At 43.9% G+C, this 71,046-nt stretch overlaps 4 protein-coding genes across 4 annotated transcripts; 3 read left to right on the top strand and 1 right to left on the bottom strand.

The window, feature by feature from the left end:
• Window positions 1–2,896: 2,896 nt before the first annotated feature.
• ACO2 (aconitase 2) lies at window positions 2,897–32,843 on the bottom strand. The gene is made up of 18 exons (XM_056846003.1): window positions 32,752–32,843; window positions 27,065–27,207; window positions 25,094–25,352; window positions 22,944–23,036; window positions 21,827–21,985; window positions 21,533–21,683; window positions 12,981–13,085; window positions 11,964–12,055; window positions 11,465–11,570; window positions 10,589–10,746; window positions 10,413–10,486; window positions 9,527–9,638; window positions 8,795–8,917; window positions 8,202–8,357; window positions 6,357–6,548; window positions 5,250–5,382; window positions 4,054–4,175; window positions 2,897–3,384 (listed from the first exon to the last, which is right to left on the bottom strand). The coding sequence occupies exons 1-18, from the start codon at window positions 32,785–32,787 to the stop codon at window positions 3,247–3,249; spliced, it is 2,352 nt and encodes a 783-aa protein (XP_056701981.1). The 5' UTR covers window positions 32,788–32,843; the 3' UTR covers window positions 2,897–3,246.
• LOC130474408 (peptidyl-prolyl cis-trans isomerase FKBP1A-like) lies at window positions 19,024–19,563 on the top strand. The gene has a single exon (XM_056846004.1). It carries the CDS (start codon window positions 19,024–19,026, stop codon window positions 19,348–19,350), a length of 327 nt encoding a protein of 108 aa, XP_056701982.1. The 3' UTR covers window positions 19,351–19,563.
• Window positions 32,844–38,277: 5,434 nt separating the features above from the next.
• Window positions 38,278–46,785, top strand: PHF5A (PHD finger protein 5A). Its single transcript, XM_056847269.1, has 4 exons — window positions 38,278–38,332; window positions 40,558–40,581; window positions 42,360–42,526; window positions 46,641–46,785. The coding sequence occupies exons 1-4, from the start codon at window positions 38,281–38,283 to the stop codon at window positions 46,728–46,730; spliced, it is 333 nt and encodes a 110-aa protein (XP_056703247.1). The 5' UTR covers window positions 38,278–38,280; the 3' UTR covers window positions 46,731–46,785.
• A 13,397-nt stretch (window positions 46,786–60,182) lies between these two features.
• TOB2 (transducer of ERBB2, 2) lies at window positions 60,183–67,899 on the top strand. The gene is made up of 2 exons (XM_056846892.1): window positions 60,183–60,295; window positions 66,292–67,899. Exon 2 carries the CDS (start codon window positions 66,377–66,379, stop codon window positions 67,409–67,411), a length of 1,035 nt encoding a protein of 344 aa, XP_056702870.1. The 5' UTR covers window positions 60,183–60,295; window positions 66,292–66,376; the 3' UTR covers window positions 67,412–67,899.
• Window positions 67,900–71,046: the final 3,147 nt, after the last annotated feature.

Genomic DNA, 71,046 nt, shown 5'->3' on the forward strand with positions numbered 1-71,046 from the left:
TTTAGAATGTCTGATGGGACACTCTTTCCTGCCCCGCCTTGTGCTCTGCTGACGCGCTGAAAGCCTTGGAGCAGCCTGGAGTCGAATGGGGCGGAGGGGAAGAGGATGCCCCCTTCCCTGCTGCTTTAAAACTGGGAGCTGTGTTATACTTGGCTTTATCAAGGGCCATGAGTAGACCTGCCCCCTCAACTGATAGGCTTGGCCCTCCCCAAAGAGCCTGATGTTACACATTGGGAAAGTGGGTGGTGGGGGGACAAGAACGGAGGGCCTGTTCATGTGCATTATGTGCTATCAAGTCACTTCTGACTTACTAATAAGTGACCTCCAAAACATCCTCTTGTTAACAACCTTGCTCAGGTCATGTAAACTGGGGGATAAACTGAGCCATGGCTTCCTTTATTGAGTCAGTCCATCTCATGGCAGGTCTTCCTCTTTATTTTTCCAATTTATAACCTGCCCTCCCCAGCTGAAGCCAGGCTTTAGGGCGGGTAACATCATTTAAAATATATCAGCGTAACTGAAAATAAAATTAACCATGTCCTGAATTTAAAAACACTAAAAAAACCCAATTAAAACTAAAGTCTGCAGATGGCACCTACATTAATCTGCCTTATAATGATTTCTTCACACATAATTAAATTGTGGGACTCCCTGCCCCAGGATGTGGTGATGGCTGCCAACTTGGAAGGCTTTAAGACTGGAGTGGACATGTTCATGGAGGATAGGGCTATCCATGGCTACTAGTCAAAATGAATACTGGTCATGATGCATACCTACTCTCTCTAGTATCAGAGGAGAATGCCTATTATATTAGGTGCTGTGGCAGGATGCTGCTGCAGACTTGTTTTTGGGCTTCCTAGAAGCACATGGTTGGCCACTGTGTGAACAGACTGCTGGAGTCATGACAGGCCTTGTTCTGATCCAGCATAGCTTTTCTTATGTTCTCATGATTCAGACCACTGGTCTTTCAAGGTCAGTGCTATCTCGTGTGACTGGAAGGAGCTCTCCAGGGTCTTAGGCAGAAGTCTCTCACACCACCTACTATCCAATTCTTTTAAATGGAAATGCCAAACAGATGCTCTGCCTCTGTTCTCCCCCACCCCCTTTCCTAATAACTGGGATCAGAATCCTTGAAGCCAGCCTGGAACCTTTGCTAGTTCAAAATGCAGCCACTTGACTCTCCACAGGGAAGATCTGCTTCCATCCTGTGCCAGTTTTAAAGCAGCTCCACTGGCTTGGTATTGGCTTTTGGACTCAGTTCAAAGTGTTGGTACCTACCTTTACAGCCCTTCACAACCAGGAATATCTGAAGAATCACCTCTGCCCATAACTCCCTTGCACAGATCAAAATTTGGTAATTGGGGATGGCATGCCTGGCTACTAATCCTTTTGCGTACTTTTCCTATGCTGTGGAACAACCTCACACTAAGGCCCGTACCACCATTACTAGCAGTTGCAGAGGATGTTTATGTATATGTATATATTAAATCAAGCCTGAACTCTCCCTAGAAGCTACAATTACTAAACTGAGGCTGTCATACTTTGGTCACACTATGAGAAGACAACAGTCACTGGGAAAAGACAATAACGACAGGAAAAATTGAAGGCAGCAGGAAAAATCGAGATCCAACATGAAATGGATTGATTCTATAAAGGAAGCTACAGCCCAGTTTGCAGGACCTGAGCAAGGATGAAATACTGTTTTTGAAGACATTAATTCATTGGGTCACCCATAAGTCAGAGGCAACTTGACAGCGCTTAACACACATATGTATGTAGTCTACCGTTTTCTGTGTTTGTGTCCTGGCAGATTTTATACAATATGTTTGGAGCATGTTTTCAGCCACTAACGTGGTTTAGAAGGAAAGGCAAGATATATTTAAGACATACTAACAGTGGTTCTTGTCTTTTCCCTCCTGACACTGACAGCAGCTCAACAGAATATTCTTTCTGCCTACCCCATGTCACAAATACAATGTTCGATAAGCCCAAGATAGCTCTGAATGTTAACTATTTAATAATGTTTTATGTGCTGTATTTGGACAAGATCCAGAGGGTTAGAGAAACATACCTATAAACCTTTTAATTTGTTACTAAAATTTAACTTTTATTAACGATTGTCATCTGGTTTTATAGTGTTTTTTTTTTTTTGTAACAACCATTGGCCATATGCAATAAAAACTAAACTGGATCAACATGCTAGTGTGGTGTAGTGGTTAAGAGCAGTGGACTCTAATCTGCAGAACCGGGTTTGATTCCCCACTCCTCCACATGAGCGGCAGAGGCTAATCTGTTGAACAGGGTTGGTTTCCCCACTCCTACACATGAAGCTAGCTGGGTGACCTTGGGCCAGTCATAGTTCTCTCTGAACTCTTTCAGCCCCACCTATCTCACAGGTGTATGTTGTGGGGAAAAGAAGGAAAGGAGATTGTAAACTGGTTTGGTTCTCCTTAAAAGGTAGAGAAAGTCAGAATATAAAAACCAACCCTTCTTGTATATTCTGGCTACAATTTCTCTTACATTGTTCACTCTTTTTCAAAAAAAGTTGAATAGATTGGGAACTTCTGGAAAATGGGTAACAGGACAGAGGTTAAAGAGAGGAACAGGGCCTGGGATCTCTGGTCAATAGCAGTAGAACCCTCTAGCATCAGCACACACCCCTCCCAATCAGTCTTCAATTTAACACTGTAACACAACCAAGAGTTCACATCAAACCGTTTGGACAAATTTATATCAAGAAGAAAGAATCTTACAGTTCCCCATGAACTGACTGATTTTACAGAGGCCATAGCCTGGGACCTATGCCACATTTACTTCTAGATTCTTGAACAATGGTTTTTACAGAAACAAGCTGCAGGAAATTGAGCAGAATGCTAGTAGAAGCATTGAGACTAGATGTGTCAGTCACAATCTTTATTTTGTTTTTTCACAAAACATTCTTCTTCATCCATTAGCAATCAATGAAATGATTGGGCAGAAAAATCATTGTGTAGGTAATTAAATATAAATAGTAAGTAATATGGGACATCTGAAATGCATCAAACACAATGTAGGGAGCTATGGAAGCCAGAACCTGATAACGCCAAAAGGAAAAAAAAACTCTTATCAGTGTCAGCAAGTCAGTACTGTAACAAAAAGGAAGCTAAGGTTACATTTGATCAGACATTTATTCCCAATAAGAGTTGCAGAATTGCACTTTCATGAAGACAGCCATCAAGTCCACTGGATGTGCGTGTTTGTGGGGGTTCAGTGTTGTTGCAGCTCTTTCATTCTGTTAAGTGCGCTACCGGCTTTAAACCACTCAATCTGGCTCTCATTGAAGGTGTGGTTCAGCATGATTGTTTCTTGGCTCCCATTAGGATGCTTGATGATGCATTTCAAGGGCTATTGGTGAGGGGAAAAGAGGGAAGACAAATCTAGCTTTTGCATTACAATCTGGTCCATTAATCAGTAATCCATCAACTTTGTGTAATGAACCTGGTCTAAAAGTCTTCTACTGAACAAATTAATATGTTGATAAGAGGTGGGATAAAAAAATAAAGCAACTTCCTTTTGACTCAAGTAATTCTCAGTTTAAGAGCCCCACCAGTTCCCTCGCCCATTTGTACTGAAGAATGTATCTCCCTAGCTAGGAGTCATGGTAGAGTGAAATAGGAGTCCCTTCTCCCCCCAAAAAAACTAAAATTCTTTGCCAAGGATCCCTAAATATATTTTAAATTACACACACAACTACCTGTGTAATACAAGTGCAAACAGTTCATGGGAGGACACAGAAACCAAACAATGGAACTCAGAGTTGGTTAAAATGCAGAAGCCCAAACAACGGCATTCTGCTAAAAGGTTTCTGACATTGCTGCTTTATAGAGTGGCTCTCAGAACTAGAAAGGCTAGAAAATTGCTTTTTATAAACATTCTCTGAACACTAAGGTGCAGAATTTAGGGTTTTTTTATTTCAGAAACTATCCAAGTATCTAAAGGGGAATCTCAATACAGCAGCCACTACAAAAGAACAGTAGAAAGCAAGGCATCCTAGTGAGAAACTGTGCTCATTACCTTTCCAGGAGCAAAATTTTTCAGACCTACGATGCTCAGCTTGTCCACAGGATGGATCTTGTCATAGTCGGCAGGATCAGCAAATGTTAATGGCAGGAGGCCTTGCTTCTTCAGGTTGGTTTCTGTTATGAATGCCAGGTTAAATGGTCATCAGAATGTTTAAGACACACTTCAGCCAACTTGTGAGGAATAGCTGAACTTCATTTTTTTTTGGGGTGGTGGTGGTTGTAAAACAACAGAAACTTGTCTCCTAAAGCACTGTCAGATAACCAAGCCAGCACATGTTTAAACAAGCTCTCTGAATGAAGAAGCTAAAAGGAAGAAAATCTCTTCCCATCCTAAAGGTAAAGGTCCCCTGTGCAAGCACCGGGTCATTCTTGACCCATGGGGTGATGTCACATCCCGACATTTTCTAGGCAGACTTTGTTTACAGGGTGGTTTGCCAGTGGTTTCCCCAGTCATCTTCCCTTTACCCCCAGCAAGCTGGGTACTCATTTTACTGACCTCGGAAGGATGGAAGGCTGAGTCAACCTTGAGCCAGCTACCTGAACCCGACTTCCGTCGGGATCAAACTCTCAGGTCGTGAGCAAAGCTTTGGACTGCAGTACTGCAGCTTACCACTCTGCGCCATGGGGCTTCCTGTCCTACTCACAAGTTATTTAAGATTCTGGACAGTTAACTAGTTTGCCTACTGTATCCTCTGCCTTGAGCATGCATCCAAGTTGGAAAAACTGACAGGTACACAATATTTTGTTACTATACTGTACACGATACTCTAAACAATATTTTGTTAGGAAACAATGAAAGCTTGAAGGCTGTGGACTATAGTCCAATGAGTATACATCAGAATAAGGGTCTTCGGTGCATATGGGCAATCCCTTATATTTTGGTTTTGGTTTATTGGCAAAGTGAAATGTTCTCAGTTTTCTATTGTAGCTGAGAATGTACACACAGTGGCAACCCAGTAAGCAGATAACATTAGAACAGCAATACTGTTAAATTTCTATGCAGGAGACTGCAAGAGATAGAAACAGAGCATCACTGCCTTGGGAACAGCTATTGGTTTAAAAATGGGTCAGGGCAGAAACACAGTTCTCCTATAAAGGACAAACATTACCTAGTAAATCTTTAGATTTATAGGGGGGAAAACCCCTGAAGCCTCACCCAGCTTTCTGGCTGTACAAAAACAGTCTCACCATGAATTCTTGCAAAGCTCTTGACTATGATGGCTCTTCCTCCTAGATGCCGTGGTTCCAACGCTGCATGCTCTCGACTCGAGCCTTCACCGTAGTTTTCATCCCCAACAACCACCCACTGAACGCCTTGAGACTGTAAGCAAACCAATGCAGAATACTTCAATACTCATGAGATGGAAGCTAGTCATAGGGCTTGTTAACTTCATCTCCCTGATTCACAGCCCTTTGAAGAAAAAGTTCACCACATGAGAAGCCATTTGAGGGCAACCAGAGGCTGAGTCTGGAAGTGGAGCTGAGTCTCTTTGTGGGAAAAACAGGGGCTGAAAGTACTTCCTTAATGTTGCAGTGACTGAGAAATGAGGAGACGTCTCAATGGCTAAGAAGTAATTCCTCCCCCCATCCCGAAGACCCTGCCACCTTATTATGATGGGTTAATGAAAATTAAATATTTTCCTTTTTAGGGCCAAACCAAATGTGACAGCAGCCATGGGGCCAACCTGTGGCCACTGATGCTATTTTAGAGGAGAATTTAGCCATTTAAAAACTGCTGCAAGGGCCCCATCATCAAGCCCACAGCATGGCAAAAACAGTCTATCTTGTCTCCCCCATTCTGTGCCTTTTAGAGTGCCAAAACAGCCCCCCTTTTAGAGTGCCAAAACAGTCTAGTATGTGCTCATGTTGAATGGACCTTGGACATTTTTTTAATTTAAATGAGCGCTGAGCGAATAGGGGAACTACAGTCATGTATATGTCTGGGCTATCAGCAACAAGCACTGAATAATTTCCTGATAGTGTCTGGGAACTACCAGCAGTTTTCTCCACCTTCAGCATGGGATTTGACTGCAGAACCGGAGACGATCCCTAGCAGAGCCACTAGCTTCATAGTAGCATCTAGTGGCTGGAAGTAAAAGTGCTGCTTCAACCAACATACATGTCCAAACAGTTGGGCAGGTGCTGCAAAATTGAAAGCAGGATTCTCACATACTGTTTCACTGAACAGTCTTGAGAAAGTAGCAGTATTGCCAGTAGTGAGGGCAAGTCCTACCAAAAGACCACAAACCCATAAATCTTTGCTGCTTACAGTCTCAAGCAATACAGAAGTCTTACCTTGTAGTAACGGGCTGTGTCGGGAACAGGCCCAAACTCCTGGGTTAATGCATTCCTCACCGAGTTAGCCTTGTCATTTTCAGTGTTTACAGCTCCAATCAGCAGGTTGTTTGAGATATTGTCCAGGTGGCCTCGGAATTTGAGCCAAGGACCAGCTGCTGAAATGTGGTCAGTGGTACATTTTCCTTTCACCTAGAAAGCAAACAGGCACAAAAAGGAGTCATGTGACACTCCCAAGTACTTTTCATCCTCAGTGGCACTATGAACAACATTAACTGGATGCTTCTGAAGGAAGCTAACATTCTGGACAGTCTGGGCTAAGCTTCAGGTAAAGATAGATCTCTGCCTGCAATCTAGCCAGAAACACTGACAATTCTATTCCACTGTTTAGCAGACATAAACACACCAGGATATACCTTCTGTCCTCAACAAGCATCCTTATCAAAAAATGTGCAGATATCTATATGGTTGCAATTGTGTTTCAAATAACTAACCAATTTAGGTGGCATCTTCCTGCCCTACACATTTACAAAAGAAAGCTTGAGATGTGTATTTTCTTCCAGGCTGAAAAGCAAGCAACAGAAATTTCAGCAGTTGACTTCTTCACTCTACAACAGCCTCTCTGTATCCTGGATTCCATAACATTTCCTTTCATCTCCCCCGCCCCCAATTAATTATTTCTGAGTGATGTGTCCTTGCTCCAGATGCAACAGTTTCCCAGAATTGGGGAGTGGGGTAGAACTTAACCTCCCCAGCAGAAATTTCTTATGGTGGTGCCTTGGTTCCACTGAGGTGCTGATTTCAAAGAAATTGGCACCCCCCTCTTGCCTTAAAGCTAAACACTCAAGTGTCAATTGTGATTTGAAATTCCTATAACAAGGTTTGGTTGGTAAAGCTGCAATAACCTTCCCTGGAAAATCTAGATATGGCCTCAGTTATCCATACCCCAGAAATATTCAAGTTAGATTACTGCAGTGTGCTGCTGATGACACTGTTGCAAATTAGGCTGAGTTGAGCAGGAGAATGCATCAATGTATCAAATTCTCAATGTGGCTGAATCTGTGGATACTTAAATTTAGAGACTGGAACCATGAACAGACAAAACAAATATTTCTACAAACCCATAAAAAGCCCTAGGTTTGCAGAAAAATCTAGAAAAAATACACTGGGGGTTAATTCCCCCAAATTGAAGCAGCACTCATAGCTTTAATTAGCTAATACCCTCTCTACAGCTAGCAGTGTAGTGTGTGAAGTTTCAGAGTAGGATCTGTGAAACTCAGACCTGAATAATATTTTTGTTCTGGATACAATTCAACATACTAACTTTGACCTATAAGCTCTAAAGAAGCCTCAGACAAAATTTTCTGAGGGATAGTTTGCTCTCATATGAATTTTCCCAACTGTTAAAACCTTCATAGGTCTGCTCTGGGTGTTCCTACCTTCTGAAACTAGGTGAGAAGATAACAGAGATGGGCCCTTTCTGTGGTGATGCCACATTTGTGCATCCCTTTCCCCTTACCTGTCCCTCCTGGTTAATGGTTTTTGGAAAGCCGCTAAACACAATTTTACTTAACCAGGGTTTGCTACTCCATTTGATAAGAGATCTGTTACTACCTACTTTTACTGGCTTTTCCAATGCACAGTTGTGCTCTATTATACTAAAGTTTTACTGTTTTTACAAACCAGCCTGAGAACTTGAATCAAAATGCAGGGAATATTTATATTTAAAACTTATATTACATTTTACTTATTTACAATTTGTACGTTTGTCAATAACAAAAACCCATCAACTGTAAAGGAAGCATAGCCATTTGCGATCCTAGTGGGTCTCCCACCAGTGCTGACCTTGATGAGGATCAGCAAATCTTCCAAATCTTTGCCATCCCATTTATCAAAAGGCTCAAGAAGCTGCAAGCGCTGGCTAGTAGGGCTCACATCCACATGCTGGTTGCTGCCATCCTTAGGAGGGTATTGATAAGTGTCTTGTCCTGGATCGAAATCCTGTAGGAAAGTAGGATTCAGAGATTACTGTGCTAAGAAGAAAATATTATCCAGAATGGAAAAGGAAAATTAAAATTACTCAAGCAAGGCCTCATGTGTGTTGCAGAAGCACAAAGGAAAGCACCCCCAGAGTCTGTTCTCTGCCATTAATGGCTCTGACGAACTTTTGATCACTTTATCTCATTCCTTTATTTTCCTCCCCCAACCTTTTTGCCTCTATCCCACTGAAGTACACCACCATCCCTGTCCGGAGCAAATACAACCAATGTTCTGTAAGGCACCTTAGCGCATTCTATTATTTAGATCAGCCATGTAAGCAGTCAGTTACACTGAACTGTTTTTAACACTGAACTGTTTTTAACAATCACTGTTGGATAATATTCCCATTCTTCATCCCCAGCTGGTAGGAAGCTAGAAAAAAAAAACAGCAAGATTACCAGTTTGGGCAGCTCATCAGCATCAGGTGCCTCAAGTTTGAACTTCTTGCCATCAGCTCCTGTCAGGAAGTCCACCTCTGGATTGAACTTCAGAGTGCCAGCAAGAGACAGTGCTGTGACTATCTGGAAACAAAAAAAAAATCCACTATGGATAAACATATTCCCATCACCCTATATACCTCCCTATATTTTTCTCTCAATAACGTCTTTTCTAGTTTTACCATGATCTAGAACACAAGCTAAATCACACTGGAGCAGAAAAACACCTGCAGTGAAAAGCCTGATTTTAGCATGAAGTGGAAAAAAAAGGAACATCTGCCTGATTTAGGTCAGGCAGTAAATCTTTTATAGTGTTTGGTTACAGTTTTATCCCGCCTTTCCTCCCGAGAGCTCAGGTTGTCATTACAACTGGCCTATGAGGTAAATTAGAATTGGCTGGCCCAAGGACACTCACTGTACTCTGCAGGAGGGGTTTGGACCCTGTTCCTCCCAGTTTCAGTCCAACACTTGCCAGCTGGTTCTAGCTCCTTGATTTCTAGGGAGTAGCTACTTGCAATCTAATTTCAGAGACTTGCGGCCCAAAGATTTGTTGACTAGTGTCTGTGTCCAGGGAAACAATTTCACACCGCACAAGGTTTCGCAAGTTGGGTCTCCATATTTCCCACAGAAATCACAGCAGGACCAATTAGGAACCCCATTCTCCTTGCAGCACAAGCCTGACACATGCCCTACCTCTGGAGATGTCACAAAGGCATGTGTCTCTGGGTTGGCATCATTGCGACCAGTGAAGTTCCTGTTGTAGGATGTAACAATTGTATTCTTTTCTCCCTTTTTGATATCTTTCCTGCAGAGACAGAGAAATGGCTATACGCTTGTCAAAACTAACTATATGCTCCCTCAGGCTACAAGTGGTAAGATGTGAAGCTGAGGAGGGCCTGTGGCTCAGAAGTAGAGCATCTGGCTTGGCTTGCAGAAGGCACAGGCCTCTTCCGTTAAAAGGATCAGGTGGCAGATGATGTGAAGGGCTGTGACCTGAGACTGTGAAGAGCCACTGCCAGTCAGAGTAGACAATACTGACCTTAATATGACTCAGTGTCAGGCACCTTCATGGGTTCCAAGTGTCCCACTGCCACAAACAAGAACTGTGATGGGCCTGTAATTGATAAAACTCTTTTCCTCTGTAGCCTAGAAGAGTTTTCTGGCTGAAATGGCTAGTCAAAAATATGAATCAAATTTCTTTGAAGGGCTTTTAGCAAGCCAGAGAAAAAATATTCCTAAAGTAAACTAAGCAATCTGCATCCATATCTTCCAATTTACAGAGCTGCTTTCCGAATTTACAGTGTTAAACACATTGACAAAAACCTCGGTTAAAAAGTCAAGGACCACCATGTCATTACAGGTGATCTACCTTGATGGTTAAATATTTAGAAAAATGGCAGGCACACAAACAGTGCTCCCTCTCGCCAGTTAGTTTGGGACTTTCAAGCACTTTTTTTCTTGCACTGGAATCAATTTATGTGTTTCATTTCCCATTTTTAGAAGAAAGGGGTGGGTGCATACCTTGTCATAAAAAACAATTTTAGTAACATAGCAACCTGCCCCCCATTTTCAATCTTACCTGTCCCACTGGCCTATGCATGGCCCACACGCATTGGCAAGAACAATTCCACCAACATCACGCAGGATTTTTGCCTGAGGTGGAAAACAGACATGACTAACAGAAAAGCAACCAGTGGCCCGCATCCCAACAAAAAAAGGCACGTCATGATAAAGCACAATTGTGAAAATACTCACATAACCATCCCTTTCAATGGTGGCTCGGATCTGCTCTGAACCAGGCGTGATGGTGAACTGAGACTTGCACTTAACCCCATGAGCTAATGCTTGTTTTGCCACTGCAGCAGACCGACCCATGTCCTCGTAGCTTGAATTAGTGCAGCTACCAATCAGACCTGTGCAGGTTAAGAACAAAGTGTCCAATATAGTACTCTTCAATGTTTAGGCCTAATTCCTGCTCTGGCAGAAGTATAACATAGGTACAAGAAGTATAACATGGGGAGGGGCCGTGGCTCAGTGGCAGAGCATCTGCTTGGCATGCGAAAGGTCCCAGGGTCAATCCCCGGCATCTCCCGTTAAAGTGATTAGGCAAGTAGGTGATGTGAAAGATCTCTGCCTGAGACCTGGAGAGCCGCTGCCGGTCTGAGTAGACAATACTGACTCCGATGGACCAGTGGTCTGATTCAGTATAAGGCAGCTTCATGTGTTCATATGTTTTCTAGGCTGAGAAGAGCTAGCAAAAACACATGGTATTTTTAATCTCAAGCACTGCAGAGCAACCAACACTGAAGCAAAACCTACCCATGTTTCATTGTACCAACATGGGACTAGAAAAGCTTAAACACATTCCTTAGGGAAGAGAAGAACAAGAGTCATGCCAGGAGTGAAGAATGCAATGCTCTCCAGGAACAGGTCTGTCACCATGAGCTTAAGAAGCTTTTCATGTTGTAGACCAAGGAAACCCAACTGCATCCATATGACCTCCTAGTTACACAGTACACTTGGATCCACAAAGCATTCTTCCCAGTTGAAGCAGTGATTCCTCTGCCTGAAGAGAAAATTACTTCGAACTAGAAGCTGCAAAATACTCTGCAATAGGGAAATGCTACATACCAACTCTGATATCCACCGGCCAGCCCTTCTGTTGTGCCACAGTGCCAATCTCATCTACAGTGTGTGCCAAGTCTGGAGTGAAAGGCCCATTGATAAGAGGCTTCAGCTTCAGGAGGGAAAAATCCCATTAGTGATTTCAGATTTCTGTCACTTTATAAAGAGCATAACTTCCATAGAAATTCATCATTATTATGCAGCACAGCTATCTCCGTTGCAAGGAGAAACCCAGACCTAACGAGTGTACTGACAAGCCTGGTGGAAGGACATTTAGGAGCAGGATGAATTCAAGCTGACAAACCCTTTCCATTTGGACTGGATTGTTTTTAAACTGCTAGACACACAGTTATAACAAAAACATTCACATATTTGACAAGAACAATGCTGTCTTCCTGCTGAACTACATAAGCACAATGAATACAGTACTGTGCCAAACACACCCTAGTTAGGACCCTACCCCATCTTTCACACCAAATTATTAATCCAGAGAGTGGTCTCTCACCTCATCAAGGTTAATTTCAATCAGCTGGTCATAAGAGCAGCCAGGATCAGGCTTTAAATATTCTTGGAATTCATCTGCCAAATTAGCAATCTCTGAAATTAGAAAGGAAAGGAATCTGAAGTCAACATGAGAACCCGTGACAGTCATTCTTTATAAAGAGCCACACCCATGCTGGAATTTCTAAACATGTGTTATTCTAAACCCTAAATATACTTTGGAAGATCAATCCAAAAATAAAAAGCAATCCAAGCCTTGTTGGAGATCACCCCCATATATTTTCATTACCTTTATTCAGAGCAACTCTAGAATGATAAATTTAAATCGACAAAGACATTAATTCTACTACATAATCTTAACACAGCACACCTCAAGTTTGGCACTGCCACATCATTTTGAAAGCTAGTGATAGGTACAACTTGATGCTGCCTCTTACCACTTTTACTGACTTACCACCTCTTTTGACTTAGAGGATTGAATATATAGGGAGACACCCCTTGGAGATCAATTTCATCCCCAAGAGATAAACCACTTGTGAAGTTGCAAGTTTCCTTTGGTTAGGAGACAAAAGACTAAGTCTAATTAGTGCCTTCCAACCCCCTCTTCAAATGTTTAGTCTTTCTGTATGTGTGAATCATTCATACAGAAATGGAAACAAAAAACAAGGCAGCCTCACAAGATCAGCTCGTTGCATTGCAGCAGCTTGTAAAGCAGGACATCCCAGCATGCTCCAAAAGCTCTACTGAAAAACGTATATAGTGACACAAAGCAAAGCACTGGATGCTGCCATGCCACAGGTGAAGGCTTCTCCTGAATGTTTTTGATAGCAAGTCAGCACCAAGGACTGAAGAAGCAAAGTTCCTTTAAGTGGACCGTCCAGGGGAATATCTCTCTTCCTCGGGGAAGACGACAGCTGTGCAATAACAGTCCCAGTTTCTCTAACCTCTGTCTCAGACAGTGGGAGGCGATCATTAGCCTTCCACATGATTCCACCCCTTGACTTGCCCCACAAATTCTTACCAGCCCGTCCAGTCTTGGCCAAATATGTCTTCATCCGGTGATTGTAAGGGAAGATAGAAGTGGTGGCACCAATCTCTGCTCCCATATTGCAGATAGTTGCCATTCCTGGAAGTTGCAGAAAAAGATCCATATCACAAGTGAGACAAGAACCCAAAGCATCAAAGCCATTCAAAAGCTGCTTTATTGCCATCTTTAAGTCCATTATTTAGCTTACAAGTCTAGAACACACATTTTGGCTAGTTAAATAGATATAAATATAACTAAGAAACTTCTGCAAGCTACATGTATGAAGCTACATGTATGAAACTCTTCCTTCCCACAACACTACTGCTGTCTTCACCAAGCAGAAAATAAATAGCCATATTACACAACCCTTTGGGGAGGGTTCATGGATCAGTGGTGGAGCATCTGCTTGGCATGCAAAAGGCACCAGGTTCAACTCCTGGCATTAAAAGGATCAGGTAATAGGAGATGTGATAGACCTCTGTCTGAGACCTTGAGCCACAGCCATTCTGTGTAGACCATCCTGACCTTGATGGACCAAGGGTCTAATTCACTATAAGGCAACTTCATGTGTACCTTTAAAAACCAAGGATATATTTTATATAATTTAAAAAAATTATTAGCTGCCTTTCTCCCTTGTGGAATTCAAGGCAGCTTACATTATTAATTAAACATTATAAAACACATAATAAAAACTATTAAAAACCCCATAGAAGTCACAGTTTAAAAATTCCAGTTAGGCCTGCCAATAATAAATGCTAAATCAATCAAAATGCAGTCCTGCCTCCTGAAGACTGACAATGAGGAGGCCAGGCACACCTCCTTGGGGAGGTTGTTCCATAATTGTGTGGCTGCCATGGAAAAGGCCCTCTCCTTTGTACCCACCAAATAAGCTTCTTTGATTGGTGGGACAGTCAAGAGAGCATCTGTCCAAAATCTTTATTCCTGGGCAAGAAAGTATAGGAGAAGACAGTTTTTCAGATACCCCAGTTCAAGCCATGTAGAGCAGGGGTGTCGAACTCATTTGTGAGGAGGGCCGGATTGAACATTAATGTCTCTTGATCGGGCTGAAGATGGGTGGCCTCTGTGGGGGGGGGGGAAGTCCCCGTTGGGAAGCTTCCCCCCCTCACAGAGGCCAGGTCTACCCATTGGTTTCTATGGGCCACTCTAGAAACCAATGGGTAGACCTGGCCTCCATGGGTGTCTCAGTCAGGAGGCCAGGTCGACTGCCATGCAAACCAATGGGTAGACCTGACCTCTGGATGGAGACGGGTTCCCCGCCCCACAGAGGCCAGGTCTACCCATTGGTTTGCATGGCAGTCGACCTGGCCTCCCAACTGAGACCCCCCCAATGGAGGCCAGGTCTACCCATTGGTTTCTATCCTGCACCCAGGAGTGTGTGTGTGGGGGGTGACAGGGAAGGCAATTCTGGCCCCCCTGGGTGCCAGGCACGCCTGGGTGAGTGCGGGGTGGTGGTGGTGGGTGGCGGGGAAGGCGAGCCTGGCCCCCGCGGGCCAGCTGTGCCCGGAAGAATGCGGGGGGGGGACTTGGCTCATGGGCCGGTGAGCAGCCCTCAGGGGGCCGGATCTGGCCCGCGGGCCGCCACTTTGACACCCCTGATGTAGAGCTTCAAAGGACAAATCCAACACCTTGAACTGGGCTCGGGAGTAGATCGGTAGCCAGTGTAATTGCTGTAGGACATGTTCCTGACAGCTGGCCCCAACCAGCAGTCTAGCCACAGCATTCTGCACTAGCTGCAGCTTCCACTCTTCAAGGGTAGCCCCAAGTAAAGTGTGTTGCAGTAGTCCAGTCTAGATGTAACTAAGGCTTGGATCACTGTGGCTAGATGTGACTGAGCCAGGAACAGATGCAATTGATGCACCAGCTGGAACTGGGCAAATGCACTCCGAGCCACAGCAGACACCTGGTTTTCTAAGGTGACCACTGTGTCAAGCAGCACTCCCAAGCTGTGAATCGGGCTTTTCAAGGGGAGCATAACCCCATCCAAAACAGGGGACAAGTTTTGCCTGGTCTGCCTTTCTACTAATCCAGAGAACCTCTGTATTGTCAGAATTTCCAGCTTGTTCACCCTCATCCAGCCCATTATTGACTCCAAGTACAAGTTCAGAACATTAACAGCATCCACAGAATTAGGCGGAAAAGAAAGATAGGGCTGGGTATCATCCGCCTATTGGTGACATTGTAGCCCATATTTCCTGATGATCTCTCCTAGTGGCTTCATATAGATATTAAATAGCATGGGAGATAAAATGGAACCCTGCAGCACCCCACAGGTCAACAGCCATGGGGCACAGCAGAAACCCCCCAACACTATCTTCTGAGAGACCCCCTAGATAGAACTTGAATCACCACAGTACAGTGCCCCTTTGTCTCAGTGCTCCAAGGTGGCTCCGTAGGCTACTCTGGTTGACAGTATCAAATACCACTGAAAGAACCAGCAGAGCAAGCAGGGCACATTCTCCCTAACTAGTTCTCAATAGAGGTCATCAACCAAGGTGCCCAAAGCACTCTCCGTTCCAAATCCTGGGCTGAAGCAAGATTGAAATGGGTCCAGAAAAATCAATCCCTTCCAAGAACCCCTGGAGCTGATAGGCCACAACCCATTCTAGCACCTTGCCCAAGAATGGAAGATTGGAGACTGGATGGGAATTTTCTAACATAGTAGGGCTCAGGGGCAGTTTTTTTCAAAAACAAGTCTAATCACTGCCTCCTTGAGCACAGACAGCACAACTCCAGCTCTCAAGGAAGCATTTACCACTCCTTTTACTCACTCAGCCGGTCCCCCTCTGGTAGCTTTTATCAGCCAGGAAGGACAAGGGTTGAGAACACAGGTGATATGTCTCACCTGTCCAATGATCTTGTCCACATCCTCAGGATCCACAAACTGAAAAGTATCCATAGAAATCAGACAAAGAAGATGCCAAGGGTACATCATCTGGACATGCATCCATGCCAGCATCTAACCCAGAGCGGATCTGAGCAATTTTGTCTGCAAAGTTTAAGTGGCAAATTGGTCACAGTGGGCCATCATGTGGTCAGAGTCCAAATCCTTGGGGCTATGATGCAGAAGTCCCCAAACCATACAAAACAGCTCAGCTAGATGATCACTGCCACAGAATAGGCTCTAATATCGGCTCTATGCTGTGTTCACTGTGTTCGATCAGTTTCGCTCTGAGTTTTCTGTCAGCGGCGCAGCATCTGTCCCATTTTATTGCCATCAGCTCCCCAATGAACCAGGGGGATTACTTGGCTCTGTCCAGGGGGAGAAGGTGCTTAGGGGTGATTGTGTCAACAGCCTGGGACATCTCCCTATTCCAGAGACTGTTCAGAGCCTTGATGGAATTACCAGCAACCAAGATGGGAAAACCCCAAGCACTGACAGGAACCCATCAGGTGCGTGGGGCAGACCATGGGTCCAGCGCCCCTGTGGAAGCAATAAGTCTGAACTCTACCAGGTAAATGATCTGTCCAAGATAAGGGAGTAAGCTTTCACTTCCCCACCTCCAGATCACCCTCCCCATCAGTATAATAGACCAAATGCGTAGGGCCATTAATCACTTGGGATAACAGGCCCATGGTCACCAGGGAGCCTATGAAATCCTGCACCCTTCCTTGACAGCCTGGCATTGACATGGATGCTAAAGTCACCCAGGACCACCAGTTCTGGGGTCTCCCACCAGCATGCCCAAGACCAGATTGGCTAGGTCAGGAAGAGAAACAGGTGGCCAGCAGGGTGGATGGTACATCAGCAGATGGTACCTTGTCCCAGTCACCCTCAAAACTAGCAGACTGCTGGACGAGGCAGCTCAATAGATGGATGGAATCTTGGTAGACCACCACAACCCCTGGCCTAGCCTGCTGCCATATAGAGAAACCTGGAGGACAGAGCTGGATCAGATTTACACCCCCAGCATTGTCCACCCAGGTCTCCATAATACATGCTAAGCCATCCTGCTCATCCAGGATTAAATCCTGAATGGCAGTAGCTTTTTTCATTTACTGACCTGGCATTCAACAGCAGATCTTAAGGCCAAGGGGTCCAACACTGGTGCAATGAGGCCTCCATTGACTGAGATGTTTGAAGGAGGGGTGGCCAACAAGCAGCCATGCTTCCTTCTCCTACGATCAAATTCTGAGCAGAAACTGCTGACTCAGGCCTGCTCCAGCAAAGAGGTATAGACTTCAAGCAGGAGTCCCAAAGGTGGGGTTCTAGGCAGTAACAGCAGGCAGCTGGATGATTTCCCTTAGCCTTCCCCTTTCAGGTACATTCTGGACCTCTCTTGGCTGGGGTGTGGAGCATTTTGTATTAACACACTATATCAGGGGTGGGGAACCTTTTTCCTGCCAAGGGCCATTTGCACATTTATGACATCATTCAGGGGCCATACCAGGTGTAGATCTCCCGTGGGGGGGGGGGGAGAGGCTAGGGTTGCCAGGTCTCCAGCCGCCATCTGAAGGTTTGCAACCCCAGGGGAGGCCACACAGGCGAGAGGGCAGCCAGAGGTGGGCCCGAGCAAACGAGGTGCCATGGGGGCGCAGCTCACAGTCGATCGGCAAGGGAGGAAGGAAACAGAGAAAAAGGAAAAGGGAGGGAGGGAGAAAGAGAGAGAAAGGGAGAAAGAAATGGAGAGAGGGTGAGAAAGAAAGAAAAGGACAGAGGGAGACAAAGAGACAGAAAAAGAGGGAGAAAGAGAGGGAGAGAAAGGAGAAAGAGTGACAGAAAAAGAGGAAGAGAGAAAAGCCTTCCCACCTGCGCACACTGGCCCCGCGCGACTGGGCCCCAGTCTTCATGCCCCCCCAGAGTCCACAAAAGCCCCCCCTGGAAGCCCGATCGACTCCCGCATGCATGTTCTGCCGCCGGGAGCCTCCGGCCTCTTTCCCCCCCTCCCTCTTGCTGCTCAACAGCTGACGGGCAGTGAGAGGGGCTTACAATGTGCAGCGGCATTCCTGCACACTGCGGCTGTAGGGGGCAGCCTTGGGGGAAGCGTCCCTCTCCCTCCTCTCTCCTCTCGCCAACCAACAGCCGACAGTTGGCGAAAGGAGGTCCAAAGGGTGCTGCAGTACCCCTGTAAGGCACGGCCCCAGGAACACCCTCGAGGAGGGCCACCCTGCGCCCCGCCTCCGCGGCAGGGCCTCGGAGCTCCCGAGGGCCACAAAAAATGTCCTCCGGGGCCGCATATGGCCCCCGGGCCTGAGGTTCCCCATCCCTGCACTATATAAAGCAGCTGTATTCTGAACCAATATTCTGATGAATCTTCAGAGCCAGTCCCAGGCAAGAGTACAGTTCAGTGATCTAAGTGACAACAGCATGTATTCATGTATCTAGGAAAAGCAATTATTGATGAGCCAATCAAAATTAGTTACATTATGCCACAGGCAACATCTGGAAGTTCATCTGCAAGACAGACTCTAGTAGCAAGCTTAAGTGGCAAACCTGATCCCTTAAGGAGAGAACAAGCCCATTTAAATCAGGCCAAACACTCAATCCTAAAACAGCTACATCACAAACTAGCAGCACCTTGCATGGGCACAGCATCAGTTTATTAACCCCCAGCCAGCCAAGCTTTCAGGACATCTATATCACCACCTGATTTTGATGAAAAAGAGAAGCATGGCCAAAAACCATCTTCATAATGATGTCTCCCCACTCCAAACTTCCAAGCAACCTCCCTTGGTGACCTCATTTATATATCAACTATCATGGGGGCAAGGTAGAACCTTTCAAGACACCTCTCCATAGGGCTAAGCCAAAATCTTCTGGTACCAACTTCTGGAACTTGTAAAGTAGGACAAAGAATGATGCCCCCCCAATTCTCATCTCAGAAAACAAGTCCAGGAAACAACATAAATGGAAATAACGTAAATGCTGAAAGACTTAGGAAAATCAACAGATTTGCACTCCACTTGTCTTTCTCCCAGAAGACTGTCCATTAGGGTGATCAAGTTGTTTAGTGCTGGTTCCGGGCATCACTGCTGCTGCTCGTGGGAACGGACCGGCTGCTACTGCGGGGTGGGCGAAATGGGAATGCATGTGGAGACCATCACCCCAGGGGTCGGGAGGACCTTCCCCAAGCGTGGGCAGACCTGCGTGGTGAATTACACGGGTATGCTGGAGGATGGGAAGAAGTTTGACTCCTCCCACAACAGGAACAAGCCATTCAAGTTCGTGGTGGGCAAGCAGGAAGTCATCCGTGGCTGGGAAGAAGGGGTCGCCCAGATGAGCGTTGGGCAGCGAGCCAAGATGATCATCTCACCAGACTATGCCTACGGCTCCACCGGCCACCCAGGAATCATCCCCCCCAACTCCACTCTAATTTTCGACGTGGAGCTTATGAAGTTAGAATGACACGAGGCGCCGCGTCTCCCGTTTCCCTGCTCTGGGGTTTGGCACATGGCAAAATCCAGAAACCTTTTTGCTTCGAGAAGAATGCACACAAATTTGTATGAAGCTTTTCCTGGCTTATCCACTACACTCTTGGTGTAAACCATCCACCCCGATTTGAATGTGTTGGGTCACCCGGCTCTGCTTCTGACTCTCCTTTCTTGTTCTCCTTTGGGCTTTCCCTCCCCGACATTTTAAAGGCTGTAAAACCTCAGCTATCTATTTTTTTGGTCAAGTTCTTTAATCTTTTTTGGGGGGGGGGTTGGGTTTTTTTTTTTTTTTTTGGTGTAGACTTGAGTTGTGTATTATTGAGCATTTACTAGTTCAGTATACTGATTGGTTCACGTTATATAGGAATTAATCGCGCAAATACGGCCAAGCTCTCTTTTTCCGGTTGCTGTTTTGGAAGCATCTATTGTATGAAACTGATTTGCTGCTGCGAAGCCATACAAAAAAACAGTTTTTGAGGAGTGACCGAGGGCTGAATCATCTGGAGAAGCCGCGTAGTCATAGGATTTGATACCGTTCTCTGCCTGAAATCTGGGGTCCTGCGTGGGCCTTTCTCCCCCCCCCCCCAAAACCTCGTTGCCGTCCTCACTTCCATTTTGGGGAAGGGGAAACTTTCACAGTAACATGGCAGTCACCTTTTTATCCTGGGGTGGTTCTTCCCCCCCCACACACCCACTGCAATTTATGGATCTCCCCCACCCCGCCCTCTCTTGCCAATATTGGTGTCTTTTCTACTGGATTTTCAGGATATTTTTAATCTTTCTGAATTCTACATCTAGCTAAATTCCAGAACTTTGGAAGGTGCTGTTTTATTTCCTCTTGGGGTGAGGGGATGGATACAGCCTTTCCCCCGGCCATCAGTGCAGATACACGAGAGAGTTCTTTTCAGAAAAGCTGATGCTGGTCATCGCAGTTTCGCAGGTGCCTTGTGGGGCAGTGCACCGAACCCCTTCCCGGTTGTCATACCAACCCCTCTTTCTCCCGTGTAGTGATTTTTTGGTAAGAGAATTGCCGCAGCCACTTCCTCCACCATCACCACATAAACACAGAGTTTTATGATTGCAATAAAAAAGCTGTATGCTGGCTTTTCTTAAAAAAAGGATGTTTAGTGCTGAAACTGAGTCAAGTCAGATTAAAAACTTTTCGGTGTATATTAATTTTCTGTATGAAGCACTTCTAGAGGCAAAACACCACTTGCATGCTGCCTAGAAGTAGCAGATCTTAGGACAAAGTTAGTTACGCTTCCTGAAATAAGAGCTCAACTCTGACCACCCCCCCCCCCGTAGTTACCAACAGTTCTATGGAACTGCTGTCCCTGGTCATAACTGGCACCCCAATCCTAGGACAATACTCACGAAAACAGCACTCAGACATAAAGAACACAAACTGATCTTTCTTTCTGTTAAGGTAGCAGAGATGAGGCTCCAGCCAGCAGTATGCTAGTCCTGTTATGGCTGTTGGAGTTGGTACAGCAATCAACTAAACCAAACAAGTGTCATCTAAGAACTGCCGAGCAGTGCCACTGAAGTTGTTCTATTTGGCTTATTGCCTGCTTTTTAGTCTGCAAGGTATTCATAGTTGGTATAATTTAAAAAAAATGCAATATTAACTTATTTCTTCTATTCCAAATATATTAGCCACAAGCTGCTCTGTCTCAGATCTTATTCTGTTGGTGCCTTCAGACTGGTGAGCTGCTTGATGGTGCATGCCCCAGCTCCTTTCTCACAAGAGTAAAGATCTTTCATGTCCTGAGAGCTAAGTGTCATTCTGCCTCAGATCTTAGTCTCATGGTCACTGCAGTACAACTAGCTGCTGAGCAGTGTGAGCACCAACTCCTTCCACACAGAACTTTAATGCCTTCTTGATGCATCATTAGCTATCTAAGGGCTTCCTCAATGGGAATCCCTTTCTTTGCCTCTCTGAAAGTAGAATAAGCATATTCATACTCTTCTGCAGCACATTTGCTGATTTAGCTAATGACTGATACGGTGTTCTACTCTCACCCACCCTTGAGGTACCAACAAAAAATAAGGCCCATCACTCAAATGAAAAAGAGAAACTGAATGCTCTGGTTCTTACTGTCAGCTACCAAAGTTTCCCGTGCCACGTTCCCAGATGTAGGGAGGTGTTCCCTTACCTGTGCAAGAGATGGAATCCACACCAGGCCCATGGTACTCTATGATGGCTCCTGTACCACCTTTCACAGTGAGGATGCCAGCCACTTTCAGGATTACATCTTTAGGAGAGCTCCAGCCTGACAGCTTGCCAGTTAGTTTTACACCAATTACCTGAAGAATCAAAGAATATAAATGTTAAGCTCAAAGAAGATTTCTCAACAATCTGTTTTTAATGTCCTAAGTGCAAATTCTCAGAAAGATAAAACCTTTTGTTCCTAACATAGAAGAGACGTAAATACCCTTCACTGCCTCACCTTTGGGCATTTAAGTTCCCAAGGGATTCCTGCCATGACATCCACTGCATCAGCTCCACCAACTCCAATACAGATTCCACCCAAACCACCTCCATTGGGGGTGTGGGAATCTGTACCAATAAGCATAACACCAGGATAGGAATAGTTCTCCAGAATAATCTGAGGAAAAAGGGCAAGATATAATGAGACAAAGATCAGTATAACCTGAATGTGGTACACAGATTAAATAGAAAGAGTTTGAAAACTGTTTTCTGGCACTAAACCAAATACTGCTACATTAGGTTGGCCCTCATGAACTGTCAAAGCAATTTTAATCAAGGAAAGGATAAGAAATTAAGCCATTAGAGAGCCATTATTTTAAACTCTTCCATTATGTGATTTCCCCTTTCAATCCTTGCTCTCAAAAGTGTTAATTACTTTAGCAACCATGGTAACTCCAGTAGCTCAAAAACTGCTTCAAACATAACCAATTATCCTGAAGGTCAAATACAACAAAGGCTGTTCATGCCCTTTCTAGCAGGCAAGAGATGTCTAACAATGCTCTGGTTTTTTTTCCTAATGAATTCTGGCAGGAAGAAGGCAGCAGTTAATGTTTTACATCGGATACCTGAAGAACCAACCAATGCAGAAGTTCAGGTAAGAAGAGCCAGTTATCAATAATCGGTTTTAACGACTTTATTGCAAAGTGCAGTTTGTGTAGTTGCAAATTCATTTAATTATCTCAGGGTTATACTATCATAGGCTATATTCCAACAATGTGTTTCAAATGGAATACAACAAAGTGTAGAGTGCTAACGGTTTAAGTGGATTTCTGACCCACCAGCCCTCTCTAATTAAGCTGAAACACAAAGATTCTTAAGAGACTTATTACTCTTCACAGACCCTCAATGATTTGCTAAGCATCAGATCACACTTTGACATATGTGACCTTGAGTAGACAGCTGGAGAATTTATTCAGAGCAGCACACGTACCCAGGAAAAGGGGGGGTTTAGCCTCATTAGAAAGGCAGACACTCACTCCTATAAGGAAAGCCACACAGCAAAGAAATTTCTGTCTCAAAGAGAAAGAGAGAGAGTAGAGAGTCCTCTACTCACCATTGGGGAGGAAAGAGTTTACCTGATGAATGATTCCAGATCCAGGTTTCCAGAAACCAACTCCATATTTGGCACCTGCTGTGGCTAGGAAGTTGTACACTTCTTGGTTAATGTCCTGTTTGTATACAAAGCATAGCAGTTAAGTGTTGAAATTTTTACTCTCATAGAGCCAGAGGCCAGCCACCCCTCACTACACATTCATCCTCAATTCTACTCTAATACTAGACAGGAAAACCTAGGCTTAGATCCTATCAGGACTGCTAGTTTGAATGGCAGAGGACTTTGAAAAACCATTGTCAATTTGAAGATTTCTGTAAGACTGGGCTTGTGTGCCAAACTCAGAGTCAGTCCTGTTGCCCAGACTGCCACAGTTTTTCTGTGCCAAATGGCAACATTAGGACTGGAACCTAGACAGCAGAAGCAGGACCTTTATTTGCCCTAGCTAAGAAGCAGATGGTGAATGGGGGTGGTGTGCCTGTGACTTCCAAAGTGACCATTTAGAGCAGTATGCTTGGTGTTCAGAATGAAAACAGATAACCTACACAAGATTGGAAGTCAGGAAAATTAATGGTATGAGCATTCTTTAACAGGAGCACTCCAGAACATCACTTCTAATGTGGAAACACCTTGACCATAAAGATAAAAAATGGCAGTTAAAGGGAACACGCTGAACATAGTCACCTACATAAGGTATACAGGTAAAACAAATTTGTACACAATTGCTTGTTGTGCCTTCTGTGCAACACCCCTCTCCCCAGTCCCCATCCTTGGGAGAATCCAGATGGTATCCATTACAGTTTCTGGGCATTTTCACCCACCTGCCTTATTATGTTCACAGTATTAAGGACTAAAAACCTGCTGTGAATTTAAGTATGCTGAACTCTGGGCCTAATACCCCTTCTCAAAATGCCATCATATGCCTGCAGGACACATGCAACCTTCATCTTCATGGATAGACACAAACTGGGATTGCTATGTTTAGATGCCTTCTCACAACGACTAGGAGACCGGATGAAGAAAGGCAGCAGGAAGGTACACGAGTGTCTGATGCATTAAAAAATCATGCAAGGATAGCCAGAATTTAGAGGTGGTATTCTTTGTTTTAGTCAAACTGCAACAATAGGGCTGATTTTTTTTCTTGCTCTCCTCATGTCCTTTAGATTGTAAGCCTGGGGGGGGGATTCATTCACCTTATGTGCAGAGCTTCACTTCAACCTGAAATTCTGCGACAAACCCCCCCATGCCAATAACCTGGAAAGCTACTTTTATTTCTACAGCCTCTTATATGCTTGTATAATACTAGACAGTCACCCAAGTCGATGTGATCTTTCCACTTCCTTGGCCCTTCTACAACTTGAAGCAGCCCGATCGAGCTGAACCAAGACCACTGGCAACTTCTGAAACCTCAGCTCACTGTACATGGCTGGTGTGACGTGTTCAGCTTGATGAGTAACAATCTGTGCACTTTAAAGAACAACCAATTCTTCATTTGCTTCATCAGATACAATAAACTCAAAAATGTGCCATCATACATCTGTTAGTCTTTAAGGTGCTATAAGACCTTTTGGCTTTAACCAGGAGTGCATTTTGGAAGCTTTGGGACTACTTATGGTTCTAGATTTGCAGTTCCGATTCCATGAGGGAAGGGAAAGTTGCTGGTTTGGCAGAGATTAAAGCTTCACACAGGGCAGACTGAGGACTGGAACAGAGGTCCCAAGATGCAGGGCAACAGGTATTCATGGAACAGGTATTCATAGAATAAAGTAGTCTGACAGAAGAATGTAGAATAGGAAACTGAGAAGTAAACATGGAGGAAGGGTAGGTAGCTTGAAGAAAGAGCAGGTGACACAGGAAACTGAGGAAAAAGGAGACTAAAAAACTTCAAAGTACTTAAGGTTAGGAAGAGCTATATGTTACGGGAGACAGGAATGCTAGGAAGCCTGTTCAACACAAGGGGTGGCTAAAGAAAGAGCCTGCTATGCCTAAAATTTAACCCCCCAACAGGCAACTTCTCCTACTTATGGCATATAGGGTCACTGCTGCTTTGGCAAACCTAAGGCATCTACAAAGGACCCAAGTGTGGGGACGGGGCATGAACTCCATATATTGAATTTAGCAAACCAGCCAACTATTTATCTACAGGCTTCCAGTAAATAAAGTTTTGATAATGACCTTTGCTCTTCGAAGATCCTTCTCACCACCTAACTGAGCTTCGATAAGGTGATCACAGTGGATGGTTGAGGGCACCGCCACTTTAGGCAATCCACTGCTGATGAACTGCAGCATAGCCATCTGAGCAGTGGCATCCTGCATGGCCACTCGGTCTAGTCTCAGGCGTAGATATGTCTTGCCCCTCTGAATATCCTGTTTGACAGGGTCATCTAAGTGGCCATATACAATCTTCTCTGACAAAGTGAGGGGATGGTCCAGCCTGTTGGGGAAGAAAACAAAGGGAACGTTATGTCTATAGCTCAAGCATCTTACACTTAAATGTGTGACATGGTTAACAGAGTTACAGTGCAACCAATCAGGGCTCCCCACGTAAGCCTGCTACTCTACCCAAGCACCACCCACATAACAGGCCCCAACAAGGTTTTGCACACAGGTATGCAGCCAGATGCATGGAAGGGGGAAAAAAAACAATCTTGATGCTGCATAAGCTTTAATGTTTCTTCTTATATTAAGTGAAAATACTCAAACACAGTCATACAGGAGTAACTGACTTCAGTTCATGGTTAAGTGGGAACTCTGGTTAGCTTTAACTATGATGAACACTGGTTCATGATGGAAGTTAACAGAGGCTAAAGCCAGTAGGAGAAACCTGTGCTCTAGAAAGATGCGCAACCCTGTAGTCCACTCCCAAATTTCTTGGTTAAGTAATCAGCACTGTCATGTAATTTTAAGTGGATCACTCAGCCTCTTCCTTTTAAAAACGAAGGAAACTGTTTGACCACCTGTTTGCATGCAACTGCTACTTTGGGTTAAATTTCAAACAGCTCAGGACTATTTGCAAAGAAATCAGAGTGCAGTAGAACTAACTGTCAGAAAAATGTGGAGGCTCAAGAAGAGCATGGTAGATGACCACCCACCATAAAACCTATGATTTTATGGGTGGAAGGAAACCTGTAAGGAATCTACATTGTAGGTAACCTCAAAATTACATTTTGACTCAGGGTAAGGCTTGGTGATAATTTTTCTTTGGACCTTTGATACTAATGGCTTCTCTCCATGAATTAAAGGAAATATTTGCATGTTCAGGTTGGTGACAAATGAGAACCAACTCTGAAGAAAGATACAAAAATGGCTATGAGAAGAGAAGGAATTTAGATAGCTGACAAAATATATCTGCAATAGAAGTAATCCCCATGTGAACTGCACTGGTCAGGCATACCCGGCTCCCAATAACTCCACAGAATTTTCACTGCTCTGCTCAAAGAGCAGTCATAGTAAATACCACCATTACGTGGTTAGCCTGCTTATACTTATTATTTGACAACTCCTCGTCTTTCTAGAGCCTTCTGTTTAGCTAGACTGAATGCTAACCCCTCTATGGTTATGCAGGGCAGAATTTTGAATATACCATATCCAAACAGGACCTGTCCTTGCTCTTCTGGCTCTATCGATTCATTAGCTCATGCCCTTTTGGAATGCCACTTTTACGAGGAACTTCGATCACATTATATCTCTCCCCTTTTAACATATAAATCTAATGCCTCTGACATAATGCCTTTTTTACTAAGTGACAGGGATCCCAAGGCTACATTGTCAGCGGCAAGATTTGTTTCAGTCCTTATATCCCTCAAACATTAGATATATGCTGCTCAAGATCAATGGATCAAGGAGCTTCTAAGGGATAAAGGAAGGTAAATAGCACCAACATTCTGAAAGTACCTGTTTAGGAACTAACTGTGCAACTTGTCCAAATGGTTTTAATGAACCCAAGCTTGAGACAAAATGGGTGCGAGCCCAAATCAAAAGCTCTCTTTCACCACATCCATTCAAATAATCAAAGACCTCAAAGAATAGCTATAAGCTTCAGCCATGACAAGATGCAGAACACAAATTTGTTTATTAGCCTGTTTTGTTTACTCCCAGGTAGCAACAGTTTTGTTTACTCCCAGGTTCCTCAAGTTCAACTTTTACCTTTTGCGAACAATATTGATGTTTTTCTCAAGTTTTTCATATTGTATGTATTCATTAGGTTCAAACTGACTCATGGCCACCTTGGCCCGCTGGCAGAGGACGGAAGCGACATGGTACCGCCGAACACCTTTATTAAAAGCATGCTGGAAGGAGACAAACAAGAATTAATTAGCTATCTGCATTACCAAAAGGTGCAGAGCCTAACATTACAACAGTGGAACTTTTTGTTGTTGCTGCAGAATGCTGAACTTCACTTCCCCCCGCACACACCCCAATTATAGTAACAGCCTCCAACAGAACATTTGGAGATTTAGTCATTCTCCACTGTGGTCAAAAGTTTGGAAGCACCACTGTATGAATCCTCTTTTCTCTCTACTGCCAAGGTCAAGACCCTTCCCAAACAAATCTCACTTGGGCATACCAAACTCCAGGCTAAGCCCTATAACACTTCTGTTTTCCACAACATACTCCTCAACCCAAGCCAAAAACCATTTGGTAAAAACTTCAACAAATATATACACCTATAAAAATGTGGGAACTGCACTTAGAAGACAGCATTTCTGTCTGTTGCTCATGTAAAAAAAAAAAAAAACTTCCCTGCAAGTAAAAAATTAGCACCTCAGGAAGAAAAATACTAGCAGGGTGAGGGGGATCCTACTACATGTAAGTTTACTTTTTTAAAACACAAAAATCAAGATATTTAAGATCTCCACCTGCAGTGTATTCATTCTGTTACTGCACATCCTACTGATTCAACTACATGGAAGCCAGGTTGACCTTCAGCCAGAATACAGGTTTTAGTCTAGGCTCACTTAGGTGTACTTGAGCATGCTGCTCTCTTAAACACTACCTTCTCTAATAGTACTCGTGTGAAGATAAATGCCAGTGACTCCTTGAAGGGCAGGTCAATAGATAACATTAGGCTCCGGCAGATGTAGCATCTCTGTTCATAATAGAGGATTAATGACAGCCACTTCTGAATTTGTGCCAGAACCACACATACCAGATTATGGGACTCACACTGAGACAACCATTGCCAGTATTGAATGAAGAAGTTTTATACTTCACGTAAAGATACGCACCACTGCTTATTGCTATCACTGTCTCTAAAATGACAAAAGCTCTCCATTCCTAGCCAGGGCTGCATTTAGCGTGTGACTGGAACATACACAACACAAAGTCAGAAGCTTCTGAAACAGAACTGTTTCAGCCTGCTCAACTAGCATAAGGGGAAAATTTCACAGAGCTTTTGTTTTGATTACCACTATTGAAAAAGGAAGCAACTTAGTCTAATAATGAATTAGACTTTCCAAAACTGAAGACCTAGCAAACGATGTGGCATTTTAAATATAGTGGCTTTACCTTGTAAACATTCCTTTGTGCAATGTAAGTGGTATATATTTTAGGGTATGAAGGGATTTTCTACCTAGAGTTCTGTAGAAATGGAATTATGATAGGAACAAATATAAAACCCACATAAATTATGCAATATAATAGGATATTTTGCTTCTGTGTTCTTTATAGGATATTTTGCTTCCTACAGGCATTTTGGGGCAGGCCATAATGTGTCATTCAAGACCACTGAACTTCTAAGAGTGATGCAAAATATGATCACAAGGTATGGTTAGAAGATACAAGATGCAGCAGCCTTGCTGAAACTAAGCAGCCATGAGCATGAGGGATGCCTGGATGAGATATCTCCAGCGAACCCCTTGTAGCCTGCCTTGGGTTCCTCCATGAGGGAAGACAGGATATACTGTAATAATAAAGCACAATACTTTTTCAGCACTACTGATAACCCTCTAGAGAGCTTCTAGGGGAAATAAAAGACCATAACAACTAGCATTCAAGTCTCACAAGGGGGGGGGACCCTCACTTTTATTCCTGAGTGCTGTCAGTGGAGCAACTCAAGAGGCTTCAAGAAGGGAAATTAATTTTGTTTTATAAACAATGCAGTGAGTACATAAGTATTACCAGTAAAATATCTTGTGTGCCTTTGTAATCAGCTAGGTGAAGCATTTTGATAAGGGTAAGGTATTTGATCCAGAGTTCTGTGCAATAGTGTACAAATGTCCCACACCAATAAAGAAGAAAGGATCGGAGTTCTATGGATTAGGAAAAAATTATTGCTCAAAATAAAGGATCCACAGCAGATTAAAGTGAGGTTACCAAATGTTCTTCATAGCCTTTGACACAAATTAGGGGTTAATCACTATTAGCAGACTGAACCAGTAGTCTACAATATATGTCAATTGCTTATAGCCTGTAAGGATCTTTATTTGGAAACCCTTAGTAAGCTTGGTTCTAGTATCTTGAGATCATCTTCTTCCCTTAGAAGAGCAACCAAAACAGTAATAGGGAAGGTGTTTTACATGGAAGAGATTGGAGCATCAGGTTTTCATTCCTTGAAGAGACAATTGAGGGAGAAACATGAGAGATTTATGCATGGAATGCAGCAAGTGGATAAAGAACTTTCTCCTATTGCCAAAATACTAATACTTGGGGTGGCCCAATATGGATAGACAAAAGGAAGTACTTCACACAATACGTAATGAACTTGTGCAACTCACTGCCATAGGATGTGGTGATGGCCATCAGTTCAAATGGCTTTAAAAGGGAATTAAATCAGTTCTTAGAGGATATGTTCATCATCAGCTATGCAATACTGGGACCTACATTTTGAATGTCAGTATACCTCTGAGTGCCAATTGCTGGAGGTCAATGGCAGGTGCAGATGTGGTCTTCACACCCGTACTATGGGCCTTCTTGGGCATCCGGTCAACCACTTTGAGAAACATGATACTGGACTAGGTGGACCATTGGTCTGATCCAGAAGGCCTCTTGTTATGCTCTGCCTGCAGTTATAGAACCATATGAAGTGTTTATACAGAACAAGATCATTCACTTATCTAGCTTTGGTATTAACTAGTGACTGGCAATAGCCTCCCAGGAGTCTTAAGGCCTTTCTCTAAAAACCTGGTACCCAAGATCCTGTTAATGGCAGTACCAGCAACTGAAATCTTCTGCATGCACAGCTTGTGCTCTATCTCTGGGCCATAGGCCCACCCTACTTATTGTCAACATGGGAAGTATCCCACCCCCATTAAAGCTTTCTTTCCTGTTCCCAAGGAAGTGTTCTGAAAAAGGTCTGACATTCATCAACTGACAACAGCAAGGGCATGAAAGAGGCGGTCCCTAACTGACCAAGAGCACAGGAAGAGAACACTAGAGGCTGTTCAACTGCCTTCAGCCATAGTGGGGGGAAAGGTGTGATGTCTTTCATGCCAATAAGAATCAGCAGACCCTTGCTTCCACTTCAGCTACAGAAAAAGTCTTTTCATATTACATGCTTATCCTTTGGAAGTTCCTTTCTATGTCACCAGCTTGAAGCCCACCAACATTTGGGGTAACGTTAGTTGCAGAACACCCTGAAACAAAGACTTTACCACTGCTACAATAGGCAAACAACTATAAGATGATCCCAGGACTCTTCATATTATGGTTTAAATTGTCTCAGGCTTCTACGCAAACATGGAATAAAAAAAACAACACACACATATATCAGAAGTTTTGTAGGTACACTTAGGATCTATCACTATAGATGCCGAGTTCTTTCTCTTAACACTCAGTTTTTACATTTCTGGACTTTTATATAAGCTCCAAAGTTCTTTAGTTATAAGCCAAGAAGCTGTCATAGAAAGTAAACTACTTCATGTAAGGCCCAAAACAGCAAGTGCCTCACACTGAAGCTTTGTTACCTTGCTTTCTATAGTCAGTGTGTTATAACATTGCCATTTTAAAATTTCAGTTTATGTTAGGATATATTTCAGAACTGAAATTTATGAAATCCTAAGTATTTTAGAAAAATTATAACTGCATGCTAGAACATATTCTTTGGCATCTTTTACCTTTTTGTAGCAGATTGCCTTGGATATATTTCGAACAGTATGCTTGCTAGGTTTAGAGGAATCAAAACAATGCAAGTTCCCAAATTTAACTTTTGAACAGATTTCCCTAAGTGGAAGTTCTGGCTCTTGGTTCAGGATGAACTACAATTTTTATTCCTTTTAGTTACCATCAAGAACCAGCACTTCAAAATCAGCATTACCTACAACATCACAGTTACCTGAATATTGCTTCCCTGAAATACTAAAATCCACACATCAATGCTTATGAGATGTTTGTTCTGCTGCTATTTATCTCCGTGAATGATTTTACAAAAAGAAAAAAACATGGTCTTGTTTTGAACAGAAGCTTTCTAGTTAATGATGACAAAGCTAGAGTCCAACAAAACCAGCTTTGGCCTTTCCAGAAAGTGTGATAAATGCACATAATCCAGGAAAATAAACAAGAGATTGTTTATGTTCTATGACTCCTTGTCCTATTTGTTCAACAGAACAAACAAATACAAAGATTCTTGTACCACACAATGGCATTCCACATCTTAGCGCATTCAATAACACACCTAGCAGAGCGGGCAGAGATCAATTTTCTACTAATTGGGTTTTTTAGATTAATTGTTCTTGGGGCTCAATTTTCATTTTCAGAAGGGCTATCTGAGGGAAGTTTTATCTTCTGTATTTTACTAGAAGTTGGCTTTACTGTTTTGATTTGGTGTGAAACCACTTGTAACTTTGTTTACTACCTGCTACAAACGAGAATGCAGAACATAAATTGTTAAGATAAAAGAACCCTTTTGCCATCCTTCTCAAACTCTTTGAGGCATATGTACTGAAGAATTCTGAAAACTGGAGCAAAAAAGTTGTGCATGATGCCCTATTTCAGAAGCTTTTAACCAGCATACATTACTGTCTACTGCAGCTAAAAACAAACAGCATTGCAAAGGAAGTTATACCTATCAGGGAGATCCTTGTTTCTTTTATATATGTATGCAGGCATATCTGGACAGATGAATGCACTCAGAACTCAACCCTGAAAACTAATTTGAACTAGGCAACAGAAGAGTTTTATTTTCTAATCTATATATCTTTAATCCATGACAAAATCAATACTAGAAAGAAAAAGTATAATAAAAATGTCTCATACATTGCATAATACTGCAGACAGAATTATGTGAAAAGGATGAGAACAGCAAAGCAGCTTAACGTACCAGAGGAAAGTTTTTATTGCAATGGAATATACACAGAGACCATAAGCACTTTAACCAAAGCTAGACCAGAAGGTAGCTATTGCTGAGCGCCCTGAACTGGCCAGAAAACAGCAGTCAGATCACAAGCAGGAGAGGAAAAGAAAAAGCGATGCGCTCTGCCAGATGCAAAAGGGCGCAGATTAGCCGGCTGCCAACCCCTCCTCACGCAGACCGCAGGCACGGCCGCGAGGAACAGCGCGGAGCCCCGGTCACCTTGCCCTCACCTTGAGCGGGAGGGTGGGAGCCCCAGATAACGCGTCAGCCCCAAAGGAGGCACGAATCCTCCAGCGGCGCATGGGCAAGGTCAAAGCCTTCTAGCCTGCAGCCGGGCCAATACCACGCGCCGTTTCTAGGGAGCCGCGGCCGGGACCGGAGCGAGGAACAGACGCGTTGACCTACAGCAAGGAACGGGAAGGCTGAGACTCGGGCGCTGCGAGGCACGCAGGGCTCGCCAGCAGCACCGCCGACCCCGCGAGCAAGGCTCGCCCCTGGCCCACCTTCCTCTGCCAACGACCGGGGCTGCAGCCCCTGTTCTCACCTGCAACCGACTGACTAGGACGCAGTACGGCGCCATTTTGTTCACTGACAAAGATGAAGTCGCCCTTCGATCGCGTCACGTGCCGCTTTTAACGAGCGCGGGCCCGTGGGCGGGGCCTCCGCGGAACCAATCACAGTGTCTTGTTTTTAAAAAAAAATACGGGTCTCCTAGCGGGGTAGGGGGAGAGAGGTCAGCCCGGAAGAGGGACGCTGCAGCAAGAGGACGGCTTTCCCTAGCTCTATGGTGCACCATAGTAATATTACTATGTATGGGTGTGAAAAAGCTGGACAGTGAAGAAAGCTGATAGGAAGAAAGTAGATTCCTTTGAAATGTGGTGTTGGAGGAGAGGGTTACGGATTCCGTGGACTGCCAAGAAAACAAATCAGTGGGTTATAGAGCAACTCAAGCCTGAACTGACCCTAGAAGCTAAAATGACTACACTGAGGCTGTCGTATTTTGGTCACGTCATGAGACGACAAGAGTCACTGGAAAAGACAGTCGTGCTAGGAAAAGTTGAGGGCAGCAGGAAAAGAGGAAGACCCAACAAGAGATGGATGGACTCAAGAAAGGAAGCCACAGCCCTCAATTTGCAAGATCTGAGCCAGGCTGTTAAAGTTAGGACATTTTGGAGGACTTTCATTCATAGGGTCACCATGAGTCGGAAGCGACTTGACAGCACTTAACACACACACACGGTGCACCAACTCTAGTTTCACCATTAAAGATGCACGGATAGAACGACGCCTGTCAGGATGCTGCGGCCGTTTAATTTAAAGTCGGAAGTTCAAGCTGTGCAACTTTCAAAGTGGCGTTTTTAAAGGCTACCGTGTTAATCGGTTTGCCAGCTCTGGGCACGGCAATAACTGGAAATTTTGGGGGTGGAGCCTGGGAGGGCGGAGTTTGGGGAGGGCAGGGACCTCAGCAGGGTACAGTGCCACAGAGTCCATCCTCCAAAGCAGCTATTTTCTCCAGGGGGACGGATCTCTATTGTCTGGATATAAGTTATAATAGCGGGAGATCTCCAGGCCCCAACTGGAGGTTGGTAACCCTAAGTGTTAATGGGTAGCATAAAGAAACTTCCAGCTTTTTATTGCAATTGATAAGAGTCCTCGTGTTTGGATAAAAGTCATAGAGGTAAATAGGAATTGATGTAAAAAAATAACTCAGCCTGGATTAGAGGATCCCTTTTGATATATTGCCTTCTAATAATCATGGTGTGTACCCTGAAAACTGGAAAAGAAGCTAAAATTAAGATACTTTTTTCTAACATTAAGTTCATATGATTATTTTGGAGGGCTCCTGTCCCAGTGTATGTATTTATTTTACAACATTCAATGAGAACTACACAAAGCTTACATACTCTTCCCTGCTATTTTATCATCAGGACAACCCTGTGAGTTAGATAATAATGCCTTCTCAGAGGGAAAAAGTCAGAACAAGGTTAAGGAGGGTGAGAAGTTCCAGGGGCAGTAACACATACCTGAATTAGTCCCCTGGCACTTTACACACACACACAATATTTGCTTTAGTTACAAATGCACAAGTAGAGTCAAGGTGGAAGCCAAAGAGAACCCTATTAGGCAGCACATCCAAAACCCTACATCAGATCCTAGAGAGACAGAGTTCCTGAACTCCCCAAGCCAATGATGCAGCCAGCAGTGTCTGTCTGCTTCTGCCTCTTCTAGTAGATGAACTTTTTCTCACCCAGACACACATCAGCCTTTCCCTCCTCCTCAGTGAAAACCCTGATGGGTGCCTGCACAGAGATATTTCTTAACACCCAATGACCTAAGGGGAGCATTTCTTAAATACTAATTCTTCATCATTTGAATTTGTAAGAAAACAAATTAAGCTCATAGACTGACCAGTGATGATGGTGGCAGCTGTTTGCTTACATTTTTCTTTCTTATACTCCCTACCACTGACTATTGAACCTCCTGGCAATGCTCTTGAGGTCCTGAACCAGTGTGATGTGGTTAAATGGCTAACAGTGAACAAGATAAAAGTGAATCCTGACCAGGAGGAGGTAATTTTGGTTGAGAAGACTTGAAGGACTTGGGAATGTCTTGAAGGACACTGTGATTCCCACTTTTGATGAGGCCCAGCTGACCATTGCTGATTCAGTTAAGAACCATGTGGTTATACTGGATCCACCATTATTGCTGGAAAAGCAATGCACCTGCAAACATGCATTCTTACAGCTTCACTTAGCCCAAAAAATGGATCCATACCTTGACTCTGCTGATCTTCCTATGTGGATTAATGCTATGGTTATATCGAGGCCAGACTGTTGTAATGCACTCTTCAGGAATCTGCCCTTTAAACCAACTCGGAAACTCCAGTTGGTACAAAATAGCACAGTCCCGTTAGGAAGGACATGCATATCATAGCCACTCTGCAGTCACACCATTGGTTACTGTTTCAGTTCAAGGTTCTGGGTATCACCTACAAAACCCTTAATGACCTTAGGCCAGTGATGGCGAATCTTTTAGAGACCCAGTGCCCAAACCGCAACCCAAAACCCACTTATTTATCGCAAAGTGCCATCACAGCCATTTTCTCCAGGTGAACTGAAATAGCAGATCTCCTGCTAAGGTACTACCTGGAGGTAGGCAACCCTGCATGGGTGGCCGAGCGGGGAAAGGAAAGCAGCTGGAGCATAGCCCCCACCCCTTCAGTTTGACTCTTTTTCCAACTGTTATCTTCATACGAATTTAAAAAGACTGTTATGCGGGGGGGGGCTGATGGTGGGGACAGCCCTCTGCACTTGCTCAGAGGCACCTTCGGTTACATGAACGAGCAGAGTGGAAACCCGAACTAAGCGAAGGGCTTGGCTCCAGCACAAACGCCAGGCGGGCCCCCGTTCGGCCCTCACCGCCAACCCCCTGCGCTGCAGTCACCAACCAGCCTGCCGCAGATGGCCGCCCAGGCATCCCACTCCTGGTCCAGCCCCGTCCTGGCTCTGCCTCTTCCAGTCCTCGGCAGAAGGCTCGTCGTTGTCTTCCCTTCCGGAGCGCGCAGCCGGCGACTGCGGAGAAGGCACTGGGTAGGAGCCCAGCACTTCCCAGAGGAGCAGGGAAGGCACCGCTGGTCCCCAGCCTCCTCAGCTGGGGGAACGAATTCAGGCAAACTCTGTGCTGGGGTAACGGCTCGCGTGCCCACAGAGAGGGCTCTGAGTGCCACCTCTGGCACGCGTGCCACAGGTTCGCCACCACTGCCTTAGGCCCACAAACCTGCAAGACCACTTCTTCTGCTGTGCTGCACCACAACACCTTTGCTCATTTGTCCTAAACCTTCTGAATGTGACACTAGCATTGGGAAATTCCTGGAGATGTAGGGGTGGAGGCTGGGGTTTGGGAAGGGGAGGAACCTCAGCAAGGAATAGTGCCATATAGTCCACCTTTCAAAGCAGCTATTTTCTCCAGGGGAACTGATCTCTGTAATCTGGAGATCAGTTGTAATTCCAGAATGTCTCAAGGCCCCACATGGAGACTGACAACCCTTCAAGCCATCCTCCAAATGGATACAGAAAGTAAGTAAGGACAGCAACCGCTCCTTCATGTACATTTTTTGTGATTGGTCCCACCTTGTGGAACAGCTGGCCTGAGAAGGTCAAGAAGACTCCCACGCATCTACCATTTTACAGAAGATACAAAACAGAAATTTCAGGAGGGCATTTCATGAAGGGATTAGGACTGTAGTATAATGGAACAGCTGAAGATGTTGCTTTTATAAGGGAATAGGATTGCAGTCTATTACAATGTTTATTGTATATCACCTTGCTTTTACTACATTGTTGTTACCTTTGCAGACACTTTCTGCATTATGATAGAGAAGAAGAGTTGGTTTTTATATGCTGACTTTCTCTACCACTTAAGGGAGACTCAAACCAGCTTACAATCACCTTCCCTTCCCCTCTCCACAACAGACACGCTGTGAGGTAGATGGGGCTGAGAGAGCTCTAACAGAGCTGTAACTTGCCCAAAGTCACCCAGCTGGCTTCGTGAGTAGGAGTGAGGAAACAAATCCAGTTCGTCAGATTGGCATCCGCTGCTCATGTGGAGGAGTGGGGAATCAAACCCGGTTCTCCAAATCCGAGTCCACAGCTCCAAACCACCACTCTTAACCACTACACCACGCTGGTTCCCAGTGGTGCTGGTTGGGCAGAAAGGTAGGGTATCAAAGTTCTAATAATTTAGAAAAGTGTTTTGTTTGCATTGTTTTCCACTTCTGTATTAGGGTTGCCAGCCTCCAGGTGGACCTGGAATTCTGGCATTCCAACTGATCTGCAGGCTAGAGATTAGTTCCTCTGAAGAAAATGGCATCTTGTCGGACTGTATGGCATTGCACCGTGATGAGGTCCTTCCTTCCTCAAAACCCACCCTTCCCAGACTCCATCCCCAAATTTGCAGGAGTTTTGAGCACACATGAGGCTGCTTCATACTGAATTAGATCACCGGTCCATTAAAGTCAGTACTGTCTACTCAGACTGGCAGCGGCTTTCCAGGTTTTCAGCAGAGGTCTTTCACATCAACAACTACCTGTTCTCTTTAGGTGGAGACACTTGGGATTGAACCTGGGACTTGTAGGTTATCCGGGCTGTGGGACCATGGTCTTGGTATTTTCTTTCCCGACGTTTCGCCAGCAGCTGTGGCAGGCATCTTCAGAGGAGTAACACTGAAGGACAGTGTTACTCCTCTGAAGATGCCTGCCACAGCTGCTGGCGAAACGTCGGGAAAGAAAATACCAAGACCACGGTCCCACAGCCTGGATAACCTACAAGAACCAATGAACTCTGACCGTGAAAGCCTTCGACAATATTTTGAACCTGGGACCTTCTGCATACCAGTTTCCCAGAGTTGGCAACCTGTTGTGTTTGCAGGTGATGGGAAGTGTGTTATCTGTGACTCGTACACTCGTGCGCATATGTGATGAGTGGCAAACCACCTCTATTATTCTCGTCTTGAAAACCTTACGGGGCCGCCATAAATCGCCTGCGTTTCACCTTCGTAGCCATATCCAAGGCACAATAGAATAGAGGACACTGTGGTTTGAAAACGCGATAGCAAAAGGGTGTTTCTAGCCCCTCCTGATTTGTTTGAACTTTAATTACTATGTGCCAGTCACGCGGCGGATTCTACTCGGAACCGGAAGTGAACTCCTTTTTTGTACTTCTTGGTGACTGTTCGTTTTCAGTCTCTATGGTACCAGTGACGACAGTTGAGTTGGTTAGGTTCGTAAGGTCCTGGAAGAAAAGTATCTCGCGGCATGCGAGGGGTTTCCCCCCCCCCTCCATCCCTTGTTGCTTTTATCAGTATTTTAAAACTTTGGATTTAGACAGAATTAAGTGTTTTGGTGGCGTTGTTGTTTTAAAAACGGGCGTTTGGTGCTTAATGCACAGCGGTAACTTGTACAAACTCTGGTTTGTACAGAAGACCTTCCTATTTGCCAGGACCTCTGGAGTGGAAAGGTCAAGGGTGAAGGAACACGAGCGGCGGCGGCGGCGGCTCCGGGCGGGAAGCGTAGGGGATGGCCAAGCACCATCCCGATCTGATCTTCTGCCGCAAGCAGGCGGGAGTGGGTGAGACCCGGATGCCTTCCAGTTTCATCAGCCCGGGCTTTTCACGTTCCCGTGGGGGTTTGCTTGCACGGTGGCGCGTGAACGGGGAGGTTGGGAGGCTAAAGAGTTTGGGGTGTTGTTAATGAAGCGAGAAAGTAGCTGGGGCCGGGCATCGTAGAGGCGTGTACGATTCTTGAAGTCTATATTTGTTTATTTCAGATAGGAGAATCTAGAATGGGGGGGAGAATTTCCTCCCTCTTCTACAACACAAGAATCTTTCAGAGGTGTAGCCGCGTTAGTCTGTTGCAGCGAAATTAAACAGCGGTCCGGAGGCATAAGGATGACAGGAATAAATGTTGCTAGTATCCCTGAACTCCGCTTTAATTTTACTAGAAGTCTTATAACACTGAACGATATTAATTCGCTGTAAACTCGAAGCAGGGAAAGAAGTACTTGGTCACACAACCTACAATTAGCATATGGAATTCACTGCCTCAGGATACAGTGATGGCCACTAACTTAGATAGCTTTAAAAGAAGATCTTGCATCTACTGAAGTGAACTCTGACTCACGAAAGATTCGGGGGGAATAAAGTTTTGTTTGGAGTAGAAAAATTCCCTGTTTTCTATACACCTATCAATAACTATTAACCATAACAGTTGAATGAAATTTCTGTGCTCAGAGGATCTATGCTATTGATGACTAGTTATGGGAGGCAAACAGCTGAGGAGAGCGGTTGGTTTTATGCCTTTGCTTCTGGACTTCACAGAAGCATCTGCTAGTCATTGTTGTCATACAGACCTCTTCTTATGAAGACTAGTCCGGGTTTGTCCTCTGTATAAACTAGTTTCCACTTAATGAGTTCTCACTTCCTCAGGTTGTTAAATCCCTCTTAGCTGAAAGAAATGGAAATTATTCCACACCACTGCAAAACTGACACACTGCACCACTCAGGGATCATAGAGGGGGTACTACTCTGCACATGATTGTACTGAGGAGAGTGTATACATTTTCTTTAATGCCGAATACTGCAAAAAAAAGTTTTTGCCACATTGCAGTGATCATAAGCAGTGTTAAATGGTCTTGTTGCAGCAGTGTACCCAGTAAATTAAAACATGCTGCTATGGTTGTATAATGTTAATGCATGATTTACAATTATTAAAATTCAAGTCAGTCCATGTTTCCATTTAAAAGGATATTGGGGTGGTGAAAGGTTTTTGTGTTAAAAGTATAAAGAGCTTCTTGGGGACACAGTACTTGCCTGAAATTAAGCACCTGGATAAGGAAAAGACAGTTCCACGTGTTCGTATAATATGCGTCAAGTGACTTTCTTAAATGATAAACGTTTAGAACTTATCAAAATGTGCAAGTATGCATAAAGTCACAAACTTGCAGTACTAATTTCTTCCTTTATTATGCAGTCTATGTTGAATAGCTGGGGAGAGGCACATACTCTTGGATATAAAGTTTACAGCTTGGTAACTGCTGTAGTAGAAAGGCTAAAATAATGTCTTTAGTCAAGGAATTTAGTTCCATGCAGCTACCAGTGTTTGGCCTGCTGTCCTCTACTATGTGGCACAATTGCTGAACATAGCTTTTATGTAATTTATTGTGTGACTGTGTGTCATTGTGACATATGTGGAATAAAGGTTTGTATATTATATTTGCATCATAATAGCACATGGCTCCCTGACTGGCATTAAGTTCTTTTTAATTAATGTCAGTTGGAAAAAACAAGTGGCAATCTTGGCAGATATTGGCAACAAGAGGAAAGTTAATGTTTTTCTGGCCTAAGATTGTTTGCTTTGGGTTTACTTCTAACATTTACTGTGTATGCCTAAGTATACGTACTTGGAAATTATATGTACTTGGAAACAAGTCCCACTGTTTGAATCAGAACAAAACCAAACACAATTGCTTAAAATGTTATTTGCTGCATGGTGCTATATCATAAAATTATTTTAATATGCCTATCTGCCTGCTTGCATATTGAAATAAATGGGCCTCAATTCTCAGTAAATATGACCAGGAGTAGGCGGCAAGAAACTGTCAGACAGGCCTGTCCCTGGGATATCAACAGTGAAGCCTTCATTATAAATTTATTTTTAAATTATTTGTGTCTGGGAACACCACTATTATGTAAGCTTCATTGCAGTGTTGTAAAGAGTATTGAAATAATGTATATGATGTGCACTGAGTATTTAATTTTTATATAAAATGATTTTTTTTCTCTTTACCTGCTGTAGCTATTGGACGACTGTGTGAAAAATGTGAGTATAGCTACCAATGTCTGGTTTGCCTTTTATTATTAGCACTCCAAAACTGCAAATCAAAAGACCTTCCAGATTTTCTGCTGATTTTCCTTTTAAAAACAGGAACTTGGCCAAATCTGTTTCTGTATTGGAAATAACATAATCGAATTGATTTGTACAAAGCAACAAACACATCAGAGAAAGTATCTGTATGGAATTATAGTAAAAGAGTATAAATTATTTAACTTGGAATTTAAACAATCTATGCCTAAAAATATGGTTTGTCATTATGATTGAAGCTTAGTTATTATTTTTTGCTTTAAAAATTATATAGGTTTTTTAACTTCTAAAAAGTTGGCCATCCCTCTTTCCACTCCTGCCACCTTCCTGGATGCTATGGGATAATAGTGTAGCTTCCTCTTCTGACCTTTAAAGGTAGTATATGTATTGCTCCAGTAATGCCACACCTTCCCTTCCCAGAGGGAAAGAGAGAATCCTGTGGTGTTGATGACTCCAGCACCCCTGACATGCTCCGCTGTCTCTACTGGCCCTTAAGGCTGGAAGAAATGGGTACACTACTAGCACCACTGTACTGAATTCAAAAACCAGGAAGAATATGGAGCCTTCACTGCAGCTGTTTGTCCCACCCTTGAAAGGCAGGAGAGATTATTATAGTCATGACCTGGTGTTCCTTTGAACCCAGTGCTGTTCTTGAAGGTGCCTTTCCTAACTTTTCTTAGCTTTACATGTTCAGGAAAAGCTACACTAGTAGCATTGTGTGTGTATAAAGTGCCATCAAGTTGCAGTCAACTCATGGCGACATATGGGATTTTCAAGGCAAGAGACAGACAGATGTGGTTAGCCAGTGCCTTCTTCTGCATAACAGCCTTGGTATTTCGTGGTGGTCTCCCATCCAAATACTAACCAGGGCTGACCCCGCTTAGCTTCCGAGATCGGGCTATACCATGCTGCCTTCCCTCTATCACTAGTAGTATTACATCAGGTGTTTTTCCAGTTCAGGGAGAGGTAGTTAACAGTGGAGAGATATTGCTGGTCACATGTTTATCTATGGCCAATTGCGTATTGCCACACAAACAAAAAAGTATTTGTTTCGTGGAAAATGGCAATCTTTGAAGAGAGGGAAATGCAGCTTCTGCGCAGCACATTGCGGATTTGACTGCCAAAGGAAGCAGCATAAGCCCCTTAACTATGCAAAAAAGCAGGTTAAACAAGTCCTTAGGAGGATGGATAGTTAGATGGATTAAGGCGCTAGTAACGGGATATTAACCTTTTTCATCTCTACGTTGCTGGCTTGGATATGCTACAGATTGCTAGTGCATGTCATTACCATCTGTTGACTATTAGCCTGCTTGTTGAACTTCATTTCTTAAATTGGGGGGAATCTGTGGTGATCCTGACTTCAGTGCTATGTGTAAACTTCCCTGTTCACCTTTTTAAATTAAAACAAAAAGGTCAATACTGAACATCCCCTGCGTGGAGCTGCTTTTGGCAAACTATGATGTTAATTTGGGCTACAGATGAACTATCCTCCAAAAGCTGTTCCAAGTGGATGAAAAATATGTGGCAGGCTGGTTTATAGAGAAATTCAGCCAGGTGCCTTAGGTTGCACTCCACAGATACCTTCCCTTAAATGTAAACATCCTGGCTTAATTGAAGCTCAGTCCCAAATACATCTATTTGAAAACAACTCTCACTGACTATTTGGGGGGGTGTAATCTAGTTAACTCTGTTTATGATGAGGGCATCTCAAGTGAAATCTGCTGTTGTGTTCGCAGGTGATGGGAAGTGTGTTATCTGTGACTCGTATGTGCGGCCCTGCACACTAGTGCGCATATGTGATGAGTGCAACTATGGCTCCTACCAAGGGCGCTGTGTGATATGTGGAGGTCCTGGAGTCTCCGATGCCTATTACTGCAAAGAATGCACCATCCAGGAGAAGGATGTAAGATTGTTAACTGGCGCTTATGGTCTTCGGTCCTTAAATGTTATCACTTGTTCTCATTAAACATTACTGTTGTCTACTATGCTGAGTAAACATTTGAAGCTTTGGAATGGCTGTGGGATCCAATGTTTCTAGGTCTGTGCTTGCCTGCTTCAACAAAGGCCCATCCATATTTGACTGTATTTGCAAAGTACCTTGCAGTTAGCATGCTTCTAATTTCATCTGTCTTCTGATTGCAATCCTGTGGAGAGGACTGATTTATGCCCTAAATAAATCCTATCCATGTTTAACTCGAGAATGTGACATACTTCCAGGTAAACATACATGGGGTTTGTTCACATGTGTGCATGTTGTTTGGTTATTCAACTGACATTTTTAACAGTTGACTAAGGCTGGAAATACAAGTTCTGTGCATCATGAGGATGCTGTTGAAAAAGGTATTGTCATGTCATATTCTCCACTCCAGGGTTGCCAGCTGCATGGGGGGGAGTCCTGTCTCTTTAAAATATATTTAATATGTTGAACTAAGCAGCTGAAGCTTTTCATGATGAGGAGGTAGATAACATCACCCAGGAAATAATAACCCATTAAGCCTCTATTAAAGAGACATTACATTTTTTTTTCTCTGGGCTGTTGGCAACTCTATTTTGCTGTTAAAGTGCGCAGAACACCTAATCTGTGTTGTGATATCATCAGAGCGTGCACTTTTCTGTCCAAAACCACATCCATAATGGGCCTGAGGAAATACATGATGTAACTGGTAAGTTATCCTATATAGTAGGAGGGACAACTCAGCAGAGGGATGCTGGTTTTGGCATCATCCCTATGTTAATACATAACATGTGATTCTGTCCTACTAGCATGGAAAATATCAGGAACAGAATTTTTTAAAAAATATCAGTGACACAGTTGAACAGTTGGCATAGTATAAATAGCATCAACTACTTAATCACTGCAAGAGCCCCATGGAGCAGAGTGGTAAGCATTCAAAGCTCTGCTCACAACCTGAGTTTGATCCCGACAGATGTTGGTTTCAAGTAGCTGGCTCAAGGCTGACTCAGCCTTCCATCCTTCCAAGGTTGGTAAAATGAGTACCCAGCTTGCTGGGGGTAAAGTGTGTAGACCGGGGAAGCCAATGGCAAACCACCCTGTAAACATGGGGGGTTACCGCACTTTGTATTCCCAGCGATGTATTAAGAGTTTGAAAATGTTATAAAAAACATCTCTTAAAAAGGGTTTTTGGATACCACGGCTTATAAATGGTTGGAAGACGTCTTCACAGCTAAAGGGGCCAAACAAAGTGTGAACAGTATTTTTTATAACGTTTTCAAACTCTTAATACATCGCTGGGAATACAAGTGTGGTAACCCCCATGGTCTGCCTAGTAAATGTCCTGATGTGTCATCAGCCCATGGGTCAGTAATGACCCTGTGCTTTCACAGGGGACTACCTTTCCCTTTTTTAAACCTACTTAACCATTGTAACCCAGTGATATTCTTAAAATGCACTGGGCTACAACCGCATTCTTGTTCTTTCTGTAGTTCTAAAATCCCTTTCTAATCTGACTCAAAAGTGGAATACCTGTTCTCGACTGAGGCAAAGTATTATATTAAAAGTTATAATGTTGTCATAGCAAAGGTGCAGTTCCTTTGTACCAGGAACAGGTTCAGACATTAACAGTGACTGGCTGCATAAAAAGACTTTGTACCAGGGAAGCGCCACTTATGTTTGAGATTAAGAGCCAGCAGAGGACTTGCGGAAGAGGTAGCAAACATCTAATTGTTATCCAAAAGGGCAGGAAGGTGTAGTGATGAGCAAGAAGGGCTTGAGGAGGTGGTTTTTAGAAGAAAGGCCTGATTCACTTACGGGTATACATTGGAGTATCTCATTATTTGGCGATCTGCAATGGAATGTGTAAATTGCTTTCATTGAAAAGTGCTGCGCTAGAGGTGGTGTGAAATTAATGCCTGATGTGTTAATCAGTCGTGTGCAAATCAACAGTTGCTGCAGGTCAGTGCATGTGCGAACTCTTCAGTGCCACAGAAGGCACAAAAGCTGCTGGGGAATGTGAACAAAGTGAACCTAAGTCACTGTGTTGGTACAGTGCAGAGCATTGCTGCATCCTAGCTAAGACAGGATACACTGAAGGTGATCATCAGCAGGTGCTACAACAGGAGGCCAGGATATATAATTGGCACTGAATTTAAGACCAGTGTTGTATTGACTGTCTTGTAAGGCTTATTGTATGGTAATCTCAAATCATCAGAATGTCCTCTGGAAAACAAGAATAGGATTCTTAAAAAATGGGTTAGTTTCTGACTGGGGAGCTGTGCACTGATTTATTGGAAGCAAAGTGTAGGGGACGTATTGCATTGGTTGAGCAGACAGGATTATGGAGATCCCATAGGAGAGGCAAAAAAAAACCTGGTATTGATCTTGTGCTTTTGCTCATGTGGTACGTTTTCAGGGAGAGAAAGAAGATGCCCCACCAAGGTTTAGAGTGGTGCTGTAATATGCTAGCAAATGGCTGCTTGCAAATAGCCTCTTCCAACAGCACCCTCCCTTATCTTCGTCCCTGTGTAGCAGCTGGAGATGGCATCTGCCTTGGGGCTGTCGCATCTCATCCACTCTGGATTATTCATCAGCCAGAGAGAAACACTCTTCTGCTGCCTGGTCTCTTGCAACCCTGTCGATGTTATGCTGGCTACAGTTATTTGCTACATTAAGGCTCAAATGCTGTGCACCTTCACCTGACAGTAAACATCATTGAACAAAGAGAGGCTTATTTCTGAGCAAACATGTACAGGATTGCATATAACCCGGTGTTCTATGACCCTCATATGCAATACACAAGCTTTTAAGTTATCCCTGATCAGGTTTTGTTCATTTGGAAAAGTGTTTTAAAGCTCCCCACCCCCAATTGCCTGTAGCTTGCAATGGCACCCATGGATTTTCTTCTTCCTTACCATGTCATAAACTCCTTTCTTTATGTTTGATGGCAAAATGTGGTAGGAGGCTGGAGTGTGCTGACTGGAAGAACTCTGCTGCTGGAGAATAGCCATGTGATCTTTGCTGTCCTTCTTTTCATTCTAATCCTTACAGCACCTAGCATAGATTAAGCCAGTTTTTCCTGTTTCATTTGCATGGAACCAAAGTGGAACCAGGACTTACTAACTTAGGGGAAGGCTGTTTCACTCCATAAGGCATCTCGTGTCCCATTACTGCCATCTTTCAGACACTTGATTTAAAGCTAATAATTCTTTATATGAACTGCTCTTCTTTAAAGGAGAGTAATGATGTAGTTGGTATCTATACCAATGTAGTTGGTATCTATATCTCTTCCTTAAACTCAGGGCTTTTTTGTTTTTCATTTGACCTAACTGTATGCAACAGGACTTCCTGAGGAACTCAGGTCTCATATTTTTCTTCCTGTTTTGTAATTACCATGTTTATAGCCGTCATGGTTGTTAAAATGTGTGGGAATTATCTGATGAAAGCTCAGCCAAACAGAGTTTTTGGTTACAATATGTGCAATGCTATCCTGTGTATGTCAACTCAGAAGTGAATCCCACTATGTTCCACAGAGCTTCCAAGTAAGCATGCAGAGGTTTGCAGCCTTAGTTTTGTATGGCTCCCTCTCTCCCTCCCCTCAGCCCATGTCTGCTTTCCCTGTCTCTGACCTCCCCAGTCTTTGTGAAAATACTCTGTAAAACCGCACACTGCAAATAGCAGTCTGCTCAAATAATATAGCTGTATGCCTGTGCATGTAATCGATTCTGAAAATAGCCTGCATGCCTCTGACAGAGAAACTGAATCGCATCACAGTCCTAATCGTGTACACAGAAGTACACTTTAAAAAACTGTTAGTTGCAGGGTCCATCTTCAAAGAAGCTTTCTCCCTCTTGTTTAACTCACATGGATTCTGAAAGTTTTTTCTTCATTAGCATTGTTTGATTCATATGCAAAATCTGTCGTCAACCCACTCTTAAGATTTCTTTGTTTGGGTCACAGGCATTTTTATACCCCATTTGAGCAATGGTGTAGTCGGCATGATCAGTCCACTAGGTCAGTATGATTCAATCATAGCCCATATCTCTCTTGTGTTCCTTCACAGCGGGATGGCTGCCCCAAGATTGTCAACCTGGGCAGCTCAAAAACAGATCTCTTCTACGAGCGCAAGAAGTACGGATTCAAGAAAAGGTGATGCTATTTCCATCCTGATGCACCTGCCGGAGATGGGAAGGATCCTTCACATATCTTTGGACCACAGTCTCCCCCCCCCCTTTGGAAAGCAGTCAATTGGTTTTCTTTTTCAGTTTCAAACTGTTGGGAAAGCTAGTCTCTACAAATAAATCCTGGGAGCGTCTTGGCTCACTTCCCTTTCCTCAGCTGTTGCTAATGTTAAGAGAGGAGAAGACTGTCTCCATCTGTACCTCAAATTCTGAAAGTTTAGATTTCAGCCCCCTTGATTTCCATTCTGTAACTTAATGGATAGAGAACCTTAACATCTTGTGGCTGACACCTTTCATCACAAATTTAAGACCCCTCCCATGTTTTCCCTGAAGAAATAGCTAACCAATACTTTCTGTCATTATGGATTACGTAACAATAAAGGTTTTTTTTAAAAAAAATACTCTTCTGCTTATCTCCATTCTATTTCTCCTGCACTTTCCTTATTAGAAACTACCAGGGTCACACAGGTATAATATGGTCATTTTCAGTAGTGGTGTGTGAAGTCCACAATACTGTTAGATTTTAAGAATCAGCACTTGGTATTGCCATAATTTTTTTTGCATCAGTGCAGTATGGTTCAAATGCTCATGTACTTGAAAATACCTATCCTGTCTGTTGCTGAGAAGGTCTGGTTGTCTCTTGAATCTTATTCAGTTCTTACCCAATGAGGTTATCCACTTGGAACTACTTCATCTTGTAATGAAATCTTCCTGCTAGTATAGACAAGAGGCCTATGTGAAGCAAACTATAAAATGATGGGTGTTCCCAAGTGAGGTTAATCTTTCCTTTCCATATATGGAAATGCTGTGTCTTATGATTACCTTGCTTCCAAATCCCAGCCACGTGCTGTATACAACTTGTGGTCCTATCGGAAAATAGTTGGGCTATGACAAAAGAGGGTGTGGCAATGACTTTTGCTTTGAAGTACTGAGGTGGCTTCTGTGTGGTAGAAAACACCCTCCTGAGAGCCTTCGAGAGCAAAGTCCATGGAACAGGTTCAGCAGGAGAAGTAGCTTCCCAACTTCTCTTAACTCTAGGCCTCATCCTTACCTTCTAGGGTTTCAGAAAGGAGGTCATTCTCAACTGACCTCATTTACTTCCAGACTATTGAGTGGCTATTGGGCAAAAGAGATTAAATAAAAGACAGCGTCATTGTTATGATTGATGCTGTTTCTCAAATGCTGTGAGTAGAACAGGTCTTGCTCTTCTTTAGACAGCTTCCTGATACAGTTGTTATTTAGGATCTGTAGCCCTAGTTTCTTAATACTCCTGGCTTTCTGCGGCTTTAAATAAAACATGATTTTACCTGCTAATGGCACTAGTGACTGTTACTATGATTATGCTAGAGACCAGTCTGATCTATGATCGTTATTGTGTCTTGGACTGGAATACAAATAACCAGATTCAGAATAGTGAGATACGCTGATAAGCTCAACAAGTTCAAATGTAGAATAAGAATTCTCAAAATTTCTTTCTTCAGCCTCCTGCCTTTTCAGAAGCCATTTTTTGTAGGATCCTGTGTTACTTGGAAACTTAAACCTGGGAAGGAAAGATATGAGAGAGAATGACAGAAAAGGATGTGAAGAAGAAAAAAGAAAGATGGGCTGGAACTGAGGGGATAAGTGAAGGACATAAAGATGGCTGAAACCAAACTGGCGTCATGTCATGAAAAGTGGGGAGGGTGCTAAGCAGTGGTAGGAATGTGATGGTTGCCACTGCCAAGACCACAAACAAGCAGCAAAGAAGGGGAGGGGCTTTTGTGAAACCTCTTCGCTATCTCCAGCTTTCCCTTTAGAGCAGCAAAATGTTGCTAGAACAGTAGGTCGCATATCAAGGCCTGCCAAGAACTTGACAACACTTCCAGTTCTCCAGATTTTAGTCCACTGCTCCAAACCACCGCTGTTAATCACTACACCACGCTGGCAGCATTCATGAGCCACAGCTCACTTCTTCAGATACAGCTAGAATGTGATTCCATCTATCCTTAAGTAGAGAAGAGTGAATTAGACACACAATGGCAAGTAAATGACATTAGCAGGCGGGATTGGATTAGGTGTGATATGCAGAGGGGGTAGTAAGTGTGGAGAAATTAGTATTGGTAATGAGACAGGAATTCCAGATCTCTATTCAATCCAGGAGAATGCATTGTCTTTAGCTTCGTTATTAATTGTAATTCAGCAGTCTCTCTAATCTCCCTTTGTAAGAGAACTGCTACTCTTAAATCAGCAACTGAATGTCCTGGAAGGTTAAAATGTTCCCCCACTGGTTTCTGAATGTTGTGGTTTTTGATGTCAGACTTGTGTCCATTTAATGTTTGTCACAGGGACTGGCCTTTTTGCCCAGTGTAGAGGGTGGAAGGGTATAGCTGACATGTGATGCCAAAATCACATCAGAAGGTGAACAGGAGTATGAATCTAAGGTAGTATGGCTGATGTTGCAGGGCCCAGTTATGGTGGTTGCTAGGATCTATATGAAAGCAACATTGGCACCTTGGTTTGTTGCAGGCCTTGGTATTGGAGTCCATGCTATTGTTAAGTAGTTTATCATTGCGGGTGCGAAGTTGTTTTAGGTTAGCAGCCTGTCCGTAAGCAAGAAAGGGTCGGGCCCCCAGTACCTTAGTGAGGGAAGTGTCACAATCCAGCATTGGTTGTTGATCATTAATAATACATTGGATTGGCTTGAGTTGTGAGCTGTACATAAACACCAGAGGTGTTCTCTTGTCATTTTCCTTGGGCTTGTCTTGTAGCAAGCTGTGCCTGGGTATCATTATGGCCTTTCCAATCATCTTTCTTAACATATCAGCAGGATATTGTAGTTGCAAAAATGCTTGCTGTAGGTCCTTTAAGTGAGTATCTCTGAAAGGTTGGAGCAGATGGGACTATAGCATAGGGCTATAGACAATGGTATTGAGCAGTTAGGGGCATCCTAATTATGGAATGGCCTGCCTAGACAGTTGCATGGAAGGTCTGTGTCTAATTTAGGGGACAAGGCTTACAAGTGTCTAGGGTTTTCTACAGAATTACTTGAGGTTTGCAGATACTCTGATTTTTATCTCATTTTCTGTTCTCTTTATGGTTTAATTTGTTCTGTTGCTTCTTGCTTTATTTATTTAATTTTTTATTTATTTAATTTTTTTCTTTTTTTGGTAAGCTGTTTTGCAAACTTTTAGTAGAGAAGCAGCCTGACTTACAGTCCCCACAACTAAAAGCTTTGGGAATTAAAAACCAAAAATCTTCTATCCAAGTCTACGTTTTCATTGTCACTGTTGTTGGAACTGAAGCGTTACGGAAACATAATAGATTTAAGGCATCTGTGCGAAGTGGAAGCAGAATTCCCTAACAGGACAATGGATTGTATTCTATGGGAGTGCTGTTTAATTTTCTTTTTCTACCAAGCTGTCACCTCTTGATAGAATTAAGATAAATGGTTCACATGGAGGTAGCAAGTTAATTCACTATGTCTCTGCCTTGGTTCCTCCTCCAAAAGCAGCACTAAAAATTTTATTTACTTCACCATATTTACATAAGGTAGACATGTCTAGTATAGCTTTACATGCCATGCCGCATTGGTCCTGGTATGTGAAAGAACAGGTTTAAAAGTATTTCTTGCAGCATCTTTAGTTCTGTTGTGTATTCTTGGGAGAGCCTGGTGCTTTCTGAAAACCAGTTGGCTCATTGATGCAAAATGACAGCCGTCATGCTGGATGGTGTGTATGAGGAAGTAGGTCTGAGTTCTTCGGGAGTGAAGAGCATTGCTGTGCGCCTTGCACATTGCCTCATCAAGCGGGGTCTTTGTCAGGAATGAGTGGGGCTACCCAGTGTCACGGACAGAACAAAGATTTTGTTCTCTCCACAGCACCATTCTGTTGGCAGTGCTTTGTTTTGCCACAAAGGAAATAATAGTAAACCCCCCTGTCTGGGAGAAAATAAACATTAAGGACACTGATGAGATGGGGGCTAAACTTGTGTGCTGTTCCTGGTGATCTCAGCCACTGAGAACCAAGCCTGCCTAGCTCTGCTTCTTCTTGTGCTTACACCCATCTTACATTCTGTTTCTTTACCCCCATGGAATGTGGTAAAGGAACTGGTTTGGTTGGATGGATTTTTGATTCACATATTTTTTACTGGTTTTTTTCTTCTGTCCATCTTATCCAGCTGCAGTTTCCAAACAAATGGAGAGATGTCTAGGATAGTTAAGTGGGTAGGGAACTGGTTGGAGAACCGCGCTCAAAGAGTAGTTGTCAATGGCATTTCATCTGAATAGAGAGAGGTGTCTAGTGGGGTGCCAAAGGGCTTGGTTCTAGGCCTGGTACTTTTCAATATTTTATAAATGACCTGGATGAGCGGATGGCAGGACTACTCACTAAATTTGCAGATGACACCAAATTGGGAGGAGCAGCAAACACACCAGAAGATAGAGATAGAATTCTACGAGATTTGAACACACTGGAAAAGAGGGCGGATGTGAACAGATGCAATTCAACAAGGATAAGTGCCGAGTTCTACATATGGGTAACAAAAATAAGGGACCTGCATACTGGATGGGGGATTCACTTCTGGGTAGCAGTGATTGTGAACAAGATCTTGGGGGATGGGTGGACCGTAATATGAACAGCCAGTGTGAAGCAGCGACCAAAAAAGCTAATGCAATCTTGGTGTCTATCAACAGAGACATAACATCCAAATCCCACGGTACGTCACATTGGTCAGGCCACACCTGGAGTATTATGTGCAGTTCTGGAGGCCTCACTTCAAAAAGGATGTGGACAGAATATAGCAGGAGCAGAGGAGAGTGACAAGGATGATCAGGGGGCTGGAGACCAAGCCCTACGAGGAAAGGCTGAGGGGCTTGGGAATGTTTAGTCTGGAGAAGAGGGTGTTGAGGGGGGATATAATTGCTCTAAATATTTGAAGGGCTGTCACTTAGAGGAGGGCAGGGAGGTATTCCTGTTAGCATCAGAGGATAGGACTCACAATAATGGGTTTAAATTGCAGGCGGAAAGGTACCGGCTGGATATTAGGGAAAAATATTACGGTACAGTAAGAGTTGTTCGACAGTGGAATCAGCTACCTAGGGAGGTGGTGAGCTCCCCTTCACTGGCAGTCTTTAAGCAGAGGCTGGACAAGCCCTTATCAGGGTTGCTCTAGGATGATCTTGCATTAAGCAGGGGGCTAGACTAGATGGACTGTATGGCCTCTTCCAACTCGTCTAAGAAAACTATTCTAAGAAAATACCAGGCAAGGGTTGTTCTTATAAAGGACTGGAAACCTGAGCACTGCCCCCTTGTTGACCTAATAGAACCGTCGTTAGCCTGAAACAAACCAGGAGATTTTAATATGGAACTGTATACTAATTTGTTTGTTTCCTAATAGCTGAGGAAGATCATCCTGGCAAAAATTGGCAACAGATTTTGAACAGGTAGAATTTTGTGTAATGAGAGATAATTTTTATCTGCTTTGCATAGGTATTATTAAGCACTTTACTTGCTAAGTGTTCTGTATTATTTACAATATTATAATGTAGTTTCCTCATAATTACAGTAGGGGAACTGCCAGAAACTGTTATGTTAAAAATATAACCAGATATTTAGAGAATTAGGGAGCAATCCTTCAGAAACTTTTCTTGAATGAACGGGCACTTTGCAAGAACTGTGACGTACTTTTCTACCCTTCTTAATCATTTCAGTGGAACTTACATATGGAATGCTCTGATTGTGTTGTGAGAATGTTGTTGGGAAGTCTAGCCATTCTGGGTTAGGCTTTTGTGCCTCTTTAGGTGGAAGGGTGGCTGTGTTCTACGAAATGAAAATACTTGCAATACTTTGCCCAAACCAGGAAAGGTTTCATAATAACTACCAGCCTTGGATTGGTTCATGTAAGGAGACATGGAGGAGCCTGTAATAACCTATTAGTAATGACTTGAGTCAGTCACATGCCTGATCATCTTTCTGAACATTACATATAACTATCTTAGAATGGATGTGGTTAGATGCCTTATATTCAGGTGCTGTGTAACTCCAGGGTTTCTCAAACTTTATCCCAGCAATGTCAAGAAAATTGTCTGGCCATATCTTCCCAAGTGGGGCAGGGTATGTTTGCAGAAGAGACTTCAGAGAAGGCTCAGGAAAATAGGGTTACCCCTAAATTCCTAGCATTGTTACTCAACCTGATTGGGGGTATGGTGTGGATACGAAGCCTCCTCTCGTGTACCCACCGGAGGGGGGCGTGCGGGAAACAGGAGAGGCAAGAATACCTTGTCTGTCTTCTCATAACAGTGTACACCTCTGTAGAAGACTCACGTTATACAAAAAAGAGAGGCCTAAATCAGTGGATAATTTGAGATTAATGTCTGCCTCTGGTACCTGTTGTGTTTTTGCATTTTCTCAGTGATTAAATAGGAGCTTCTTGGCAAGCTGTTTATTCATTTGAAAGGCAGGAAAGAACTAATTTCAGTGGGTGTAAGTGTCAGGTGATGTGAAGTTAAAGAATGCTGTGCTATGTGTGAGTGTTAATTACACCCAATTATAGACTGACTGATCTTTCCTGGTATTAAAAAGCCCCAGTCAAACTAATGTGAAGGAAGTGTAGCTTTTTATATTTATATATGGTTTATTCAGTAATGTAATTTTGATGTAATATTAACTAAATGTTAAGGAGTGCATATATGGCCTCAGATCTGGCTTCCATTTTATGTGCGTGTGTATCTTTCTTGGAATAATTAAGACAAATTATTCCTCTGTTAACATACTTGTAGAAACTCAGTTATTTTTATCTAGTAAGCTTGAACTGTATTAAAGTAGAGTTTAAGCATGAATGCCTGTGAATTAGTCTGGTTATTTAATCCTACTTAGAAGAAAGGTATAAAATGGAACCTTGGAATATATAAATGATTCTTAGTGCAAATTATACAGAAACTGGACTATCTAGTGTAAATCTTAAAAAGTAAAAGGTCCCCTGTGCAAGCACTGGGTCATTCCTGACCCATGGGGTGACGTCACATCCCGACGTTTCCAAGGCAGACTTTGTTTGCGGGGTGGTTTGCCAGTGCCTTCCCCAGTCATCTTCCCTTTACCCCCAGCAAGCTGAGTACTCATTTCACCGACCTCGGAAGGATGGAAGGCTGAGTCAACCTTGAGCCGGCTACCTGAAACCGACTTCCGTTGGGATCGAACTCAGGTCGTGAGCAGAGCTTTTGACTGCAGTACTGCAGCTTAACACTCTGCGCCACGGGGCACCTTAGTGTAAATCTAGAGAAAGGTAATATTAACATTTTTAATGAATTGGTTTGTCAGTTGTATTCCTGAAAGCACTGAAAATATTTCCTATTCAGAATTGGTTTCCTAATTCTCCACATGTATTCCATACTACATGATGAAGGGGACAGGTTGGGAATGCTGTAGAGGCAACTGCTGACTATTAGTGTTTGCAAACTGCTGTGTTGTATACCTACTGGGATTACCTCTGAATAAATGTACTTAGGACTGAGATACACATGGTCCTTTAACATTAGTGCTTCTAGCTGGGATGGTTTAAAGAGATGATGATGAGATCAGATGAGGTGAAATATAAAATGGAAGAGAGAATGCCCGTGACATCCCTTAATGGTGCTGGTGGAAGGTCCAAGTGGATCCATTCTAATTTCCTTTATTGAAATATTTGGGAACGACTTGTTTAAGTATCAGTGTCTCTCTAAGTATATTGTCTCTACAAATTGTAACAAAGGCCATTAATAACACATTAAAATTACAATCGCCAATTAAAATCTATAACATACCAGTCCCTAAAAGCAGAGTTACCCCAAACCAATTCAGCAACAAGAAAACCAATACATATCAGACTGAAACAGGAGCTTCCCAACATCAGACTAAAAGAAGAAGAAAAAGCATTTAAAAAGCTACAGAGCTTCATAATAAAAGGAGTGGATGGATAGTAAAAATCAAGTGTAGAGAATCTAAAACATTTGGAAGGATAAAAAATGCCTTCACCTGGCATCTAAAAGAATTTAAACTTTGTGTCAGGTGAACCCCTCTAGGGAGAGAGATCCATGTTCCAGGTACCACTTCAGCACAGGCTCACTGTGCCATCCTAAACAGTTACACCCTCCTGAGTGTATTGAAGTCAATGGGCTTAGAAGGGTGTAACTGTGTTTAGGATCATACTGTCGGTCTCTGGTACACACCCACCTAACTTCATTACGTGCAGGCACACATAGAGAGTATCTGAAACTGATGTCAGCAAGTGGGAAGTACATACAGGACATGCCAACAAAAGGATATACAATTATTATAGAAGCATTGGAGCTAGATTTTAATAACTATGTAGAATCATAGAGTTGGAAAGGACCACCAGGGTCATCTAGTCCAACTCCCTGCACAGTGCAGGAAATTCACAACTACCCCCACATCCCCAGTGACCCCCAACCCTCCCCCCACCGTGCAGGATCCCACAATCAAAGCACTCCCGACAGATGGCCATCTAGCCTCTGCTTAAAGACCTCCAAAGACGGGGACTCCACCACCCTCCGAGGCAGCACATTCCACCGTCGAACAGCCCTCACCGTCAGAAAGTTCTTCCTAATGTTTAGGTGGAATCGCTTTTCTATTAGTTTAAATTCATTATATAGTTGAGTATGTAATCCAATTAAATAAAAATGTCAGAATTTAAACCAGTTTAGTCCTGTGGAAGTCCAATGTCTTTAGTATCTGTTTATTGGGGTTGGCTGTTAGGTTGTCTTTTTCTTTTTTAGCCCTCTTGATTATTCCCTGTGTAGGGCAGGGTCAGCCCTGGTTAGTATTTGGATAGGAGACCACCAAGGAATACCAGGGTTGCTGTGCAGAGGAAGGCACTGGCAAAGCACCTCTGTTAGTCTCTTGCCATGAAAACCCCAAAAGGGGTCCTCATAAGTCGGCTGCGACTTGACAGCACTTTACATACACACACACACACACACACACACACACACACACACACGGCAGGATAACTGGATTGGAACCTGGGCTTGCATGTATTTAGGACTGGAGACACAATCTTTAGTATTCCTGCTGAGGTCACACTGGTTTGTGGGCACCTTTATGCTATTGTTCTCTTATCTGGAGTAGTGGGTTTGCTCGCTTCCAAGTTCTGCTGTGCGCAAGAAACTTCACAGGTTCCATTGATTTAACAGGAGTTGTGCAGCATAGTGGGTTATGAGATCAGATTTAAAACATGTAAAACTGTATTTTTAATATATATGCTGTAATAATGCTTCCATACATCATAATACATCCTCCATGGTATGTATTCAGTGGGGTGAATTGATTTGGAAGCAGTCTCACAGAGGTATGTATGCTTTTAGGATGTTACCAGTACTACATTGATTCACAAGTAAGTCTAACTGAAACAAGTAAAGCTGTTGAATTAACACAGGACACAGAGCTGTTAGGGTAACTGTGGCAAAAGTGTTCTTTTATTGTCTGTATGTCTCCTCAAAATACCATTTTCCTGCAGATGTTGCTTATTTACTTGTAATAAGTAACAGACAGGGTACCTAAGGTGAGTACTGTATTGCATGCATGCCTTTTGCTGCAAATCAGTGGAATCAAAGAAGCATCCCAGAAAGGCAATAAAATAGATTGGAGAAAACCACACGATCCTAAGGTGTTCAGCTAAAGCAGCCTCAGCCAGATCCTGTTGTCATCCTGTGTGCCCCACAACCAGGGAAAAATTGGGTGAGTTGTATGGATCAGATGTACTAAATATAAGCATCCATTCCTTGCCACCTCTTGGGGGGGATTCAAAATGGGACATCTGTCCGTGTGAGCACATAAACTACATGTCCCTTTTTTACGAGTACCGCAGTTCTAAACTTTTGACCCACATTTTAGAAATACGAATTTGACAACCTTCGGCCTAACCAGCCCAGTAAAAACTACACTTCCCATCAGCCTTAGTGTAACTGCTTAAGTTGTCCCACTTCTCACACACCCCTTTCTGCCTATTGGTTAATGTAATAAACCAATCTGTAGAGCTCGCTGACATCTCCATCCAATGGAAAGACTGTTGCTAGCCTAGTGCTGTTATTTTTAGAATTGCCTGCGTTTCTACACCTTGCAGGTTGTTCTGCCTATCTCAATCCTTGCGTCTGAAGTTACGTCGATGAAAGAATTGCACAGGCGCACTACTAAAAAAGTAGTTCCTACATTGTGCGGAGTGGTAAGCGCAATTCAGAGCAGGGAAAGGTGTCCATGAATAGTTAAAATGCCATCTGACATCCGTGCCTTGTGGGGTTTTGTTTAGGGGGTGCGAGCTAATTTGCATACCTTCCAGCATTTGAGGTATGAAAATAAACAGGAAAATATGTGTGTTTCTGTTAAACCGGCTGTTCGCATAAGAAAACAACCCAGAAGATCTGATGGCGCACTGTTACGCCACAAAAATATTTATGTACTTACTACAATTTTAAACAAACGGTCAGATCGAGCGTGCACTTGGTAAACTGTGTGGTCAAAGTAAAACAGCCTGGCATCCCCTTAAATTAGACCCGTCCTTCGACCAACGGGCAAAACCACATACATGTACACACACACACACACACACAACCCTCCTAATTTAGACGCAAATGTCCTGATGTTAAGCCGTGGGTTACAGTCTAAACTAGAATTGTGGAAAAGACTTAACCTGGGGGTGGGCGGGCTAAATGTCAGCTACAGATACGATTCAAGCCCTAGAGATGCGAAGGGCCATTAAAGGAATGCTAACGAAAGCCATTGCAAGGGTTCTGTGCAACGCAATAATAAATAGGGCTCCCGGGAGAATGCGTGTCCTGTCCTTTCCTTGCCTAGTGAGTTCTCCCCTTTCCCCATTAAGCGTTAGAAGGAAAGGTCTCCAGGTCCCAATCCACTGCAGGCTTCTTAAAGGAGACGTTTAAGAAAGTTTATGTCATCATAAATTAGATAATCTTTAAAGTGCCACAGCAATTCAAATTACAGACCCTGGTTTCCTAGCAACCTCTCTCTTTTTTAGAAATTAACAGCTGTTCGCAGCCATGTTTTAAGCATATCCTTTGGTGGGAGCTCCAAACCTCCCTCCTGCCTTGACAAGCCAATTTTAGCTGGGTTTCAGCTAGGATTGGTTCCCGATAGAAACAGCCAAGAAGCTTTCCCCATAGAGGTTGAAAAGCCCCATAACTGGGCAGAATAATCTAGCCCGGATGTCAAACATAAGGTCTGCGTGCTGGATCAGGCCCCTTAAGAGCTACTATTTAGCCAGCGAGCCAGCCAAGGCAGCTCCCCCAACACTCTCTCAATTTGGGCTGGCAATGCATGCCCCAGCCAAGTGATGTTTATGTCATGCCCAGCCCTCGTAAAAATTGAGATCGACACCCCTGGTCTAGCCAATTGTGTTTTGAAGAGTACTCATGGAATAGTTGCTAAAGTCATTAAGACCCTCCCTGGAGAAGGTGGCTGAAACAGTTGCCCCATTTCCTTCAATATGATTGCCCTTACAGTTTAAGTGGTTTGTGGCACTATCTGCATGGAATTTAATACCCCCTTCCATATTCTGTATTGACACACTATATGAAAAGAGGACAAGATAAACTGGACTGTTTATTTGGGGCTTGTAAAAAGGAACATGCCTGAACACCAAATCAGTTACTTTCTGTGTCTATACACATCCGTCAAAATAAAATGTATTTAATCGGAAGAAAATTCCAGATGGATAGCTGTGTTTGTCTGTAGCAAAGAGGAGTTTGCTAAAACAAAACAGGATCCTGGTGATATGCTGAAGATGAACAGAATTTATTCCATCATAAGCTTTTCCTCAGAGAGGTACGTATAATATAAACAGATACAGGGATCTGACTGAACAGATGAGATTGAACAACAACATTCTAACCCTAATCCTCAAATTCACCCAATCTGCTCACACAAACACTTTTATAGCTTTGTTAAGCCATCTGGTTTGGTTCTCCTAGCCACTGTTTTTATAGGTTAGAAAATATGCATTTTAGCTTTGACTAAAATGTTGGTTAAATCATATTAAGAGATAAACTGCATGAAGTGTTTTTGAGTAAGGCAGTTAGAAATAGTCAGCCCACTGTAGAGTAAGAGTTTTGCATTCTTCATCCCAAAAGCCACAAGGAACAAATTTAAGACCAGAGCTTCATATGAATAATTTTATCTGTCTGGCATTCTGTTTCTTTAAAAATCTGAACAAATTCATTTTCTGTTCCACATACACACACATTCTAGGACCCCCCCACCCAAGAAAACCTGGGAAAAATCTACAGTAGAAAGATAGGAAGAAGACAGTTCAGTTTCAATCCAATGCAGTCTTTGGTGGATATAGCAAAATATAAAAGCATTATCCACAGGTATCTGTAGGATATCTTGGAATGTAAAAGATTCTAAATATCATCACTGTAAGGTTACAGTCCTGTGTCCGCTTATTTGCGAGCATAGTTTTGAGTTCAGTGGGATTTACTTCCAAGTAATCTGCCTGCAGAAGATTGTATGTTTCTCACACAGGACCCTGATATGTATGGTGCATTAATCCATTGGAAATAAATTAATTTAGTTCATTTATAGCCCTTCTCATTGAGACTTAAGGTGGATTACAAAATATAGAAAAACAATTCAATCAAACGGCATAGTTTCTTGCTTCCATACTGACAAGCACTAATGTAGATTGGGGGGCAAATGTACTCAGAGGGTTTCTCTTATTTACCAGCCTTTAACCACTCCAATTGGTACGACCACCCATTGTTGATTGTGAATATGGAACCAAAGGTGGTGGTTTGTCCAGATTAAAAGAGTACTAGGGGAAAGCAAATGAAGTACTGCCATATTGTGCAGTCCTGTCCTATCTCATTTAATTTAAATAAGATAAGGGAAGTCTAATTGTCTTTAACTCAGTTAGCAGGTTTATCCGAAACCCTGTGTACAAGTTTTGTTGGCTGTCAGCAGATATTCACGGCGGACCACTAGCGCTCCAGCTCGAAGAGAGGACGTTAATTAAAACGCACGTAAAACATAACAGCAGAAAACACGCATTCCTCTCTGATGGCTCTTCTAAACATCTCTAATAACGCGAAGCTCTCGGCACAAAGCGGGTTAATCTGAAACTGGCCTTTGGAGAAGTAGTTCCGGCCCTCTCTCCCTCTCCTTCTCTTTCCCCCTTCCTTGTCCTTTGCAGGACGCGTCACCCTGGGTGTGGAAGAGAATATCCTTGCGCAGGGTTGCTAAGGGTGAAACTTTTCATTTACTTTGCTCACTTTGGGCCAGGGAGAGGGTGGCTGCAGGTTCCCCGCGGAGGGAGGGAAAGAAAGAAGAAGGGGGCGCCCGAGTCAACAACAACCCCCCACCCCGCTTCTGATTGGGCCTATAGAAGGGGGAGAAGTTATCTGAACAGCACCCATTTGATTAAAAAAACAAAAAACAAAACAAAAATCGAACGTCCACCACCACATCAGCACTTTGTGAAAAAAGAAACCATCGAGAAACACCCTGGAAAGAACGAGAAGCCACCAAACCATCTCACCTGGTGCTGCAAGGAAGAAGTAAGTGAAGGTTTATCGCTCGAATGGGAGGGGACGACGACAAAAGGGGGCATCATGCCATTTAGATTTCTTTTTAAAAAAAAATCTTGTCTTTGGTCGAAGGTGTATTTCCTCTCCCCGCCCCAGATCATCTGGAGGTCCAGGCTGTCCTTTCCCCAGCCTTCTTTTTGCAGCGCGATTTAATCACTATATCTTAATGTGATTTTTCCCAAGCTGCCGGTCTTCCCACTTTGCTTCAGAGCACTCATTCTGGTGGAGTTCTTCCTTTCGGGGGCGGGGGGAGGGCATTTGGCTCGGCTAGCTGTGGCCTGATCTTCCCTTTAAATTTCCCTTCCCCAGTCTTAATATTTATCTCTCTTTAACGATACCCCCCCCTTTTTTTAAAGAAGAAACGGAAGGATTGTTTGCGTGTCTTGGGTTTGAAACGATTGCGATGGGGGGGGGGAGAGAGAATCTCCAGTTCACCATTTTGTTTTTGCTCATTTTGCTGGAGCCGTGAGCGGACTTCTCAAAAAGATCCAGATAAATCAGCTCTAAAACGAAGTCCTGTGGACTTCGGTCGTGGAATGAAATATTCTCTCCCCTCTGTAGGTTTGTTGTGGTCGGGGGGACCACCGGGAGCCCTCCTGGTGTTGTTTTAAAGCCGTGGCTGTAAAAACAGGCGATTTGGTACGGGGAGGGGGAGCGGGACGGGGGAGCCTATTTGGGCAGGGGGAGGCGAGGATGGCTTCTGTTCCGTGCCATTGAGTTTAAACCGGATCAATACTCCACATACAAGCCCGGCTTTGTCAGAAAAAAATGGTTCCGTTGCATTTTATGCTGGAACTTTCCTAACCCCCCCCCTTCGGCGGGGAGGCGAGGGCCTCGTCGGGGTTTCCTATGTCACAAACACTAACCTCCCCCCCCCCAAATTGTGAGGCGAGAGGAATTATTTTCCCTCTCTTCCCCCCCCCCCTCCTCCCAAGCCTGACGTGGGGCGAAATCCCTTGAATTGCTTTAATGGTGGAGAAGTGGGAAGGCAAGTCCGATAAGCTCTTGGCTGTGGCGCGAAGGGTCAGGGGTGCCCTTTTGGGCGGTTTGGGTGCCGCTCGAGGCCCGACGAGGCGGCCCCGAGGGCTCGCTAGGCCGTGGGGGGCGGGAGGGGGCCGGCCTGACGCTTCGTCCATGGCGCGGCCTTCGCGGGTGGGTGGGTGGGTGTCTGGGTGCGAGGGAGGGTCGGGCTTGCCGAAGGGGATAGGCGGCCGGGGGGGGGGCGGCTTAACTTTCCCACCCGGCTCCTGAGGGAAACTTGGCGGGTCTCTGGCCAAGCGGGACCCGACCCCCTGGCGACGTGTGTGTGGCCGGGCGGGCCGCGGAGGTAAAGGTCAGGGCCGAGTCACCTTCACTGGGCCGCGGTGACTGCGTGGCCCGACCCCTTCGCCAAAGGGTGGGCGCCATCCCCACCCACCCACAACGGAAGGATTCCAGGTCGGGAGCAGAGGAGGGCTGGGCCGGGCTCGTCCTATGTCGAGGCGGCTTCTGTCAGGTGGGGCCTTTTGCGGCCCCAAGCGGGCGGCCTGCTTGTCGGGAAGAGGCTCCCAGTGAACTCGCTGGAAAAAGCTTCCTCTCGAGTAGGTTTGTCCCAAGAGCGGCCTGTCAGCGGATGCTCTTCCCCACCCTTCTTACCCGTGGGCCTAGCAAGGAGAGGGAGAGGGGCGTATGTTTGTGAACGTCCGAGATAGAGGCGGGTTTGCAAACGCCCTGCAGAAACAGCCTCCGCCGATCCCTTCCCCTGCCGCGGTTGCAAGAGCAGAGGAGGAGGGCGAGAAACGGCATTAGATATAAATGAACAATGCAAAATGGCATTTGGGGGGGGGGTTTGCCCCTGGAGTTGAGCAATAGAGCTCGGAGAGCGCATGCGCGCTGGAAAATTCTGTGCTCTTACTGAGCAAGCGCTCGTCGTCTGGGCCAGCTTTGGTGCAAAGCATATTGAGAAGGGTAGTTAAAAGGCAAAGTAGGTCACTCGCCCGGCCGCTGTGTGGTGGAAGAAAAGCTGGGCTCGCGGTGAACTGCAGTTCCCGGGATACCCTGGTTGAAGAAGAACGGAGGGGAGGCTGAGAAAATGTGTGCCGCGACTTCCTCGGCAGGGTCAGTCGAACCGCTTGATTTGGCCAGCCTTAGTGTGGATTCTGTTGGCCTGCGGAGTCGATGGGGGGGGGGAGCCACCAGAGGCAATGGGGAGAGCAGGCCCCCTCCAAGGAGATAACTGCCGAATTCGCATGCGTCAGGAGGCTGGAGAGGGAGGCAGCCTGGGCAAATAACGCCCACTTACGCAAATGTTTTTGGCAGGAGAGAGTGTGGATTGTGCAATCGTGGTTCTAGAACGGGTCTCCCCGGGCCTCGCCCTCCTCTCCTCGTAGGCCGCACCGCCTCCCTCTACTCCACTATTCAGGTTGTCCCCTGAAATGGAGGCTTGGTTTGTGGCGAACACAGAAGGCTGTTTTCTCACTTGGGTGGGGCTTGCAAGCAAACGTAGGAGACAGCTCTGGCGATTTCGGACTTCTTCAAAGTAATTGGAGTCATGACCTCACTTCACAGTGGCAGTATCAGGTATTTCTTCCAGAAGGTCTTCGAGAGCATTAAAAAAGTATGGAAGCCTGGCTACCAAGGTCATGATTTAATCATACTTCTTTCCATGTTACAAAAGGACTTACTCAGTGTGAATCGATTGCTGTACATACTTGACATATTTTAAAAAGTAGCTTAACACTGCTATATTTCTGAGACTCAATAGACTTAATGAGGATTGTTCTGTGCCGAATCATAGGGCTAATGCCTTGGAGCTCATTATTTCATTTTGTATGATGTGGTTGTAATTGTCATGTGCAAAATGCATTGCTACTTGCCTGTGGCATCTTCAGGGTCAGAAGTACTTTAACATACACCTTTGAATGCCATTCTGCAAGGAGTACAAGGGATTCAGTTCTGTTTCATGGTTTGTCACCTGCGGATGTCCCTTGTGTGTAGGTTGCCATGTTAACAATCTAGGGATTAAGGGACCCTGATGCAAATAGAGTATTTTGCTGACAAGCAAACAGTGGTTCTGAATTTTGCACAAATCCCTTTTCTTGTCTGAAAGACACTTATGCCAAGTTAGATGGGATCATTTGACGTTTGGTTCTTTTTGTGTGTTGATGATACCCTCAAGTTTAAAGTAGAGTTAACAACACTGAAAAATCTCTTTTGAAGTTCAATTGCTTGCTTTTTTTAAAGTGTTTTTTCCCTCCCTATTACTGATGATTGGCTGTTGGTAGCTGCCACTGTTGAATATCATAGTATAGCTTTAGTTGGAAAAGCATGTCTAAATCAGAAAACTGTTTTTTCAGTCCTAAAGCTGGAATGCCAGCAGGTTTGTCTTCCTGTAAAGAGGTACTAGATTTATGCTGCTTGAATTATGGTGTCTGGTTCCTAAATCATTACAGTCACATGGGGACCTGGTGGCTAGAAATGAAAGATTTTATCCCAGTCATCTGCTATCCTCCCAGACTTGGGCTCTTGGCACAACAGTTGTGATTTATACTCTGCCTTTCTGTTGAAAAATAAATATTCAAGGTGGCTTATACACACACACACACACAGAGAGAGAGAGAGAGAGAGAAATAAGTTAGGCTGTGTACCTGGGGAAGTGAGGGCTCAACTTTGCACCGTTCTCAGTTGCAGTGTGTGCACCAAAATCTGCTTTAGCCAAAAATCTGCTGGAAGGTTTCATTTTAAGGAGCTGTCTCCTACCTACATATTAGCTAAAAAACGGGTCGGTTGCTAGTTGACCTTTTCTGAAATTTGCATTACTCGGATTTCTCCTGTGGCAATTTCCATTTTTATTTTAACAGGCAAAATCAAATAGCTGTAATAAAATTTCATGGTCTGGTAACTCCTGAAATACAAGCTCTGAACTCTGGGGCTGTGCTGTCAGCAGCCACTCCACGATCATATGGAGAGTTGGGTGAATTTAGAGGAAGTGATCTAAATAACACTTGTGTTCAACATAGCAATTGTTGACCTCACAGGCGGCCTAGAGCTTGTAGCTGTGTCCCCAAATCATCTTTTAGAGATAAAGTGCTAAATTTGAATACAGACTTCTGCGGGGGTAATTTGTTTGGTAATTTTCATTTTTGTCAAAAAGTAATATTTATTTTTTCCTTCTGCACAATTTAGCCTAATTTCCAAAATGAGTGGGGCAGTATACCCTTGAAAACGGGTCTGATAAATTGGAACAAATATTTACTTCTTGTATGCTGAAACTAACCTGCTAGTTTTTGTGTTTTTTTTTTTTTTTTGCTTTTTCATGCTGTAATTAATTAATGCTGATGTAGTTCCCAGTTCCTTAGGGAAACTTAGCTTTCTTTTTAGCTCCAAGTACCCACATCAGAAGATGTTGATGGCACTAAACCCAAAACTTATGCTTGGCTCTGCCTAGCAAGCATCTCCGAATGTCTTTGAGTCTGTGTTTGAGAGGAGTCTAAGGAAGCAGAGGGCAGGTCTGCATCTGACTAAGCTGCCACTTAAACACTGGGTGTGCTGCATCTCTGCTGCACATACACTTTTCACTTTTAATAGATTCAGTTCTTTTTCTTTTTTTGTGGGGGGGGGGACATTTAACAGGATTATTTTGTAGGCTGTGCATGGGCATGCATGGGGAGTCATATGTCAAGTCAGCAGATGATTTTGCATTCTAAAACCTCAGCAAAGGAGAGACTTTGGGTTTAGGTTTCTGACCTCTTGCTCCTTCTTTGGAGCCTTACGGGGAGCCTTGGCCTTTCATGAACAAACTTCTTGATGGTAACGGATTGCACTTGGGGTCAGAAAATTAAGACAATGGCTGTCAGTTCATTACCCGGATTATTCTCCTACTGAGGCTCCAGCGTCTTGATTTGTGGGTTATTTCCTTCCATCATCGGGTAGGCAGGACCAATTCTTTTGACTTCCTGTCTCCCCCTGGTGGGAAATAGCCTGCAAAACCTCAGTTCCGTCCTGAGTGAATCACCTCTTAAAACAATAGATCTCGCCCAGCCTTTTTTTGACACTGATAGAGATCTGTTATTCCCTGGTGGTTAAAATGAGACTTGGGCTCATTATAGGCCACCACCTAAAAGGTAGCCTTTGGTTGCATCTGGGTGGGCACTTCAACACTGTCCCTGTGGAAACATACCATGAGTTGGAGGGCTGTGACAAACTTACCTGCACTGGGCATGTTTGTTATTTGCATGGATAGACACCTCTTCAGTGACTTGTATGACTTACTGCACTGTAATATGAGGGTTAAAAGTGGGAGTTTCTCTGGTATTACGGAGGAAAATCAAGATTGTGACCCAAGAGCCTTAAGTAATGATTGTGATATAAAATGTGAAAATACTTGCTCACAAAGCAAACACAGACAACATATTTTTAGTGTTCATCTGACAGGCTGAGTTCGCTGTTGTTTCATCTTTATGTTAGTTTTAGGTTGTTTGTTATGATTCAGTGCTGTTGTCTGGTTATTTTAAATGGCTGATTGCCTTTTATTGTGAATCTGTTGTGAGCTGCCTCCTGCAGTTCCCTAGAGAGGCTGCTAGGAAATAATTTAAATGTCAACTATATTTATTTTGTCCTTTGGAAGATAAGAGAGGGGGATGCTCTTGATTTTGATCAGCAAGATTGGTTGTCCCTCCTTCCAAAGTTTTTAACACTCTGCCAGATGTGGCATTGCATTCTCATAGTTAATGTCTGGCACATTGTGAAGTGTGAGCAGAACCTTCTCATCTGGTGAGTCTTGAAACAAAAACAATAGATTAAAGAGCCCTGGTGGTAATGATTGCAGCGGGGGTACTGGCTTGTGAACCCATCTCACAGCTTGGCATTGGATGCTTTATTTAATGTAAATAGCATTTTGTCTAATCTTCAGCATTTTGTCTAATCTTGCAACAAAAGATGCATATTTACTCCTTTTCCCCCCCTTCTCCCCCCCTCTCTCTTTTCAGGGTTGTTTGGAGCCAAAATCCGTCTATGTTTGTGTCCTTTGTCTCTTTTAATATACTGCCCTAACTTGCTTGCTGTGAAGGGAGTATGCATCTGGAGATCAAAGTTGCTCTGAACTTCATCATCTCCTACCTGTACAACAAGCTTCCACGGAGGCGGGCCGACCTGTTTGGTGAAGAGCTAGAGCGACTGCTGAAGAAGAAATATGAAGGCCATTGGTACCCAGAGAAGCCTCTGAAGGGTTCAGGCTATCGCTGTGTTCACATTGGGGAGACGGTGGACCCTGTCGTGGAACTGGCTGCCAAGCGGAGTGGACTGGCTGTAGAGGACGTGCGGGCCAATGTCCCCGAAGAATTGAGTGTCTGGATCGACCCATTTGAGGTCTCCTACCAAATTGGGGAGAAAGGGTCAGTCAAGGTCTTGTATCTGGATGACAGTGAGGGCTGCAGTGCAGCCGAGTTGGACAAGGAGATCAAGAGCAGCTTCAACCCTGATGCCCAGGTGTTTGTCCCCATTGGAAGCCAGGACAACTCCTTGTCCAATTCTCCATCCCCATCTTTTGGCCAGTCTCCTAGCCCTACTTTCATCCCTCGCTCTGCCCAGCCCATCACCTTCACCACTGCCACTTTTGCTGCCACAAAGTTTGGTTCAACTAAGATGAAGAAAGGCGGAGGAGCTGGAGCCGGCACAAATGGTGCAGGGGTCCCTCAGCCGCAGCAACAGCAGCAGCAGCGTTTGGCCCGGTCACCCACCAATGGCCTGCTGAAGCACAAAGGCCTCTCCCTGTCTATGCATTCTCTGAACTTCATTGGGGGCAGTCCAGCTCCTCAATCTCAGCTCTCCCCCAATGCCAAGGAGTTTGTTTACAACGGTGGATCGCCAGGAGCCGGCAGCCTCTTCTTTGATGGTGTAGCTGCCGAGAACCAGGGCGGTGGCATCCCACCTGCATCCCAGTTCAGTGGCAGTGGTGGTGGCAGCAGCTTTGATATGGCTCAGGTTTTTGGTGGCAGCACCAACAGCCTCTTTTTGGAGAAGACACCCTTCGTGGAAGGACTCAGCTACAATCTGAATGCCATGCAGTATCCCAGCCAGTCGTTCCAACCAGTGGTTTTGGCCAACTGACCACCATGAGAGTATTCTGGGAAAAATAACTTCCAAAAAAAAAAAAAAAGAGAAAAATAATTAGAAATATTTGAAATCTTATAAATATAGCTTCTTGGAAAGAGACAAACCCTGATTTGTTGCGTCATGCCAGGGAGCGCTGCTGAAGCACTGATGGTTTTTTAAAAACTTGTTTGCTGTGCTCTTTCCTACCCATTCTCTTAAACTTAATGAGAGAATCTATCCTTCTCAGCCCAGCAGTGGTGTAAACCAGCATCACTTTATTTCCCGTGCTGCTCCTTGGAACTGGTTCTCAAATGTGCTTACTGTAAGAATGGTCTTGTTCAGGGCACTGTCATGTTTCTTGAGTCCAGATGTGTTGATCCCCCCCCCTTTTAAATGTGGATTTAGTTTGCTTTTGGATCTGTGAATTCTCAAGTACTACTTAGAGGAAGATTTGGGATGTGCATTCATTTCTCATAGCCCTCGTTTGTATTCCTATTGCAAGAAAGTAAGTCTTTTTTGCCCACCTGTGTTAAGTGTTGGCAGGGCCTTGTAGTGGAGACACTTTCTCCTTAAAGGTTCCTCAAGCCCCAGCAAAGTGCTGAAGGACAGCATTGTTGGGGACAATTTAGTGTAGTGTTTCCCATTTTGGAACCTTCCTTCTTAAGCGTCCTGGATGAGTTGAACTCTTTGGGCAACTGGGACTCTTGTCAGTTGTGGTTATAAATGAGGGCTCTAGAATCTGACTTACAAGAAAAATGTATCCATGTTTGCTGTAGACGCGAGCGCTGGTCTTCTGGTGTTCGTACCTGAGCAGCAACCACTGATGTTCCTCTGGGCCAACCACCTGGGTTTCCAGGGCTCCGAGCTCTTCTGTTGACAGCTGAGCATTCAGCCACTGGTTCTCATAGGAAATATTTTTTTTTCCTTTTCTGTTGTGGAATACTTTTGAGCATTATTTCTTGGTAAGGAAGAGGGAGTTATATTGCAAACTGCTTTCTGGATGGATGGCATGAAGGGTTGCACTTTGAATTTCATGCCTCTTTAAGACTTTCGACCAAAAACCTTATGATTTTTTTTTCACATGAAAGGAAGCAGGCATTCCCCTATGGAAGAGCTGCCCACATATCAGGTCAAGCATGCACTTGTTCCATCTTAAGACTCTGTCCTGGAGATGGAGTGGGCTTGCTGTAGAATTCCCAAGTGGCTTCAGGTGGGGTGAGGAGAACGGGTTGGTTCCCTGTGATATGAATGTAGAGTGTCTGTCCTGTCCCTCTCCTTACTGTTGCTGGTGAGCTAGGAATCCTAATGCTATTCCCTGCATCTCCCTTTTCCTGCTGGAGAGGGCACCCTGGAAGACAGGGAAAGTTGTGGCCTTTAAGAGTGAGTTTTTTTGTAGATGATGACAGAATCTGCCTTTGGCAGTAAACATTTCCCCATCTAAATTTTGTGAGATTATTAGTTCACCCCCTCAAGGGCTGAGAGATCGAGTGAGAGCAGTGAAGGTGGGTAGCGAGGAGGGAGTTGGCATGTATACTCCAGGCTTCAAAATTCATTAAAAAAAAAACCCACCTATTTGGGGGGTCTTCCACAGTATGCTTACAGTGCACAAAGTCTTGTTTTAGCAGTTTCTCCGGCGAAGTCATTTTGAATACATAAGCTACAATTTGTTCTTCTAGAGGTTCTTCAATTACTTGGGCTGAGACTGACTTCCCAATCTCTCCAAAAGCTGAACTGAAGATGCCCTACAGGACTGTATGAGCCTTAAGTACCATAAGCATCTCCCCTCCTATGAAGGATGCTCTAGCCTTGAAGCACTAAAGATGGTGGGCATGATTCATAAGGGATGTCCGCAGCCCAAGCCTTGTTGATGTGAATAGAAATCGTAAAGACTGGGGCTTGTGCAGCAGATGTTCTCAAGGTGCCCCCAAACAGATTCCCTTTGTTCCCATGTACCCCTTTTTGCTCCTTACCCATCTTCTGCTGGGCTGAGGAAGAGGACACTAAAAAATGGCCACCTGTTTTTCTGTTACCCACTGAGTTGGATGAAGAGGGAATACACTGTCAGGCAGAAGTGTGACGGGGAAGTTTCCAGGGGCTTAAGGTCCAAACCCTGAACAAGATGCTTGAGACCTGTTCAGCAAAAGCAATCGTTTGCCTGCCTTTCCCCTTAACATTACCACTGCCGCCCACTTCTCCCTCTGGAATGTACTGTAGACTGCCAAGCTATTACACTGGACTTGAACCCGATCTCCCTCACTAGGAGAGCTGCTGGCTTCCTGTCCCCCCAGTTATAATCTCCTTTGGTAACTCCTGCAGCCAAGAGCTGTGATGAGCCACTGCCTGGGTGGGATCCTGTACTCTTCTAAGGCTTTTAATGCATTGAAGGGAGAGAGGGAACCTCACTAGCACCCGCAATGTGTGATGTTTGACACTGCTTTATCCTGCTAACTGCTTTTTGAGAAGAAGTCTGCATACACAAGGAGGGAAAAGGGAGGGACCAACATCCATCTCCTAAAGGAAATCCCAATGTGCTTCAGAAGCATTTCCAGTGCTGGCAGCAATGAAACTCACGGCCTCTTTTTTGGTCTTCTTGTCTCAAGAGTTAGACATTCAGCTTCAATTTTATTTTTAAAACCTGCACTAATTTACCTGGTTTCTTAGGAAGAAAAAAAAGAGATTTTTTTTAACTTTTATTTTTATGGGTTTGTGTTAATTTTTGTTGTTGTCCGTTTATATTGAATAATTTGCTACATTTGTAAAATGTAAGAGGTATATATAATATATGTATATTTCTAACGTAAAAAAATTGAAATTTTTCTTTTCAAGATTTTTTCTTAGAGGAGAGAAAAAAAATATTTTTTCAGGAAAATTTTAAAAAAGCAGTGAAAGCTCCTTTCTCCCCTCACCTCCCTCCTTCCTGACCCTTTTTGAAGAGTGAATCAACAACATGTGATCTTAGAGAATGGATGAGCGCAAAGAAGACAGAATTATGTGTGTTTTTTAATGCAGAGGTCCATGCTGTTTCTCTTGGGGTTTTTTTTCTTTCTTTTTTTTAACAGCCAGGGGGCCATTGAGTAGGGATCCAGAGGGGGTGTTTTCTTTCTTTTCTTTTCTTTTTTCTTTTTTTTCTCTAGCGAAGGAGGAATACAATCAGAGTTTTGTATTCAGAAAGTTGTGCAATATTTTGGAACAGGACTTTGGCGTGTCTAGAGATTTAGTTAAAAAACAACAAAGGTTGATCAAATCTGTACAGTTTCTATTGTTCCAGATTTTTTTAAGTTTGTATTAAAAGCATGATATATAATAGCCTCTTGTCCCTGTGGTTTGTAAGAGGGCATCAAGGGTTTAAAAGAATATTTCCTCCCCAAGGCTATTCCCTATCTTCTGTGGACTGTGGCTTTTCTGTGTGAACTTTGCTCTAGCGTACACTGGGAGAAAGGGCTTTCTAGAGGCATAGCCCATGGAGAGCGCATGAATGTAGTTGTGGAAATGGCACGGCCATGCTTTATGTATAAGCTAGAAAATACTGTTAGGGATTGCAACATCATATTGGCTGGGGTGACAGCTGCATTTCTAACAGTCTGGCTATATACACCTGTTCATGTGGAAACAAGTCCCACAATTCATTAGGTCTCCCCATCGGATTATAG

The sequence above is a fragment of the Euleptes europaea genome, chromosome 3 (genome assembly GCF_029931775.1).
Source record: "Euleptes europaea isolate rEulEur1 chromosome 3, rEulEur1.hap1, whole genome shotgun sequence".
Taxonomy (NCBI): Eukaryota; Metazoa; Chordata; class Lepidosauria; order Squamata; family Sphaerodactylidae; genus Euleptes; species Euleptes europaea.

Bases quoted from the DNA above. Each gene is read 5' to 3' on its own strand.
- ACO2 (XM_056846003.1), bottom strand. From the start codon at position 32,787: ATGGCGCCGTACTGCGTCCTAGTCAGTCGGTTGCAG. The intron at 21,684-21,826 runs GTGAGGCAGTGA...TTGATTCTTCAG, and splicing joins GGGAACTTAAATGCCCAAAG to GTAATTGGTGTAAAACTAAC. The intron at 10,747-11,464 runs GTATGTAGCATT...TAACCTGCACAG, and splicing joins GCCGGTGGATATCAGAGTTG to GTCTGATTGGTAGCTGCACT.
- PHF5A (XM_056847269.1), top strand. From the start codon at position 38,281: ATGGCCAAGCACCATCCCGATCTGATCTTCTGCCGCAAGCAGGCGGGA. The intron at 40,582-42,359 runs GTGAGTATAGCT...TTGTGTTCGCAG, and splicing joins TGGACGACTGTGTGAAAAAT to GTGATGGGAAGTGTGTTATC. The intron at 42,527-46,640 runs GTAAGATTGTTA...GTTCCTTCACAG, and splicing joins GCACCATCCAGGAGAAGGAT to CGGGATGGCTGCCCCAAGAT.
- TOB2 (XM_056846892.1), top strand. From the start codon at position 66,377: ATGCATCTGGAGATCAAAGTTGCTCTGAACTTCATCATCTCCTACCTG.
- LOC130474408 (XM_056846004.1), top strand. From the start codon at position 19,024: ATGGGAATGCATGTGGAGACCATCACCCCAGGGGTCGGGAGGACCTTC.